Source organism: Triplophysa rosa, linkage group LG17 (assembly GCF_024868665.1).
Source record: "Triplophysa rosa linkage group LG17, Trosa_1v2, whole genome shotgun sequence".
Lineage (NCBI taxonomy): Eukaryota > Metazoa > Chordata > Actinopteri > Cypriniformes > Nemacheilidae > Triplophysa > Triplophysa rosa.
In genome coordinates, this window is record NC_079906.1 from 19963773 (window position 1) to 20035861 (window position 72089).

Here is a 72089-nt window from a genome sequence, read left to right on the forward strand (position 1 = left end):
GAGAAACTTCTTACATAATCAACTTCATCAAATCGCCTGAGCTAGACAAACTGAGCAATGACATTTTCCTCCACCATTAATAAGCATACATAGTTTAAGAAAACAAATGTAAAGAACCATCCAAGAGCATACTTATGTTGAAATCTATTTCCCATTCATTTCAATGCACTCATGAACATATCTTCGCTTAACACCCATTCCACCCACCGCAAGTCATTCTCCACCATGGGAACTGACTCCAGTGGAGTTCTCAAGTCACTCAAACTCCCGTAAGTAATTCTGTTTGGGAAGAGGACACACAGGACGGTGCGCAAAACTCAAGCTTGTCCCATCCCCTCATATTTGTCCGAACTTGACTTAGCTATTTACCGAAGCATGAATCACAAGAGTTTCGTCAACAGCGCGTGTTTGCCGTGGCAGGTCGGGATATCAATTCCTTTGATTGTGCAGCAGGAATGTTGCGGAGGCGGGCACGCCCTCTGCCCTTGCAAAACTGTGTATGCTCTCGACCCGTGACCTTTAGCCTGAATGACTGATCTGTGATCAGTGCTCTGAGCACTTCATGGCTGAGAGCGAGTCGCGGTGAAAAGAATGCTGGGTAGCAAAAGAAGGCAGAGGCATGGGAGAAAGAGTTTTAACAGGTACCAACAGACTGTGATTAGGAAAAGAACCAGTTTCACTCCTAGCAACGCATTCCACACCGAGCAGCTCCGAAGAGTCCTGGAAACACAGGAAGAACAGCCTGGAAGCAAACACTGATCTCACTCCCACAGTCCTTTTCATTCAAAGACACACTGTGCATGTTAATGTGTTCCCAGAGGAAACTTTTATTTCTCAATGGTTGCTCTTTCATAATAACTCATGAGATTTTGTAGAGCTCTCAGATTTGTTTCATTCAAGTCGCTTCTCATAAAATTGCTTAGGAGAAATAGAAACAGAAACAAACGAGACCATTTTTGAAATACACGAAGATGGAGGTGCAAAATAAATGTAGATTGTAGGGATAAAATCATGTGGATTTGGGTCAATTTGATTAGAAATGTTTGAGTTATCTTTAATAATATTGAATTTCGATTGCCGACTTGACAAATCTGAGCTCACTTTGTGACATTGTTGAGACCTCTTCTGAAACTATAACGGAGACATTTGTGAGACACAGGAGGCTTAAGCAAGTTTCCATTTGCTCTCCATTTTATCTCATTTACTGTATGCAAATAGAGATCAACACCTGTGACTTTTCTTTCTTATGGGTTGTTAAAATTTCTCACCATAAAACAGAACATAACAGCTTTTAAAAAAAGCCTATTCATGTTTCACCGTCATATACAGTATCATGTCAAAGTGAAAAATGGGAAATTGTTTAACTTTCATGTGAGCAATAATAAATACAGCGGAGTATGTTGCTTTACTTTTGTGCACACAATAATGCATGATGATTGTTCAGTTGAATATTGGATTTACAGATGCAGCTGGGCATGTGAGAGAGCAGCCAATCACACGCAACCACACACACAAGCACACACATGCATGTGAAGCGCACAGGATATAATCAGTGCGAGGCCACAGTGACCTTGCCCAAATCATCGTGCCCGTGTGTGGCAGAAACTCAATGGCACTAATTATACAGGTGTACCCAACAGACACACCTGCAGCTGAGAGCGAGACTGAAAACTCTATGACAATTTAATTCTCTCACTCTCAGTTTCCCTAGCAGGAGAGTTTCAATTTTGTTCAAACTGTCCATCTGTGTGTGTGTGTGTGTGTGGGTGGGTGGGAAGGGTAAACCCTACGGTATGGGGACAAAATGTATAAAGACACACTGTGCTTGTTTATAAGCTTGTTTCCTCATGGGGACAAAAAAATGTCCCCACAAGGACAAGGATTTTGGATATTGCCATCTTTTTGGGGACATTTTTTTGTCCCCATGAGGAAACAAGCTTATAAATCATACAGAATTTACTTTTTTGAAAATCTAAAAGAGCAGACAGTTGTGTGTGATTGTTAGGGTTAGGGGGAGGGTTAGGGAATATGATATACAGTTTGTACAGTATAAAAACCATTGCGTCTATGCAATGTCCCCATAAAACATGGAAACCCAACATGTGTGTGTGTGTGATTACTTAACATATCCGGTTCTTTAAGAGGTAGGCGAGTGCACATTGAGCCAGCTTACCATTTCCCAGCAGTGTGAAAGAAGAGAGAGAGAGAGAGAGAGAGAGAGAGAATGGAATAGCAACTAGAACTCTTAACCCAAGCAGAGGAAATTCAGGGTCAGTTGAGTTAATGTTAGATCACGCGGGTAGCTGATTTTTCCATTTGTTATGCAATGAATGATATTTACGCTTGGGATGCTAATTTTATGTCTCCATTTAGTGCAATTAATATGCAATAAATAACGTATATGTTCAATCACGCGCACGGTCTGACAAATGTGCACCAACAATTAGAAACCAGTGTAGTGATTGTCTGGATTGCTGTGAACTTTTGGCTCATGCAAACAAATTGACGTCTATTAAAGGGATACTCCACCCAAAATGAAATGAAAATCCTGTCATCATTTAATCACCCTCAAGTTGTTCTGAACCTGTATAATTTCTTTGTTCTGAACTCAAAGAAAGACATTTGGAAAAATGTTAACAACTGACATTTCTGGGGCACCATTGACTACCATTAAAAAAATCTTCTATAGTAGTCAATGGTGTCCCAGAAATGTCCGTTGCTAACATTTTTCCAAATATCTTTCTTTGTGTTCAACAGAACAAATAAATTGATACAGGTTTGGTAGGGAGTAATTCATGACAGAATTTTCGTTTTTGGGGGGCGCGTATCCCTTTAAATGCTTTCATTCAATGCCACCCATCCATGACAACATTGATTCTTTTTTGAACAAGGACTCTGTTAAAGCGACAGTTCACCCAAAAATTAAAGTTCTGTCATAATTTACTCAACCTAAAGTTATTCAGCAGAAAAAATAAATGTATACAGGTTTGGAATAACTTAAGGTCGAGTAATTCATGACAGAATGTTCATTTTTGGGTGGAGTATCCCTTTAAATCTCATCACCTAACATAATAATGTTATTGTGAAAGCACAAAACACACCGTTTAATAATAGGACAAAGGTCGCAAAGTACAGCTCAAGCAACGCTATAAATAGTACACTACGGGTCAACCAGAAACACGGGTAATGGCCACGCCGACATCACCGATATCACATCATGTGTGATCTTATAGTGACATGCACTGAGAATGCTTTTCTGTGTGTACAGCTTCAACACGGCTTGCATTTGTAAACAGTCGGAACATGTGTTCGGAAACTTGCGCGTGTTTGAACTGTTTTGTGGTGATTATGCAACAGGGGCCAAAGTGATTCAGCAGCCAAATGTTCTCTATAGCTGGAGAGAATCACTCATATATTCCAAACATGCAAATACCAGCTATTTGACTCTCATTTTAAAACCAGTTTGCATGATGCTTCGCTTTGCATTGTGGGAGAGATGGCGTCCATTGACTAGTCTTTCCATTGATCGAACTTCCAAACTAGGAAGCTGGGATTTGTTACTCAAATAAGGTGTTGCTGTAGCTCAGTGTTAACAGTGCATGGGTGGTAGGTTTGATTTCCAGAAAAAAACATATATTGTTAAAAATGGCTTTGGATAAAAATCTTTTGCCAAATGAGTAAACGTGTTAACAAGCCATGGAAGCCCAAACTTTTCGCAGTCAACACGAAAACAAAACAGACCCTGTTTACTTTCTTCAAGAAAACATGTTCATAATCCTGTGATCAATTCATTATGAAAATAAATGTTTTTGGCTGTTGCTTAGGCATTACAGAAAATCACTGAAGAACTTTTATTTTTAGTGCACGGCCCACACATGCGTTGCATCGACTGATCCTAAGACTCTGCCAGTTTATTTCTCAAAGCTCAAAACAGGATGTGAAAATAAATCAGATTGTGTTTCAAACACCTCTTGACAAGCTTAGTTACAAACCCCGTGAATGCCAGTCAGATCCAAACCAACAATCGCCCTCTGATACTTAGGACCTGAGGTCATATGCATTGTAATTCATTTAGAAAATAAATGCTGTGAAGGTTTTGTGAGAGGATTAATGAAAGGCTTAACAGGAACGTTCCCTGCCGGCGTTGTGTTTGTCCTTATAGAGAGGGCAGCAGTTTTGGGTCTGGTGGGGGATCAGGTCAGGACGCCCCATGCTGAGGCCGTGCTGTCCTGGGTCATTCAATACATCGGAAGACTACCATTCTTACAAATGAGCAAAAAGCTTATTAATTTTCTCCACATAGACGGTGTAAACCTTTTAAATCAAACCTATCACAGACACTGAGATGCTTCTAGTGTGACTTAAATGTTTAATAGCCAAATCCCTGGTTAAAAACTACATTACCCATAATCATGCAATTTTCACAAATAAACAAATGCAGCAAAATATCATATTGTAACCATCGTAAAAGTCTGAATTGTAATTTCAACATTCAATGTTGTCTATGGCTGTGTCTCAATCAGCTCCCTAGCTCGTGAATCAGTATATCGTGTACACAGGTTTGGGCACTGGTAAGGACACTGTTCACTTATTGTTCTGCGATGTGACAGCTTAAGAACGTTGTGATAATTCATAGCTGGTAATTATCAACAACATGCAAAACCGACATCTCTCTGAATTAATTTTTTTTAAAAATGGTTGAAATACAGATGAGAAACACTTGAATTATTTTGTTACATGTCGCGTTTCATTAAGTTTATTGAGTTGGCTCATGCAATTTCGGTTAAAGGGCTTCCAAAAATGTCACGAGATTTCTGGGAAGGGAACATAGCGAGCATCGATGCTCCCTGTCGTTTTCAATGCATTGTGGGAATTTTTTGGGAACGAACGTAATCAGCGCACTGGAAGGATTTTGAGAATAAGACCTTAAAATGGCCAACTCCCTGACTGCTGAACATGGGAGCTGATTGAGACACACCCTATAAAACGCTGATAAAGTTAAAGGGGTTACCGGGCATTTCTGGTTCAGAGTCCACCTTCAAGAAACCTGGGACCCCTGTGGTCATAATAACCCCAGATTAAAGATACACTATATCAATATAAAACGATAAGAATGTTATAAAACTTAGTTTAACGGATTTACAGCTAATACCGATGCAATCTGTCTAATTCTGCAATGACATCTGTTTGTTGTCAGTTTAAGCCTTTTATAAGGGCCATAAATTGATTCTGCTGTGGTTGTGAATTGGGTGTGACTGTCAGTGATTCATACCAAGAACACCAGGGTGAACGTTAAAAAAATATTTATTGACAATTGTGTAAAAAAATAGCTTTCTAAACAATTGATATTGCTAAACCAAAAAGACAAAATCCAGGTTGCAGTCATGCCTACTAAAGGTGAAGGAAACACAAACCACTCGGTCCTCAAACATTCACGAGGTAATTTCCTCCAACATATGCACAGCAGACGGTCTAAATGAGGTGACGAACATGACAACACCAGACTGGTATCGTTTACCATCAGTAGACATTCAGTACACCATGCATCGAGAAACAGAAGTGCTTTCGAGGATTATTTACAACATATGTACATCTTTCTCAAAAAGAAAAGGCTTTAAATATAGTAAAAATACATTTAAATAATTTGTGGGCCCTTTAGTGGTGGAATGAGAAATTCTTTTGCAAAAAGTATCTATAAATAAATAAATAATTCCACTTCGATCTTGCATTTTAAGACACTGAAATAAATATAATTTACACAAGCCTTGTCTTTGAAATCGAGTCATCAGAACAAGCCGTAACATATTTACATTATAAACAAAAACTGAAAAAGCAGAAATTGTAGTCTTTCACGTTATAGTTGCATTGCTTTGTGCATCTGTGACAGCAAGTGGTAGTTGTTGACGGTTACTCAGTACAAAGAAAAGATACTCAAAGGGTTAACTGAAACCGTGAGGTAAGACTTTTCATTCTGCAGAGGTTTCGTGAGGTCGATTTGGTTACTCTTTACGTATCAGAGTAAGCCCAACAGTTACCTGCACGAAGCAAGTAAAGTGGAAGCAAGAAGGTAATAAAAAGACATCTGGTTAAGGAGTTGAGTGTTACAGTGGCTTTTACTCAATTCAAGTATTTCCACAAAACAAAACAAAACAAAACAAAAAACAACCCTTGATCTTGCACAGAAGGCACTAAAATTATTAAGCTCGGCTGATCTGCTTCTGTAGCCGCCCCCTCGCAGCAGATTGGCTAGCCCTCAAAACAAGCACGACTCATCTTGGTCCGCCCTGCTTCTCTGCACCGGTCGAGGTCAAACTACCCGTGTCTGTCATTTGGTTCCAACAAGACAGATTTTTGGGACCCTGAACCACGGGTTAGCAGCAGACAAGACCCAACAGATCACTCTAAAAGGTGGGCCTCTTCCTTTCATGGCCTAGCCTAGAACGGCCCCCTCCCGCCCAGCAGCAATGCTCAAAACAAAAAGAAAAACATGTTTTTTTGCACTGCTCGATCCAGAGATCCCCTGGGTGGCTTTCTATTGTAATGGAAAGTCTCTGCATGTGCGTTCAGAGTCATTTTCACACAGTGACGGTTGTGAAAGCAGCAGGCTGATGCTCATGGCTGATGCTGTGGAGCCTAATCTCCGTGCCATCCGTAGATGGCGCTGTGTTCTGCATCCATGGGTGGTTGATTATGTCCTCGAAGGACGGCCGCTCTGCAGGGCGGAGGGCCAAGCACCACTTGATAAGCTGCTGGCACTCTGTAAATGACAGGATGAGAGATTATGGCACTGCAATAAAGATATCAAATCCTTGAAAACGGATGTCATGTGACCAGCGGGTCTTACCTGTGGAGATTCTCCGCCTGAACAGAACCTGGCCACGTACAATCTCTTCGTCTTGCTCGAATGGGATGTCCCCACAGACCATGTCGTACAGCAGAATGCCCAGAGACCACACAGTGGCAGATCTACCGTGGTAGCGATGAAATTTAATCCACTCTGGTGGGCTGTAAACACGAGTACCTGAAAAAAATTAAGGAGAAAAATTAATAAATGTTTTTTTAAATCACAAAACTGAGGTAAATCCTCTTTATACTGTATATATATATATATATACACATATATAAATAGATATTCATTTAAAAGCCTGAGAGAAAGAACTACGAAAACAAACACTGTAGTAAAAAGGTGCGGCAGAAAAGGTGGGTCTGTTTGAACAGTAATACTACAGTCATGCGCGCAGAAGTGACAGTAGGCCTGCGCGTGTGTGGAAACTGGTTGCCATGTGACTTGTGTTTACAAACTTTGAGTTGTAGCAATTCCATTTCCCACCGGTGGGGGCGACAAAACCACAACTCATTAAATTAACACAGACAGATATATCTGGCGTTTTTAGCTTGACAAGTGTGACCAACGATGAAAAGGGTTTTAATAGTATATTTATCAGGCAACCAATGATCGGATAGCTTTGACATGTTCGTTTTAAAAACAAAATGCATATTTATCTTATAGACCGGGATTCAGTCTAACGTCATAATGTCTATCCAAGACGAAAAATATTGGTTATTCCCTAGAAAATGTCACGACTTTCACCGACATTAAAAAACGTTTTTAAAACGCATTACATGCGTTACACTGGATTTTTCCAAGAACGTGGGAACCCAAACGTCAAGGTCAAGCAAACGTCCCTTACCGTCGAAATCGGTGTAAACGGTGTCTTTGAGCAAAGCCCCGGATCCGAAGTCGATCAGCTTCAGATCGCCGGTCCGTAAATCGATCAGAATGTTCTCGTCTTTGATGTCGCGGTGCACGACGCCGCTGGCGTGGCAGTGACGCACCGCTTCCAAAACCTGGCGGAAAAAGTTCCTGGCCAGCTCCTCGGGTAACGCGCCCTTCTCCGTGATGAAGTCAAACAGGTCTTTGACGACCTCCGGTCTCTCCATGACGATAATGAAACTGTCTGATCGTTCATACCAGTCCAGCATCTTGATCACGCCGCGGAATCCGGTACCGACTTTTTTCAACAGGACGATCTCCATAGGGACACGGGCGCCATTGGGCTGAAAACGGGGAACATTGTTGTTTAATCGACAACGCCTTAGATATATAAAACACGACATTTTAAACACAAAACAGGTTAAATACTCACCAGTTCTCCCCATTCGGTCACGCGATCTTTTGCAACATGCTTAATGGCAACCTGAAAATTGTAAATAAAACATTAGTAAACGCCGAACCTATGTATTATTATACATTTTGCGTATAATGTCCAATAGAAATTACTAAAAATAAGCACTCCACATGCGGAAAAACATTTACCAAAGGGTCAATTCGGAAGAATCCATGCAAATTAGGTGGAAAAAGGACACCTACCGGCGCGCCATCAGCGACTCTCAACCCCGCGTACACGGTCCCGAAACCACCGCTTCCGAGCACAGAGCCGACCTGATAAACCTTCTCGAAGGGCTCTTTCTCCTTAACTGTAGATAAGATAGACGATAAATCCATAAGAACAAATATAATGTACATAATTGTATAATAATGTGGAAATCTGACGCACGACTGGTGCTATTCCCAGCAGTCCTGCTGACGCGAGACCATAACACACACACACGCGCACACACACACGAGCAAATGTCCTCTAACCTTGAAGCTGGATCTTCGCCGGCATGTCTACGGTGGAAATGTGGGCAAATGTGTTTAATTTCGACAGAAGCATCTTTTTATAATCCGAAATGCAAGTTCTTGGCGACTATTCCAATGTTGGCGGTCGAAATCCGTCGTGTGGAGAGATACAGGCAAGGTCTGTGTCAGGGATCCACGTTGCTGGGTCGGCTGTAGAAATCCTTTCTCATCGAGACTATGCGCTTTGATTTCTGAGACGAACCGCAAACGACCGCACGAGGTCTAGTCCAGTGCGGAATATACGATTCGCGTAAAAGCAAAATAAAAACAAACGATTTCGGTCGATTTTAATATAAATATTTACTACACGATAAGCGACGGACGCAACAACCCGGCTTTCTAAAACACGAAGGAGGGGCGAAAACGTTTATATACCAGTAGTAAAAAAGGCGGGGCTGCTCGTTGTACGTCAGTGACGGCCCCGCCCGTAAACATGAATCAGCCAATGAGTAATACGCCTGCCTCTGCAGAAAAAGGTCAATCAAATATGAAAATAAAGAAAAACGTAGCAGAGCTAGACGACGTGGCGGGAATCAAAACGCGCCAAATAGTCAAGGTTTTTTGAGGGTGTGGGGCAGGGAGACAGAATGAATCATATCGTTTAACAAAAGCCTCCACCACGGATATGGAGCATTACTTTATAGAAATATGAATATACAAAAAAAGTATTCATGCTCCATAAATGCAGCCTTTTGAACGGGTGTTTAATATCACGAATTCATTTGGCTGGTTTATTTGGATACACTTTAGCATGTTTTAAACCTGCTAACTTCAAATTATTGTTGCAGTAGCGCAGTGGTTTGCATGAAATACTTCCATTTTGTACATTTCACTGTTCTTCCCCCTGATCTTTTCCCATTCAAAATTCCCATTACTCCATGCAAAGAAGGTACTTCACATCATGGAGGGACAATAAACGTTAAAACGTTTGCATGAAATAATACAAGTATTTACAGGCAAAACTCACATTAAATGCATAAAAAAATTAAGATAAAAAGAAACATACTACATTAAATGAAATCTAGTGTTTTGCATTATGTTCTGCAAATGCAACCATTTGCTTTGTAGGCTACATGACGCATGCGTCAACTCTTCGGTTTGTTGTGTTCTGAAGTAGGTCGACAAACGTATAGCCTATGAACCGCGTGCACTCCATTACCTCATTAATCTCAAATTAGCGCGCAAAGTTTTTCTTCCTCACTGGCGGGCAGCAAATTTTATTTAGATAGAGAACAATGCCGGTCGCTATGGAAATGAGGCGCATACCAGGAATTCTTTCAAATTGGGTGGCCGGTTTGAAACTCGGCGGCAGGATGTGGGAAACTGGAGATAAAAGACTTTCAGAGCCACCCCCACCTCTCTTGTCCTCTCTTTCCCGCGCAGATTATTTGTCTCAAATTTGACACATGCTCTCCCTGTCCTGTGCGTTTTCCACGCCCTAGTTGTGCGTCCAAACATAAACAAAAACAACGTAAGAAGTTTCGTGTAATAGCCTGTTATTGTATCCTGATTTTGTAATCAAATCAATCGTAATAATGACTTACTTAAAACCCATTTTTGGAATAGCATACAAACATTTGACTAAGTCTAGCTAGATAAGCGTCAAAATAGAACACCTTGGTTGGACCTGTGCACCCCCAATGCAATCGGACTCTATTTTGAGTATAGTAATATTTACAACGATTTAATGTAGGATAGCCAGACAACATTCACTGAATTCACATTAATAATGCGACATGGCGAGGTCACATGACTGCAACGTAACATACTACTGTTAGAAACGTTGTGTATGTGTTTTGTTACACACACTTAAAAAAAAACATTAGATAGTATACAATAGCCTATATAGTATAGTGTGCAGTAAACCAAATGCTAATTGTATTCTGAAGATGGCCGGTGAGTCATGAGTGATTCATAAAATGCATTGTTTGGCTTTTGTGCCTGTGCGGTGTTTATTTTTTTATCCTGAATCCTATTTTTGTTCTGTTCAATCACAGCGTTCGCTTTACATTTTGATGACTCAGAACTCTTTTTAGCCGGAGCGCAGAAAGAAAACATTTTCAGAAACAAAAAAGTAACAAAAAAATCGTACAATTTTAACATTAACACAATGACAGGCAACCAAAAGGCTTTTGATAACCATCACTCAGCATTAAGCATTAAGTCTTGTGTGCATGTCATGATAATGTACATTTCTCCTCGTGTGCATTAAGTCGTGTACTGTACATTATCCTCTTACAATCCACCGGTAGCCCCCATCGGGACTCATTTTTTGGTTTAATGGAGGTTGTTTAACCGCTGCTACCCACTATAATGAGTCATCTTATGCACTTCAGTGCTGCGGACCGGGCTTTGGTAAGAGCGAGAGAAGCCCTGAAATAGAGACGCACTGGGGGTCTATGTAATATAAAGCTGTGGTACGACAGCACTGACGTCTATGGCTGCCTGCTCAGCAGAGGAGAGAGTGACAGCCGCCCGGTGCCCCGGCTCATCTGACACGCACTCTGCTCTTTTATTAGCCCGGGATGATAAAGACGACTCGGGTGCCAGTTTGAAACTTCAGACCGCATTCCACCCGTGTCATTAAGTTTGCGCGACCCCCTTCTCCACCACCCTGATTGGAAGGAGGGGAACCATGGGAAAACCCATGAGTGGACATCAAAGCCTGGGGTGATGTGGGAAAGGCTACTGAAGAGCAGGGGTGCATGGGGTCAACCTTAATGGCGGGGTCAGAGGTCACGGACATACCTGTTCGGCATTCCACGGCCCTCCTTCAGGAAATGACCCTCACTTGTCTCAATTTGTGGGGCCTCCAGCGAGTACGGCCTGGCTTAGAGCTCACAGCAAGTTAAAGGAGGAAATGTTTCCGTCTGTCAGGGCAGGACTGTCAGAGGGCAGGATGGGTAATTAAATAAGATGTCTCCGCTGTTTGTTTGATGGGTCCAGGTTTGATCCTGGGCAAATAACCCCAGTCACCAGCGGCTGATAATGAATATGATTGAGCACACATCAAAATAAACAGTATGAATCATTGGTTAGCTTTCATTTATAATACGTCAGTATAATTTGCCAGTGTTCCCAAAGAAAAATCAAATGTAATATCTCACCTGTTTTTTCAAGATGCACCAATGAGATTAAATGTGAGTGTTTGCTTATGGATTTTCAAATGGGCTTTTGCATATGTGTAGTTTCTCCAATAAAAAAAAAAGAGTCAGTAATCTCACATACTTTGGAGTTCCAGAAGAGAATATATATCACAAGAGAGGTCACGAACTGGACTCAGATATGCTTGTAAACATTATTGTTGTAGACTGTGCTTTTTGTCGGCCCTATAGACAAAATGACGAATGCTCCATTATTTCTTAGTTTTTCAAAGTTTTTCATGCCAAGGACCCCCAAATGTGATGAATGTTTTGCGAGAATACACAGCCTATCTATTTTTTGTCCCCAGACCCCAGTTTGACAACCTCTGCTCTGGATAAACGCATCTGCTAAATCAATAAATGTGAATATAAAATGTGCATGATTTACAGGATCACGATAATTGTGATATTAATAATTGTGATAACAGATATTGTGTGAATAATTTAGCACCAGTATCTGGTTGATACTCCATTATGGTTGAACCCAATGAACCCATTAACATTTGGTCTTAAGAGCCACAATGGTTACAAACTATCTCTCTCTCTCCCGACAGTCACATTTTGAGTTTGATTCATTGGTCAAAAAAAGAAAACAAAATAAAACATGAATTTGACTGATAGCATCATTTATTTAATTTCAATAGATATCGTGATATTAACGTTATCATAAATTCGTGTAGTGTAGAGTGATAATCGTGTAGTGTAAATCTGATACTGTGACAGCCCTAAACCAAACCATATAAGATACAGAAAAGCTGTTGTTGTTAAGGTCAGAAATGTCACTGCTTTGTGTCTCAGACGGTTTCCTATCAGCATTAACACACACACGATGGTCGGCTGGCTTTTCTGGCCTCCTTCCCGCTTCACAGCAGATCTGCTGATATCCATTCACTACTGTAATGCTTTTAGTGGTTGCAAAGCAGCAAATTGTCCTCTGGAATGCGAGCCAGTGCAGAACGGCCAAGAATTCGCCGAAGCAGGTGTCATTCGTCTTCTCAGACAGAAGAAAAATGTCTAAGTGTGTTTGTCTGTGTACATTAATAGCTGTTCACCATTAACACAGTGTTCTAATTCCTACCTATGATCCTTGAACAAAATAAATAAAGTATCCATCTGATGTATCATCATCATCACATGTGTTTTTCTACTCTGTTTTCAGTATGATTCATTACCTCATTCTGTTTGTCTCATTTTTAGACAAGGGGATTTTTCCAAGTCATTTCCTCGCGATGACTGCCGGACCACCGGATCAAAAGTTAAAAACAGAGACCGTCATAGTTTCTCAACCTCATGGTAAAACCCCACACGGGCCGGGGGAGCTCTGAGCACTTCCTGCTCATTTGCATCACGAATGAATCCAACTGTCTGACTGCCCTGCCAAGCGACGGCCAATCACGTTGTTTGGCAACAGGAAGCTTTCTGACCTCACCGTAGAGAATCACTGTTGACATTCAATTTCTGCTCCCAGATGGAAAACAGTTTGAGCCACATTCATGTTGTCTTCCTTTTACCCTCGTTCAATGGTTCCAATTGAGGTGTTTTGGAGTTTCTGATTGTTTTGACAAAGAGCTTTTAAATTGTTTAACATTTTGACCTTTCACTCTAAAAAATGCTGGGTTGTGTCAATCTATGGAAGGGTAAAATATATACAAACCCAACTGTTGGTTTAAATTAACCTAGAAAATTTTCATATTTGACCCAACCATGGTTTGAAACAACCAACATAGCTTCATTTAAACCCAACAGCTGGGTTTGTCCATATTTTTTTACAACCGTGAGCTGAAACAACAGCATTTTTGTGTAGTGTAGATTGTAATGTTCAATGCTACCTTTTAAAGCTGCAATCTGTACCTTCTGCCTCTATGTCACTATCTCTGTTTTCTGATCATAAAATTGCAGGTTACTTTACATACCTATCTTTATGTGAATTGAAGTTAAATTACACCAATTTTCCTTTGAAATCGTACTTGACAGCTCAAGTTATACATCAATTTAATACACTCTAAGTTGGGTTATTTCAACCCAGCGTTGGGTCCAAAACGGACCCAAAAAAATGGAACCAACAGTTGGGTTATAAATCATCCTATGCTGGGTTGTTTCTACCCAAAAGGCTGTTTTAACCCATTGTTGGGTCAAATATAAACATTTTCTGGATTAATTTAACTCAACAATTCTGTTTGTCCATTTTAGACCCAACACTGTAAAAATAACCCAACATTTTTTAGAGTGTAAAAATAAAGGGAGAACACTTTATTTACGTACTTGCTCAATAAGCGATTCCTGTTTATTTCCAACCAAAAAAGTTAGATTGCATCTTTAAGGAAACCCTGTGGTTTAGAAGAGACATTTCTGCATTCAACAGCTGCAAAGCTGCACAATGGTACGGCGCAGACGACAAGGGTCTCATGTCTGTGTCAAAGGCATTTGTTTAAATTTGTTTAAATTCAGTTCATTTAAGTTAAACGTGAGTGTAGTTGCGGTGCTGTAAAAGGGATTTGTTTAAAGACTTAAAAGAGAGTTTCACAGTGCAGGCTGTTTAAAAATGTTGGGTTATTTCAACCCATCGTTGGGTCAAAAATGGACAAACCCAACCGTTGGGTTATAAAATCACTTATGCTGGTAATGTTGGGTCAAACATAAACATTCTCTGGGTTTATTTAACCCAACTTTGGGTTTGTCCATTTTTGACCCAATGATGGGTTGAAATAACCTAACATTTTTTAGTGTGCACCCATAAAAACAACATCAAAAATACGTAAGAAAAACATGAGATAATCATCTCACTTATTCACTAGTCAGTTATAACTCTTTACAGAGTTTATTAAGGTCATTCAACTAACTGCAGCTTTACAGGGTATAATGGACATGTATCTATTAAAAAAATATATACATTTAATTTATTTTCGTTCACGTTTCGCCTGCTGCACACACGCACGTCATCATGCCTGCACAACTATTTTCCTAGCACACGGGAAGCTCCTGCATGACTGCTTACAGTCCCCCACATTCTACGCCTGATGGAGCGTTTGCAGTTCTTGCATGTTCCTTATAAGGAGGGTGTGAAATGTGTACACAGTCAAATGCGTATGGGACTGTGTACATCCATCAAAAGGCGTTTCCCTAACATGGCTAAAGTTCCTTGAAGTAAAATCACTGATGGGAAAGAAGTTACACCCACCAGTCAAATATACATCGGCTCAAGAGACGTCACTGTGGGAGCTGTGTATTTAAGGCTTAAGGAAACTCTACAAAGCATCATTATTGATCCAGGAGGGAAGATGCAGCCCTTGGTGCTGGAGAGACACACCATACAAATCTTTTATTCAAAGCTACGAGCCTTCATGATAGACGATTGATCCATCTTCACAGACGTGGGGTGGTTTGGAGCATTGGAGATGTTTGCAGTATTGATTTGCACCGGCGGGGGGTCATATGCTTCGGTTTTACTTTCCTTTGGGAATCTCATTTTGCTTGGAGCTGTGTTGACCTTGATGCTATTTCCTGTTGGATGTGAGTGAATTGAAAGGAAGGATATACCGCGGTTAATGAAGTGTAAAAACTTGAATGCTGCTGAGGGGTCAAAAGACTACAGGACTGTTGACACCAACAAACGAAAAAGCTAAATGAACAGCAGACAAAGGATTATTCGTATCAAGAGCAAAAAAAAAAACCCCACACATTCATCCACATGTTTTAACCCAAGATTAAATCAGCCCGACAAGACAGAAAGTACTTGCTTTTATAAAGGAATAAGGTCTTGTTTGATATATTTACTCTTGGTGAGAACAGGCCTTAAGACAAGAGTGCTAGCAGATGAACAGCAGTCAACAATAGTCACCATTGCCAAATTACTTTAATAGTATCAGGCGTGCACGTTTCAGATCTAGTCATGTGGTGATTTAGAGTAAGATGTGGTGTGACACAGATGCTAATACTCACAGTCGCGCTGAGGTTTATGACAGGGTCATTCAGATGAGCCCAGTCACGGGCCCACATGCGTCGCGCTCACATGTCTGCTCGACACGCTGCAGACTTGACACCGGAGAGATGAATTTCTAACTATGTGCCTCTGTTCCAAACTCGCCTATGAGAGAGTTTCAGCACATTAACAGATTAGTAGATGCACATTCTGAACGCTGAATATATGAATAACAGACTACAATTCTACAGACAAATATTTGAACGGTTATTATCACTAATGTCAACCTGATCTCACAGGAATTTGTAACTTTTACGTACGAAGAAAAGCAAATCGTACTAAAGTGTATGAATAAGATCGTACAAATTCATCCGAAATAGTCAAGTAAAATAGTTATTCCCATGAGATGTGTTGTATTGTACATCTTATTTAAGTATTCCATGCCAATTAATCCAACATTAACACTTAACTTTGAGAGTGTGGATTATACATACACTGTGAGAGTTAATTTGACCTTTTTTAACACAACCGATTTTGCTGTGATGCAATGTTTTCTATATATTTTATAATGTTTTCTCATTATTTTCTTACCTGAATTTGACTGTATTTATAATGTATTTCCAATAAAGATATTTTGCACTATTGTATTTATTTATGCCTTTGGCAGATGCTTTTATCCAAAGCAACTCATTGCATTATACTATACAGTTGTATCTGAGTTTTTGCAATACCTGGGATCGACCCACGCCCTTGGCGTTGCTAGCACCATGCTCTAACCACTGAGCTACAGGAAAAGCAAATGCAAAAATCTGAAAAGCCCTAAAGAAAAATAAATATGTATTGAATTGAATTTACTGGAGGTTTTGTTAATGTTTCATAGTTTCTCTCCTGAAACTGCAGTGGAGACGCATTGAAATGTATGTTATAAAATACAGCTATAAAAGATTGATGTTATAAAATCTTGAATATTTGTAGTTACACCCAGCTAAATAAAAATAAGATTGAATTTTTTTTTGTTGATAAAAAATGTGATGTTATGATCTTTCTCTCAGCAGACAAATCAGACAATCATGAGATGCAAACATTAATTTCCATTTCTTAAGCTCATTGTTGACCAGAAAGAGCATTTAAGACTTTTATCCCGTTTCTGTGTCTCAACATCGTTTCTAAATACCTGTCCATTTATAGCCGGTCTAAACACACACACTGATACAGATTTAGAAGTTCCCCTTTTTCCTGTTATCCGCCAACCTCCTTTCCTCCCGCCCACTCGTTTTCCTTCATAACAGATGCGCTCGGAACGGAACAAAGATGTAGGGGCGCTGGAAATTAAGCCTCGTCTGTGTTTACATTCATGATTGTGGACGTCACCAGCAGAACACATCAGCACACAGGAGATGTTCTGTTTACTTATTAGCCACATGGAGGATGCACATTAAACTAGAGGGAGGGTTAACTGTACTGGAAACAAACACATTGTTGACGGGACCTTGGCATTGACCGGGATGGAGATTGAGAAACTTGATCTGTCAGCAGACGTCACGGGCGATGACTGCCGGCTCCGTCTCTTCTCAACAAATCCGCCCGCAACATCACAGTCACCTTTGTTCTGCTGCTGACCTCATGGTTACAAAAACAAAACAAACAGCAGGTGATTAAAAATGGCTTCTCTTTTGTGATGTCATGAACATAAACCCCACCACCCGCATGTAACATGGAAGTGTCTGGTACCTGTGTAACATGGTTCTTCTACTGTTTTAAAGTCTCTAAACGAATCTTTATATTGTGTAATGTTTATATTTACATTTACGCATTTGACAGATGCTGTTATCCAAAGCATTCAAGGTATGCATCATATTGTGCGTTCTCTGGAAATCGGAAATGGAAACCTTTTCTCTGCTAACACAATGCTGTACCTTTTGAGCTGGAGGAACATTATTAATTGTGTAATGTCACATAAAATATCCATCTATTTATATAACATATAACAAAATATTCAATTCGCCACAGTACTCCACCTTCACACCCATAATTGATTGGTACACTTTGTGACTTTTTTGAATTGTTAATTGTTGAACCTGCAGAGTACATTGTAAAGCACTTTCTGAGAGGACAGGACGGTTCTAAGAGAAACGGTTATATGCTACTTTTACTCGTAATCAGTGTTGGGCGAGTTACTCTGAAAAAGTAATGAATTACTAGTTACTAATTACATATTCAATAGTGTAATTAGATTACTGTACACATTACTCTCTCCGAAAAGTATTTAGTTACTTATTACTAATTACTTTCTATATCCTATATCAACCTTGATGAGTTAAGTGATTCAAGGATAGACATGAAAGGGCTCTTTTAATTAATTCAAATAAATAATAAAAACTACATAAAGTACTCTTATTAACTGACCAAAGTATTACAAATGTGAGAATTATACATTAAAGCACAGATTTTAAAGTTAGACTTTGAATTTTGATGTCAATTCCACTATTGCACACACATATATTACACAAAGTATTTAGTTGAATTACATCAGAAGTAACTGTAATTCAATTACAGAAAAAATAAGAGTAATCCCTTACTTTACTTTTTCATGGGAAAAATAATTAAATTACAGTAACTAATTACTTAGTAACTAGTTACACCCAACACTGGTCATAATGCAGGTGAGAATTAGGGTAATGTGGCCCTCGCTCTGGGCTACGTTCCTCTTGTATGTGAACATTCCTTCTTCACACTGACAGCAAGTTTGATCAGATTTCACATTCCAACACTTCCCAACAGAGCAGAAGAGTACTCAGTTTGATAATTCATTCTCTTAATGCAACCAACCAAAGGTTTTTGGGTTCATTGAGATGTTCTTCTGTTGCATGTAACGTACTGTACATAACTCAATTCAATTCAACTTTTAAAGGGGTCATATGGCGCGATGACGTGTTTTTCTGTGTCTTTGGTGTGTTATAAGTTGCCCATGCATGTATTAGACACGTAAAATTGCAACAAAAGATGCATTCTATCTAAAAGTGAATGCTCACCCAGACCTGCCTGAAACGCCTCGTGTAGCCACACCTCCACGAATCTACATCATTTCATAGTATGACTTGACTAAGACCGCCCAAATGTATACGCAAGTGAGGTGGGCGTACTTGTAAATCTCATTGTATCGTCGCGGCCGCAGCCATGTCGTGGAGACGCTGTGCGTTTCGTTGCGAAAAGAAAGCCTCTTTTGTTTGCCCTTCCAAAAGATGAGAAAACTAAAAACGAATGGTTACATTTTATTTACAACACTGTTCCAGAACAGTACAATCCGAATATTCAAGATGTGTGCAGCGCATTTTCAGATGATTGCTTCATGAACCTGGGAAAGATCAAGGCCGGCTGTGCACGAAAGCTTTTGTTAAAAAGTGGGGCAATTCCAACCATTACAACTTCGCAAGGACAGTCTGGTGCTTCAGATTCGCAGCCTGTAAGTATATTTTCATTGTAAAAGGGTTTGTGTTTGTAGCGCATGTTGTTTTTTTGTGTGATCTGCAAATGCAGACACGCGCGCAATGTGAAAAAAGACAACATAAGTCCTAATAATCAGTAATTATGTTCCAACTAGAGGCAACAAATGTCGTGTTTATAATGGGGTTTATTGTCTTTGTTCAGTCAACACTGGTTGATCACTAACGGTAAATCTTTATAACGTCGTATATAAAAGGTAAAACAGTTAGCTAATATATTTTTTAAAAACCTTACCAATCCTTTACATCCTGCTCAAGTCGCGCTGGCAAAGTTGATGTATCAGCTTGATCATCTTCCTTTTTCCGGATCAGATTCGGGCTCGAATTGATAAGGAAATTACCGATGACATTTTATCACCTGTCAGTACAATTGCTTTGGAACCTGATGTTCCGAATATGGTAAGAGGCGTTACATTTCCGTCACACGCTTGTAGTATTCGACCAATCACTACGCACTGGTTAACTGGCCAATCATAGCACACCTCGCTTTTCAGAGCGATGAGCTTTGTAAAAAATCTGCACGTTTCAGAGAGGCGGAGCAAAGAGGAGATACAAACATGCACGGTATGTGGAAAATACAGCGTTTTTGAACCTTAAATCATGTATACACATTGCATTACATCTAAAACAAACCATAACATTCGTTTTAGCCGTGTCATAACACCCCTTTAACAGAAATATTTCAATTCTGTAACGTGTAGTTAGGGTTAGGTTAACTTTTGTGGTTTGTCTGTGGCTTAAAACCTAGCACCATCTAAACACTCTAAAAAAAATGTTGGGTTATTTTCAACCCAGTGTTGGGTCAAAAATGGACAGACCCAACAGTTGAGTTAAATCAACCCAGAAAATGTTTATATTTGACTCAACAATGGGTTAAAACAACCAAGCAACCCAGCATAGGATAATTCATAACCCAGTAATGCATTGAGTTTATACATTTTTTACCCAATGCTGGGTTGACATAATTTTGGTTTTTGAAGGTGCATATCATTACATTAAATGAATAAAACGGTTAAATGATTTTTATTGCTTTTGTAATAAAGTAGTCGTTTGGCTTTGTTATGTCGCCATAAACTTCTGTGAGTTCTGATTGATTCTAAGGGTCAGAAATGGAAAAATGAAAATGTAACTCTAATATAAAACAAGTCTGATTAACATAGTAAATGTCAATAACAACTCAAGTCAACATGAAACCAAATTAAAACCAAATAGTTTTTCTTTGCAGTCCTTTATCAAAATGTAAATACCTGCTCCGCCTCTGAAATGACATTGCTTTTCGGCTTAGGTCGCAGTCACGAATGCTTTTTATTTTGAAACCACTCCCCTCTAAACACCTGGATCTGTTCTGGTATGTCACGCCCACTTTTCACAAACCAATAAAATCTCGATGGCTAACCTAAACTTTTGTCTTGTGTTGAACTTAAAGTGAAACAAATCTGTTGACAGCATTTCATGTCAAGTGTTGCGAAACTGGAAGCATAAAACATGTTATGTAAAATAACTTTTGATAAAGAAATCCGCAGGTCATTCAACAACACACTGTTTACATGCTCCTATACAATCTTGAATTCAAGTATAAATATATTGAATGTGAAGTATAGATTGCTTGTGCAAGCATTGACAAAAAAGCACAATATTACGCACACCTACACATTACATGTGTGTGGACATACATCTGCATGCTTTGACACACAAATCTCTCTACAACATGCTATTATTGTGGCATGTTTAAAAGGTTATCTAATTCAAGTGTACAGTGTTTGGTGTACCGACAAGCAGGTGAGTAACTGCTCAGTCTCATAACCCGCGTGTCATGCCGCCCCCTCGACCCAGAAAAGAAACTGGATCTCAACACACTACAAAGAGTCTGTAAAATAAGAGGTCAGTTTGTACCACTGACTGTCTTATATGGTCTTACATTAGAGAACTGAAAGGTGCACTGAAGACGTCCAAGTATGGAGGGAACGGCATGTCCACTGAGCCGATATAGAAGGCCGGGGCATGCCATCAATTGTCCACTGTGTTCTGCACAAAATTTTGAGATATCAAGTGTGTGTGCTTGAGATATGAGTGTATGTGAGAGAGAAAGTGTGCTATTGCTGTAAATGCAAGTGGGAAAATGTGCATTTGCACACAACAAAAATGAATGTGAATTAGTTATACTAAGGGAATAGTGCATATTGTACATTGCAAAATTGCAATTAATTCACAAGGCAAAAACTCAAATTCCAGTTTCAATCGATAGCATTTCATAGTGCCATGCAATTTTTTTTATTATTTTTTTAGAATAACACGGACATGGACTTTATTCTTAAAGTATTATGAATTTAATGTCTCATTGCTAACTTTAATTTTCATAGTTTTGACATTAAAACAATTTTACAATGCTATGACTTTATTTTATTTTTTTATTTTAACTATATTTAAAAAAATATTAGGACTTTCATTTTGTACTGCTACAACTTTATTCTTCTAATTTTTACCTATTCTCAAAATATTATGACTTTAATGTTTTATTGCTAACTATTTTTTTCATAGTTTTGACATTAATTTTTTTCACAATGCTATGACTTTATATTTTTACTTTATATACTTTATATTTTATTTTAACTATATTCTCAAAATATTAGGATTTTAATTTTGTATTGCTACAACTTTATTCTTGTAATTTCGATTTGTTCTCAAAATATTATGACTTTAATGTCTTATCGCTATCTTTAATTTTCATAGTTTTGACATTACAACTTTATTTTTAAGTATATATAGTATATATATACTGTATATACACTCACCTAAAGGATTATTAGGAACACCATACTAATAATAAACAGTTGATGGAGATTTGTGGGATGCACATCCAGGGCACGAAGCTCCCGTTCCACCACATCCCAAAGATGTTCTATCGGGTTGAGATCTGGTGACTGTGGGGGCCATTCTAGTACAGTGAACTCATTGTCATGTTCAAGAAACCAATTTGAAATGATTCGAGCTTTGTGACATGGTGCATTATCCTGCTGGAAGTAGCCATTAGAGGATGGGTACATGGTGGTCATAAAGGGATGGACATGGTCAGAAACAATGCTCAGGTAGGCCGTGGCATTTAAACGATGCCCAATTGGCACTAAGGGGCCTAAAGTGTGCCAAGAAAACATCCCCCACACCATTACACCACCACCACCAGCCTGCACAGTGGTAACAAGGCATGATGGATCCATGTTCTCATTCTGTTTACGCCAAATTCTGACTCTACCATTTGAATGTCTCAACAGAAATCGAGACTCATCAGACCAGGCAACATTTTTCCAGTCTTCAACTGTCCAATTTTGGTGAGCTCGTGCAAATTGTAGCCTCTTTTTCCTATTTGTAGTGGAGATGAGTGGTACCCGGTGGGGTCTTCTGCTGTTGTAGCCCATCTGCCTCAAGGTTGTGCGTGTTGTGGCTTCACAAATGCTTTGCTGCATACCTCGGTTGTAACGAGTGGTTATTTCAGTCAAAGTTGCTCTTCTATCAGCTTGAATCAGTCGGCCCATTCTCCTCTGACCTCTAGCATCAACAAGGCATTTTCGCCCACAGGACTGCCGCATACTGGATGTTTTTCCCTTTTCACACCATTCTTTGTAAACCCTAGAAATGGTTGTGCGTGAAAATCCCAGTAACTGAGCAGATTGTGAAATACTCAGACCGGCCCGTCTGGCACCAACAACCATGCCACGCTCAAAATTGCTTAAATCACCTTTCTTTCCCATTCTGACATTCAGTTTGGAGTTCAGGAGATTGTCTTGACCAGGACCACACCCCTAAATGCATTGAAGCAACTGCCATGTGATTGGTTGATTAGATAATTGCATTAATGAGAAATTGAACAGGTGTTCCTAATAATCCTTTAGGTGAGTGTATATATATCCCCCCTAGGGAGGCTGAGTCCCTCTAATATTGAAAACCTAGAATCGCCGGTGTAGAAGTACCAATTCAAAGTCCTAATATTTTGTTACATATATATACAGTATATATAGATATATAGATATATATATATAGTTACGTCTCCTGACTGAAAGTTTTTTAGACAATAACGAGTGAAAATAGTTAGGTTAGATACATTTGAGTAGGCCTGTTTTGTTAAAAATCGATAGCTGTAATGCTTCGGTGCAGAAGGAAGCCCGTGAGCCACGAAGGTAAGTTTGCGAGCAGATTCGGCTAATTTCCGCCTATTAGACAGCCTAGTCAGCTCATCGTTTTTTGTATTACATCACTTATAGTTCTTAAACCTTTAAAATAGAGTTTAGGAAGATGTATGTAACCACAGTCGTTAGCTTTGGTTAACAATTGAAGCCTTTTCTCTTGTCAAGAGGCTCAACGTGACCGCCGACTTTATTTGCGTGCAGATTAATTTCCGCCTATATTAGACAGCCTGTTTAACATTTTATTTTGGTATTGAACACTCATAGCTCTAACGTTTAAAATAGAGTTTAGGAAGATGTATGTAACCACAATCATTAGCTTTCATTAGCTCTTAAAGCCTCGTCTCTTGTCAAAAGGCTCAACGCACCGCAGACTTTGATGAACACTGCTGGCAGCAGTAATCTCGTATATCCCTGCTCCCAAGTTATAAACCTTGTATATCCGATTAAACATGGTTTTGGGGAAATGTTGTGTTAATGTTGGTACACAACAGTATATGATAGCAATATAAGGTATAATACCAACTTTAACTATACAATGTTTAATAACTCAAAAACAATTTTTTTAACTTCCTGAAAAATAATGGTTTTGGAGATACGAGGATTCCGCCCGACAGCGATGATATATATATACAGTATATATCAGCCCTCACAACCAGTATTATGTCCTTCTGTTTATTTCTTAGGGTCACTTATCAATGTTGGGGTCATCAGCCTTTGATTCATTAAGAAAGGGCTGTATGTCTAAAAAGAAGGAAGTTTGGTTAAAGCTGACATCAAAAGAACAACAAAGATATCTCTGAAAGGAACCATTAGCTGATTCACAAAGCAATCATTTCCCTATCTAATCGTTCATCCTCCCTATAGCGTCTGAGAGGAATGCTTGCTAATGATACAGTGTCCAGAGAAAACCTCCTTTAGTCACTTACTCTTGCTCACTATTATGGGAAAAAAGTGTGTGTAATATGTGTAGGGATGCCAGTAAACAGACACCTTGCATTGCTATGCTATCCTTACTATGAGAAAATCAGTTAAACCACCAATTTCTGGAGAAATCTCCCAGTGCTTATCTTTGAAAGAATGTGTATTTATCCCTTCTCTGAGCCTGTACCGGCAGGCATGTCTTACATAAACTTTAAAGGGGTGTTATGACACGGCTAAAACGAATATTATGGTTTGTTTTAGATGTAATGCAATGTGTATACACGATTTAAGGTTCAAAAACGCTGTATTTTCCACATACCGTGCATGTTTGTATCTCCTCTTTGCTCCGCCTCTCTGAAACACGCAGATTTTTTACAAAGCTCATGGCTCTGAAAAGCGAGGTGTGCTATGATTGGCCAGTTAACCAGTGCGTAGTGATTGGTCGAATACTGCAAGCGTGTGACGGAAATGTAACGCCTCTTACCATATTTGGAACATCAGGTTCCTCTTCAATTGTACTGACAGGTACGCCCACCTTACTTGCGTATACATTTGGGCGGTCTTAGTCAAGTCATACCACAAACTGATGTAGATTTGTGGGGGTGTGGCTACACGAGGCGTTTCAGGCAGGTCTGGGTGAGCATTCGCTTTTAGATAGAATGCATCTTTTGTTGCGACACTTTAATTTTTGCAATTTTACGTGTCTAATACATGCATGGGCAACTTATAACACACCGAAGTCACAGAAAAACACGTATTTGCGCCATATGACCCCTTTAAATAAAAAATACACCTACATGTTATTTTAATAATTCAAGCGAAACTAGAAATGTGGTTTAAGCAATAAACTTAAATAAGTTGAGGCACAAAAACTGAACTAAAACTCCAATAATGAAAATGAAATCGATATTGAATTTAATATATCAATAAAACCACAATGAAACAAACAAACAAACAAAATCTAAAATAACGCAGATGACGCAATACTGTTGTGAATGGTCTGATGCCGGCGTTCACAGTGTCAGTGATGAAACCTGAAGTGACGTCAGCGAAATTCCTACAAAACCTACTAGGCTTCCACGAAAAATGCATTTGCATAGCGACCTTGCTGTTCTCATTGTTTGCATTTTTCTCAACATTCAATGCTAACTTTCGCCCTTGATTTTAAATGACAAACAATAACAAACAAGACTCCAGTGAATACAACACAGACATTCAAATGAAAGGCAGTGGTTCACTTTCTAGGATGAGATAAGTGTGCTGGAATCTAACACGGTGTCACAGTGACATCCTGACTGACTGCTGTTTCGTTATTCTTTATTATGGTCAGAAGCGTGTGTATGTGTGTGGGGGGGACGTCCCTAACTCACTTTGTAAATAGCAATGACTGTTAAACAGCTGCGAGGGGCACTTAGCTACAAACAAACGTTTCATCCTGCTCAAAGACGCACATGTTGCACAGGACTGTATTAAGAGGCCATTATGGTTTAAGATAGTAGGATGAGTCACCTGGGTCAATATGGATGGTAAACACACACTCACACATCTGTGTTTCATGGTGACGCACAACTCCCTGCGGTAGATACACCAAAACAAACAGAAGTGCAGGGTAAAGTTTCCAATCACAAAAGCATTCATCATTACATGACAGCACATGTGAACTCAAACACCGGCTAATTCACATTAAAACCGTCAAGCAATATAAGATTCATATCTCATTTGCATCTGAAAAATTAAGTCTTCAGAACCATTAAAATTGTAATTATTGTAATGACAATTAGGCACAACCGCAGCTCCCATTTTTCAGTAGCCCAATATAACGTACGAAATCTAATTCACATTACTCTTTATATACTGTACGTTATTGTGATTAAAATGTAATTACAAATTGCAATTAAATGGTCAGTAATTAAACTGAATGTTTTTCACGCTGAATGTATGACATTTGCATTTTTTCATTTAGCAGACACTTTTATACCAAGCAACATTTAACATTTTGCCTTAAGCCGCAATTCAAAACTTTTGTCTCTATGTCGCCATCTCTGTTAAAACATAAAATTGCAGGTTAAGTCAAATAATGTCAACCTGACATTTCCAGCAAAATCCTACTTGACAGCTCAACTTATAAATCATTATTATAAGCTTACCGTTATGAATCAGACCAAAGTTTTTTCAACCCTGATTTTTTATGTAATTGCTGTAACCAGAAAGTTTTTTGAGCCAACAATTAAAGTACAGGCTATACAGAAATTAGCTGGAAATGTGCTTAACTGTAATGAAGACACATTACGAAAAACGTATTTCTTTATGCAAAATATACAATATTAATAAAAATTCAATTTCTATTGTTTTGGGCTGAAATATGACCCATGCACTTCTCATAAGACACATCCCATTTTTGCATTATTTTATAAATTCTGTGTGTGTTTTACAAGAAAAAAAAGTATTGCATGGCTTACAAAGCTCCAGTAGCTGCAAACAGAATCCACCCTTGGGCACTACTCCACCCCAAACAAATATTTTACTACTGCCTCCTCATAAAAGAGAGACACTAGATAATCAGACAGGTGAAAAACTATGAGGCAACATCAAAAACACAGTCACATGCCGATGCATGTAAAAATCAAACGGCACAATGAATTTCCATACCTGAGAATGCACACATCGCAATTCATCTCTCATCACCTGCCTGCACGCTCATGAAAACATCATGAGCCAACAAGGTCTCACCATTGTTCCGAGTTTGTTTGGTTGTAATGCTTTTACAAAGAATCACCAGGAAATTTAAGGACATTGTTTATGGTTTATTCGATTGTTCTGAGATACCCAACCACAAAACAAAAGAAACAAAACCGCCGTTCGCACGGTTGCACGAGAGTGCAATATTCTGAGTCACACCTGAAGGTGGGGTCAGGTAAATAGATGTTTCAGGGCGTTTGTTCATCTTTCAGAGGGAAGATGTGCAAATCTTCCCAAACTGAATATTTGGTTAATGCTGGCACGGGTCCACAAGGGTGCGGTGAGAAATTGCACAGGTTGGGTCGTAAATTTTAAGCTCAACATAAACTGTCCGTGTTGCGCAATGCATTATTTACTAAACAGAGATTCTAGTGACAATACAAAGCTTTCGTTTGCTTATGATCAGTGGTGTAGTCGATGGTATACGCATACGCATACCCACTTCTTTATCAGTCGGCATTGTGTATGCCCATGTGTAGTGCAGGGTATGCACGGGAATACGGCGTACACTGTTAGACTTTTTAATGTCAAGATATCTTTAATTCTGTTTCTATATTCTTTAACTGTTACCTGTTTTAAATAATTAAAAAACAAGTATCTGCAACTTTTGCAATTTGATGACGATGTTATTTATAAATCAAAAAGTTAAAGGGATAGTTCACTCAAAACTGGTCATCACTCGTTTACCTTTATGTCATTTCAAACCCAAATGCTCTTTCATGAAACTTATATTATATAATATTTGTATAAAAATATTGACCATGAGTTTACTTTTTAACTGATGCTGATAATCATGAATAGACAGACGAGGTTGTAAACTATTGTTGTCTAATTTGCACTCTTAAAGTCTGAAAATGCACATATATAGATCAAGAAAGTCATATTTTTTGGGATTTTTGGATATTTCTAAAATCCTGCGTACTGCCCTGGTTGTGTCTTCATATAGCCTGTAGGCCAGGATTGATTGCAGAATCTGCACTTCTTCTGTGGCCATCACTCATTTCGGATACGAAACTTCAAAATGTGCATAAAACCAGTGTGGAAACCTGGCTACATTATAACACCATCATCCTTTGCTGGGCCGCTTTAAAAATCGGGGTATAAATTAACAGTATACCCACTTCACCACTACTTATGATGTACATAAGCAGTAAATTAACATAAGAACACATTACACTGGCCAGGACGCCTCTCAGATTGAGAAGTTTCAGCCATAACAGGTGTAGAAACACCAGTGATTTGAGCAGATAAAGGGATGCACACTGTGACCCACCCAGATGTTGCTCATTTTTAGTAAACTGTTGAATCAGCTCCTAAAATCACACAGATTCCTGCGCCGACATCCCGAAAAATAGATTCACGTATAAGCAACTGAAATCTTAAATCAGCAAACCTGCTACGGTAAAATGTATGACCATTCATTGCTAATGCGTGATAAAAATGTGTTGCATGCTATTTGTATATTTTATTATTATTATTCCCAGTTTTCTTTTTTATGCTCGTCTATAAATTCGCATTATTTAAAACAGGCATGTCGCAATAACTTATTTTATGAATATTTAAAAGAAGTATGCATCAAAGAGACTTATCATTTGTACGTGCTCCAGCAGGGCATTAATATTATCGCATGCTTGTCACACTGTGCTCTATTTTCTGTGTATACAATATCAACACACCGAATGCCAGTGTAAAACTTATGACCAACCCTTGGTGGCTGACACATAATAAAATGTTATGCATTGATATGATCAATCCGATTCACATAAATATTAAATTTATTCCATTTATTAATTTGTTTATTTTTTGTGTTAAGTGTGTTATATTGTTTTACACACACACACACACACACACACAGGCTTTGGTTGACTATCCCCGTGGGGACAGTCCATAGGCGTAATGTTTTTATACTGTACAAACTGTATATTCTATCCCCTATCCCTAACCCTATCCCTAAACCTAAAGATCATAGAACACTTTTTGCATTTTTAGATTTGTAAAAAATAGTGTTCTGTATAATTTATTAGCTTTTGTGCCCATGAGGACCTCAATTTTGGTCCCCACGGTGACACGAGTCCCCATGTGTTGGTGTGTATTCAGGTTTAGGTCCCCACCGGGATATACAAACATGAACACACACACACACACACACACACACACACCACGCACGCACGCACGCACGCACACACACACACACACACACACACACACACACGCACACACACGCGCACGCACGCACACACACGCGCACGCACGCACGCACACACACGCACGCACTAATGTAACTAATGTACATTAGTTAACTAATGTAAACAAATTCAACCTTATTGTAAAGTTTCATTGGATGCACGCACATTCAACAACAATTTATTTTATATTTAATGTAAATTTGTATTATTTATATGAATATTGATTATATATTAATTGTATTAAATTAAATCAAAAGTATACTCAATTCTTTCTTTGGGCCACATAACGTTTGTTTATGTTGTTGCCACTGAAACGTCTATACTGTACATTATATAGATGATTTTGGAAGCCGTAAACAACACTGGTCCAGAAGCACTTCCTGTTTTATGTTTATTTTAATTGTTAAAACAAGTTCAACCAAGAGAACGTAAGGAGTTAAATCAGCGAATTAAACATTTTAAGATTTATTTACATAAGTGAAATAAACACAAAAAATTTAAACAGAAAGTTATGTTATGTCTTGTATTGTATTGTATTGTATTGTATTATATATAAATATATAACCAATAAATATATTTACAAAACATTATTATTATTATAACTTTTTCATTTTAAAACAATGTATTTTTGTAAAATATGAGTTGAGAGATGAGTAGAAATATGAAATGACAACAAATGTGACCCTGTCTTTGAAAGTTTCAAAATCTAATTCTGATTTCAATATTTAACATGGTCTTACTCAGGCAATATTAAAGATATCAAGTTTATATATTTTTTTTACAAAATGTTCTTTACATTATGTAGGATGGTTTTAGCCTCACTAAATTACTTTAGCTTGGTTTTCACGACTAGTTCACAAACAGTTTACACACGGTCACAATGTTCAGAGCATCCTGGAAGAAAACAGCAACATCACTCAGTCCTGTAATGATTAACGCATGCTGTTTCAGTTCACCTGTACAATCACTTGTTTGTCACACGTCTCTATTTTCGGTATATGAAATGACAACACTGCCCTCTCTGCGACCTCTCGGCCTTTCTACTGGCGCATAGCCAATAAAGATTCTGCGTAACCAGACCAGCATATCAACACAAGCCATGGCTACGGCAACAAAGCGAGAGGGACGCACGCACCCGGAGCTTTGTTTACATCCCAGCACCTCTGGCGCTCACTCAACAGCAAAGCCAACACACAGAGAAATTCTGGGGAAGTTACGACCCTAGTGCTTATCTGTCAGTGTGTTTTTATTCGTTTTCTGTGTGTGTCGGCTTCCATGGAAGCAAGTGAACGTTATGAAATGAGAAAGGGGGCTGGGAGGAGGGAAGGTGTATTAAACACGTGCCGATCGGCTCCAGTTAACTGTCACCTGTTTCAATGGAAAGTCATGGGGCCTCGATTCTGTGCATAGTTATCATCTGTTGAAAGGATCAAACGCTCGCCGCAGCCACGTGAACCTGCGTCTGGTGCACATATCTTGTGTTTTCGTAGAAAAGAGCCTTAAAAAAATGCCCTGTCAATCAATAGTGCAAACGGTCAAGGTCACCCACAACATAGAGAAGCATTCCTGGAAAATGCCAAAACCATTACTACATACCCGTTTATTTACCCAGGTTAGACTAACACCCAACTTTAACCTCCACCTGTCCTTTCTTTTTATAAGCTCAAACAGGGACCGCGCCACTTTTTCAGTGGCCTTGAAGTATTTTTACCCATTCCGTTTTTCCACAAGGATATTGAAACATTCTTAAAAGAGGGGCTAAGCCATGAACTGCACAGCTTTAAGACGAAAACTTTACGAACTTGAAACAAATGGGAAAAAAAGACAGTTATGAGCACTTTATCCCATGATGCATTGCAAAACTATATAAACCTAGCATAATTTATTATAAAAAACAAGTTACTAGGTTGGAATGAGATAATAGAGGAGGATAATGTGTCATTATGTTTTAATTATGTACCTTTCTGCATTATCCATCAAAAAAAGAAATGCTTTTGAGAAATACGTTACTGCAAAAAAGTCAATATTTCTGTTGTGAAAATGAACAAGATTTTTACTTCTGAAACCCAACCGTGGCACCGCTCTCCAGTTTCGCACCTCTTCTCACACCCTGTTGACCTCAGAACAGAGACGCAGCGATGGCAGTCCGGAGTTCCCAGAAACCATAGCTAGGTGAGCTGGAACCGTGAGCATTCTTTCTATAAGAGATCACTTTCCTCACTCTTTTTCCTACACGCCCTCCCTCTCTCTCCCTCTCTCCAGGCCTTCTTCTGACCCCGCTGAGCTGTCTCCATGCACAACTAAACTCCAGATAAGCTGTTTTCTATGAAATATGCTCTCTGAGTCACTGTCTCTGAATTCCAAGGTTTGGTGGAGCAGCACACATTCTTAGTGATACTTTTGGGTGTCGCCCAAGAACATGAACGCAAGGAACCAATTACGGTCATTCCTGCTATGCGGTACATTCTCATGTGCACATCAAATAAAAACTTTTGTAAATATGCAAATTATATTACTTTATTTGATTCTTTTAGCTTGATACAATTAAGTTAGTATGTTCTCAATAAATCAATTCAATTAACCATCATTTTTTTCCATGTTTACATTTATGCCTTAATGCATTTAAGGTATACATTTTATGCATGACTTATGCGCCCTGGGGTTCAAACCCACAAACTTTGTGTACGGCTAATGCCATGCTCTACCAACTAGAAAAACTATATATTTAGTAATATGTAAAGCAACATTTTACTTTATTTAAGGAAAAATGTACAGGCAGTTAACAGCCGGCTGTCTGTACATTATCCTGCGTATTACACGGCGACTTCTCTCATAAGTAAGTTATTGAACACTGAAAATTGATTTGAAATATTTTATTAACCCATTTTTTACGAATGCAGACCTTCCGCGAGGAAAACCTGTTTACTTTAGGTTTTAAAGGTCCAGTGTATGAACTTTAGTGGCATCTAAGATCCATCACAACTTCTATAAATGGGCTCATCAACCATCACATCTTCCAGAACAGCCAGAAACCTGGGAGTGGTGATCATGATCAGCTAAACTTCACAGCTCACCCCTCCCTTTCAAGGACACTATGGTGGCTGACACATAACTAAGATGTTGTCACGTTTTCACTTGTTTGCTGAAGGAGATAACGTATTTACCTAACGCGTTCTGTAGAGCAGTTTGTCCGTTTAGGGCTACTGTAGAAACAACATGGAGAACTCCATGTAAAGGGACCCGCGGTGTATGTAGATAGAAATAGCTCGTTCTAAGGAAATAAAAACATAACGCTTCATTATGTAAGGTCTTTATACACCCCTGAAGACATAGTTATGTATATTATATTGCATTTCTGTCAATAGATCCTCTAAAAAAATTGCACATCGGACCTTTAAGGTAAGACACAACGTTCAATGCCACGATTTGGTTTGATTATGTGTAAATATAATGTCATATATGTGATTAAAAGACATTTATATTTAATGTCTGTGTAATATTAAACTGTGCCTCTCAAATGATTTGCAGCGTTCAGGTTACCATGTGTTATAGTCTTGAGCGGTTGTTATCTGGGAATATCCGACCTTGTAAAGTCGCGATTGGCCAATCAGAATCAAGTATTCCAGAGTGCAATAAAGTAATATAAAGAATTTACAGCATATGCATATTCATACATTTTTAAAAGCTGCTTTAATGACCTGTTTGAGTTTAAATATTTTGATAAATCAGTCAGATCGAGCAAATTACAATTTTCAGATTTGTATTTTAATCCGGTACGCAGAAATGATGTTATCATCACGATGAGTTTCTGTGTGCTTTTGTCAAGACAGACATAACAACTGACGCTCCCTGTGTCCAAAACAAAAGGACGTCTGTGTAAATAAGCCTAATAGAGCTAGAGTCACAAATACATGCAATTAAACAACTGTTAATGTGACTGCATTTGCACGTCAACATCCAATACACGGAACTGATATTTTGATGCATATCTGAATTTTGTCGCATTTGTTTACATTAATTTCGACATATAGTATATTCCCCAACTGGGTTTAGATGAAAGAGACAGTTGACCCAAAAATAAAAATCCACTCATTCCAAACCTGTATGACTCTTTCTTCTGTGGAACACAAAAGAAGATGTTTTGAGAAATGTCTCAGTGGTTTAGTGTCCATGCAATAGAAGTCAATGAGGGCCAGTGCTGTTCGGTTACTATTTTCAAAATATATTCATTTGTGTTCTGCAGTAGACAGAAAGTTGCAAACTAGTTTGCAATGACATTAGGGTGAGCAAATGAAAGAATTGTTCTTTTTGAAACCCGGCTGCGATTGTCAGCTTGATGTAGTTATCGTTCAGCCCTAGCGTACTACTTAGCGAGACACTGAAGACATACGCAGATGTTTCAAAACTGTGTCTTAGGGACAGGAAAGCAGCCAGCCTGCCTCAAGCTTTCCAGTCAAAGCGTCTTCACCTGAAATATATAGCTTATTATCAGCTTCGCTCAGCCTGTTTGGATCTCTCGCTGTCAAGTGCTCTCCCGAAAGATCCTGCCGGGCTTCTGCTTAGTGCTTAAGTGTCTCTCTCTCTTCCTCTCCCTCTTTTTCCTCTCTAAAACGCATTATAGACCCATCAACATTTCCATCCCTGCAAAGAAAGAGGTCAAATCAAAAGCAAAGGCTTTAAGAAGCCGTGTCCTCAGCTCGGGGTTATCGTGTCAATCAAAACCACAAAGCAGCACCCGACCTCATCCTGTTTCTCACACATTTGAAGAACCTCTCGCTGCAACTTTCATAGCTGCAAACATATTCAAAACAAAAACAACAGCGAGTTTCAGGTCGAAGCTTTAGCGAGTGTCTAGTCAAAGCATGAAAATGCTGCGATAAAAGAGACAAACAACCTATTTACAGAGAAGACACGACCTGATTTTTGCGAGCAAACGTTATATAAAGGATGAAGAATGTTAGCAAGTGTGCCATTTATCCCAATTTGATGTATCATTACACACAACACGTGCCAATATCAAATAACATTTCACTTCAGAGGATGCTAAATCATAACAGAGCTGTGGGAAACATTACTGATGAGCTTGTAAAAGCAGCGTGACCTGGAGGTAAGGTGAACTCAAACCAACTGCAGATTTTATTGGCAAACGCCCGGAATGTGCTCAGGGCGAGCGGCCAGGCCGCATTAACAGATGGACTGCTGACTTCCCAGAATACCACCACTCTGCAAGTCCATTCCGGAAACGGCTCTCGCTCTTTATCTGCACAGGGGATGAATTAAGTGCCGTGATGTGGTTTCCCCTTTATCACTCGCTCATCCTTCAAACGCTGAGACATCCAACCTTCTCCCCAGAGCTTGAGAGTTTTGATGCCAGATTTGTAGAGCAAGAGCATGTAAGAAGATGGGGGGAGGGAAGACTCACCGCTTCTCTAATGGGCCAGAGCGAACCACCAACATCCTCAAAGTCCAAACCTCATGTTGTCTCTGCCGCTGAAGAAATATCAAATTGCAGAATTAAATCGGCCAATGAGCTGATGTGAGATACAGCAGAATGAACTTTGATTCAATGAATCATCAAACTGAATATAACGATGACAGCGTTTTGTTGTGAAACTGAAGTTAATTACACATCAGAGAGAAAGAGGGAGATCCAATGTATATAATGTATAGTAAAGCATCTAATGTGACTTTTGCACATTGAGATGCCAGTAAGCTGATGTGATGATGCACATTGATTCAATGAATCATCAAACTAAATATACTGATGACAGTGTTTGGCCGTGAAGCTATAAGCGGAGGTCTTTTACACGTGGTTTATTGCTGTTTGATGTCATATAAAGAATAAACATGATCACTTTGGTGAAACATAATGTGTCCAAGACGTTTCACCAAAAATGCTTTTTAGGCCATGTTCACACTTTTGAAGCTGCTAGTGTCTGTTTTACATCATAATCCTATGGAGCAAACCGTGTTTTCAAAAAAAGTTCTGAGCGCTTTTTTAAACGCTCAGAGCGTCTTCTTGAGGTTGAAAAAAAGCTCAACTTTTCTGAAAAAAGCCTTACGTCAAGCGCCTTTTACACAGCTAACCAATGGCAGAGACCTGTCGTTTCCATAACAACATGAGAGGAACGTGATTGGTCGAGAAGGCTCAAGCTCGAAAAAATAAAATGGCGGCCGAAACGCCCGTTGGAGCATAGTTTTGTATAAATGTAAGTTTAATTTTCATTTCTAGTGAGAAAATAGTATTGTAGTTTTTAAAGGGGTCATATGGCGTGAACACGTGTTTTTCTGTGTCTTTGGTGTGTTATAAGTTGCCCATGCATGTATTAGACACGTAAAATTGCAAAAATTAAAGTGACGGAACAATAGATGCATTCTATCTAAAAGCGAATGCTCACCCAGACCTGCCTGAAACGCCTCGTGTAGCCACACCCCCACAAATCCACGTCAGTTCGTGGTATGACTTGACTAAGACCGCCCAAATGTATACGCAAGTCAGTACAATTGCTTTGGAACATGATGTTCCAAACATGGTAAGAGGCGTTACATTTCCCTCACAGGCTTGCAGTATTCCACCAATCACTACGCACTGGTTAACTGGCCAATCATAGCACACCTCGCTTTTTAGAGCGATGAGCTTTGCTAAAAATCTGCGCGTTTCAGAGAGGCATGGGGAAGAGGAGATACAAAAAAGCACGGTATGTGGAAAATACAGCGTTTTTGAACCTTAAATCATGTATACACATTGCATTACATCTAAAACAAACCATAATATTCGTTTTAGCCGTGTTATATGACTCCTTTAAATTAGGGATGTCAATTTAGACAAATTCCCATAATCGATTTTCATTTACATTAACGATCAAATAATCGATTACTCGTTAACATTAATACTGAAATATGCCTCTGCAGTGGCATATAGGCATGACAGCGTGCAAATGCCACGCAAAACGCCATCTTCCTCACCTGAATAAAAAGGTTTCTAGTAAAGAAGTGTAATTTTTAACTATTCCCACCCAGTTAATATATAAATATTTTCGTTATTAAAGTATTGTTTTCCATTGATTTGACCGACCCCAGGATTTAATCAACTTGTGAGAACATACACTACCGATACCCCATTATAAAAGAAAATATTTTTACATTTAGCATCTATAGTGCTTAGTTTGATCTGCAGCTTTAGAACTTTTTTCTTTGACTAAAACAAATGCTTAAAATGTTTCTTCATTATTATTCTTAACGAAAAACAATCATAAAATAGCCTAGTATCATACAAACGCACTTATGGTAAACTTTTACTAACAAAGGCGGATGGTATCCAAAGGAAAAACAACATTTTCTTTTGATACCAATAGTTATTCATTCATTATTTACTTTTAATTAAACAACAACAAAATAGTACACTGACAAACTTGCTTATATGAAACAGAATGTTTATTAACGAAACGAATAAGACTGATAACATTGTACCTGTTTTGTAACGTAAATAAATTCAAAGATCTTCGGATTTTACCCTTACTTCAACACAGTTTGTGGTTTATTATTATTTTAAAGGAAAATGCAACAATAAAACAAGGACAACGCTACTTATATTAAACAAAGAAATACAACTTTTATTAATAAAAGCTCTCCTCCGCCTTGACCTGTCAATCATCGCGCCTCACCACTGCAACGGCTGCAGCTCCCGCTGACAGACGTACGCCTCGCAAACTCTTGCGTCCATTGTTCAAATGAACTTTCTTTTCATTTCTATAAAAGAAAAATTCAAAACTAAGGTATGTCGGTAGCCAAGTAATGTAATAAGTGGATAGCCATTGCGTTTTTCCATGAGTCTGCTGTATGTGTTATGCGCATAAGCCGCACGCACGTGCATGACTTTGAACTCGATCATCATTAAGTTATTTCGAGTAAACTGTTATCAACAATTAATCAATCGTCGATTAATCATTAACATCCCTACTTTAAATACGTGATTGGTTATAGCAAAGACATTCTCTGTTTATAATTCAAATAGAATTCTGTTACGCTGCCTATGAAGCCTGTCTCTCTAAGCTGCCTTCGTGCACAAATGATATCTTTGAACAGGCTGCTATTTGTAACCATAACGCTGCGAGCATTTTAAGCTAAAAACGTGACATTGTCAACTTTTTCTTGTCAAAAAAGAAGTCAAGTGTGAACACGGCCTTAGATGTGTACTTACAGTATATCGTTTGCTGTAATGTGTCAGCGGGAAATATCCTTATGGATTTCCAGACATTAACTGTAGTAAGTGAGAGTCATACAACAGATGGTATATGGACCACACACAGATCTGATTTCACCATGAAGTCTTCCAGGGATTGCATGAAGAGATTCCAGAATTCCATAAGAACTGTGGCAACATCGCCAAGATGCTTCTGACACACTAAAGCTAAAAAATATATAATTCGAATATAAATAAATAATAATAGTTATTATTATTAACACAACTTTTTAAGAAATAGAAATAATCAAAATAAATAAAAAATATTTTGAGATACAGTATATAAACAACTGAAATAGAAATAAAGTAGTAGTAATTTAATAAATCATAAATAAAATAATATTATTTTTGTTTTAGTAAAAAATCAAGCAATAAATAAACAATTGGATACAATTAAAATATAAATAATTAATATAAAATATTAATAACAATAACCGTAGTGAATACAGAGATGGTTGGATAGATGGATGGCTTGGTTGGGAATGTTGATAATACAGTGAAGTTTGGGCCTTGAGGCAGTTACATTATCAGGAAGGTATGTGCAGGTGGCAGAGCTCTCAGTGATTCTCTCGCTCTGTCTGTCGTCTAGCAGGAGCGCCGTGTTCCACAACAGACAGCAGGAACAGAGTGTAAGAGATGATCTGTACAGGATCTGCCACAGACACCCACTTCACAGCCCTGTGGAGGAGCGCAGGAGTGAGACAGCGTCTCGTGCTTTCAGACAGCGTCCGCTCCTCATGACACAATCTGCAGGCGGGCGGGAAAAAGAGGAACAACAACCATGAGACAATGAATATAGAACAGGAAGGCCAGAGGCAGACAGTCTAAGACAGCCCTAAACCACACGCAGAGATTTGCTGCGTGTAGACGACAGACCACAAGCACACAAACCGTTGGCACAAACAGCTCGTAGGTGTCGACGATGAGAACTTAAATCCTGACCCAGACGTTAAACCTTATGCATTACACATCGCTCTCTCTCGCTCTGACTCACATCTCGGCAACATACAACCAAACACTCTTTAATTAAAAACATGTGGCGCTAAAGAAGGACTTATGCATATTTGGGAAAGAGACGGCAAGTTTGAGCTCGTCCAGAATTCATCCTGCTTTGGATACGGGCCCGGCGTAGCGGGAACTCGACATAACAATGTCTACGCTGGGCCAGGTAATTCCATTTCAACCCTCTCATGAACTCGGCGCCCCAGACTTGGGCGTCCGGGGGAGAACTGGCAGCTGTTTGAGAGTCGTCTGCCTTTGTGAAATGCTATGAAGCGCATTCCATCGCGTCTGTGGCCAGACATTGTTTTCATCAGTGTTTGGGGGATATAAAGTGGCGCATGGGGTTGTTTGGGTGACTGGATCGTTCCGATATGTAAATAGGGGAGAGTTGAGACATCAGGAACATCTTCCAACACACTTTAAAGCATGACGTCACAGCAGGCGCCACAGACAGCGAGGGTGGGGAAATACGGCGATATTAAAATAACCTACTTTCATTGCCCTCGCAAAACAAATATTTGTGGTGGGTTTGCGGCGATGTTACGACAGCCAGCTACCCTGTTTTTAATGCTCACTACACGCTGAATGACGTAACCAAGACGTTTTCACAACGTTATTTCAGGAATTTGATGCAATTCTGATGAAACTGATGTTAATTGTGATTGCGATTGCGAGTTTGTGGCGATGACAGCAAGTTACTTGTTAAATTTGTGTACACTTCACTCCAAATTGTGATATGGCAATGACCAAGACTCACTCTGTAAAAATTAAAGGGGATGTGCAACGGTTTTTCATGCATTGACTTCTTTACAATGTTAAACGTGCTGTCTTGTCATGCTTGACATGGTCAACTTGTCAAAAAACGAGCGGGACGTATGACGTAGTGTATCTGTGCTCGATAAACTCCCCCAGCATTCGTATAGGTTTCGGAAAGTTTTTTTTTTAATATGAAAATCCGTTTCGTAACAACTTTTCTTAGTCCCTTATTGGGCAATTCTCCCGGAAAAGCACGCCCACGGCAAGGCGAAAGAAATAGCCCGCACACGCGTCAACCGTCGAGTGATTGGAAGACCCGCTTACCGCCAAGATTGGCTGCGCTGTGGGCCTGCAGCTGCAGCTCGTTACTCTTGCGATAGTGAGTTTGAAACGAATAGATGGCGCGGTCCCAACGCTAAAAGATGCCGGACATGAACCGCACGCTGTAAGTGAAACTGAGTCATATGTCTGCGTTTTGCTGGCAATGGGTGCGCACGTGCTTTAGTTCGGCCCCCCATCCCCCCCGCACGCGTCGTAGATTTTCGGAAATAATCGTACAGCTGTATCTGTCTTTTATAAATGTGATCAAACTAAAGACTCTGCGCATATTTGAAGGCTGTGATACTATTCTGTACGTACTTAAGATTAACATGAGATATGCAGAAATGTCTGAGTTATGGCCACTTTAACATTTCATCGCACCTCAAACAAAAAAGAATGCAGTTATGATGGTTTTAGTAATGTATTTATGATTAAATTGATTAAAACATGTAAGCAAGCGCTCTAATCGCCTGTAACTTATAATAGCCTGTCTCTCTCCTAAGCCGAATTGTGACTTCAGTTACCTCAGAGGTAATGGCAACACCACAGGATTTAATGCGCTCCTATCCACTCAGAGTTCCAACCAAAATAGCACTCAAGCAAATGGGTATTGCTTACAACGTTAACCCTTACACCGACAATGTCAGAGCTCAAACCGGGGCAGACGAAACACGCTTGTCTCCTGTTCTCCAACAGCTAATTCTCCGTGTGTCGTCTTTCGATTGCAGGCTCTGGCAGGAGGCCACGCACCCGCCGCAGTCTTACAGTGACCCATTTTCTGATAACCTCAATTTCCTGCAGAAAATCCTGCAGACGCTCCTATCTCGAGGTCATTAAGCTCTGATTAAGACCAGAGCGCTTGGATGAAATGGCTTTGTTTTCTAATATCACTTAACATGGAATTAGCGTGACCTGTTAACCGATTAATGAAAGAATGAATTCATAATGACAATGAAACCAAACGGACTAATAACCCAGATGAGAAAGTGAGGAATGGCCTTTAAAGGGAAGGTTAATCCAAAAATGAAAATTCTTTCATCATTTATTCACCCGCATGTCATTCCAAACCTGCGTGACTTTCTTTCTTCTGCAAAACACAGAAGATATTTTGAGTGAAATGTGTCAAAACATCACAAGACAAACAACAATAAAGTTGTGACAGTCAAAAACAGAGAAGGTTACCTCTTTACTCAATCCTATTAACGTATAATTTATCATTTCTATCACTTTTTTCTAAAATGTCTAAAAACATTTTTGTGAGGAAAAAGAAATAAAAATTTAATAGTACAATATTTAATAAAAAATATGTCAAAATATTATTTATATATTTGATTTGTACATACATTTTATAATTATTTAATGAATAACTATTTAATTATTTACATGATATATTTGGCTAATAAAACTAAACATTTATATAGAGCTGTCAAACGATTAATCGCAATTAATCGCATCCAGAACAAAAGTTTATGTTTACATAATATTTATCCATGTACTGTGCATAAGAATTTTGTATTTATAAATACAAACACATACACATACACATGGATACATATTTAGGAAATATTTAAATATATTTATTTATATTTACCAATAATTGAAATTATATATACATGTTTATAAATTTTTATATTTTTCTTAAATATATGCATGTATGTGTATGTGTTAATAAATACAAAATTATTATGCACAGTACACAGACATATATTATGTAAACACAAACTTTTATTCTGGATGCGATTAATCGCGATTAATCGTTTGACAGCCCTAATATGATATAAAAAAATATATATTTTAGATAATTGTATATACATTTTTTATTATTTTAGTTGTATGTGAATTTCATAATCATTTCATTAATAATGATTTAATTTTTTGTATTAAATATTTGACTATATAAACTAAACATTACAATGATATAAAATATATCAAATACATATTTCTTTGAACACCTGCCATCGCCTGCATGTGTGAGCCGTGACTTCATAATGTCAAGATCTCACCAGTAAAACTCATTAGCATTGGCCCCTCCCCCAACATGCAATTAGCTACATATATCTCACCCACCCCCCGCCACATGCACACACGCGCATTCACGCAGCGCAGGCATTCCAGCATGAAATATGTATGGATGGTCACAGAATCCTGCCAGCTACCAGCTGCGTTGGCACCGCTAAACAAGTCTTACCCATTTCCCTTACATAAATTCTGTAAAATCTCAAACGCAGCATAAAGCTCGCTTTAGGAGCGCCGAGTGCGTTAAATTAATTGACGCCTGTCGTTTTGTGCCCTTTAACTTCTGCCAAATGAATGCAATGTCACCGAGCTGATTGTGACGCCCGCGGTCCCGGTACATATTCTCCATATCCTGACCTTTCAGCGCAAGTCGGCGTACTGCTAGCGAGCTCGCAACATACAGAAGCCTTCGGGCTCTTCTCAAGCAAGATTTTCTGGCCAAGAACAGAGCAGAGAAGGAAGAGGAGTGAGATACTGGCGGCTTCCCAGCCCCCATCTGAATCTCAGTCCGCAGGCCTCATATGGGCACCATTTGGCATGTGAATGTGCAGTTATTCAGCACAGCAGGTTCTCGTGAAACATTCTACCTGCTGTTGAGTTATTGTGCCCGACATTATGAGCTTGGTACTCTGCGCTCACATTGATTTTCTGCATTAAATTTCTCTTTCAATATAAAAATTGTGTTGTACATAAATGTTTTATGATCCCAACTTGCGTTTTATTGCACAAGCACAAACCAGCGGGGTCACATTAGGGCCGTACTGTAATATTATGAGTACATGTGATAATACATAAAAAATGATTTCATTATTTCTTTACGATGACTTTATATAATCCCTGGGTGGTATTTGACCTGAAACAACAGCTATCTTACAGCAAACATGAGATATTGTGGTCACACACGCATTATATGCTTGTATATTCCACATATACAGGGTATTTCTTACTAATATAAGATATCCACACATAAAGTGAAAAGGTTCCATGTTTTTTCTTCTTCTTATAAATACAGCCGCTACACCACTACAAAGTAGTATTTCTGAATTTGCTATTTATTTTGTAAACATTTTTTGACAAGGTTTCTCCCAAATTCAAAATGAAAATGTGCATTTTTATTTGCATTTATTTACAGAAAACGGAAAAGGGACAAACCGGTCAAAATAACAAAAAGATTAAATGTTTGCAGAAAAAACACAATCCTGATGTTTTTACATGTACTGTATTTTATGATTTCAAAAATAAATATAATGTAACAATCCTGTTTTTCACAGCTTTCATGCGTCTTTGCATTCTCTCGGTCTTCCTCTTTGCTGTTGCATGACTTCCTGTGGTTTATGCTTAAAGCTTTGAAATTATTTAGGTAAAAAAATATAACTGTGCTGGCATATTATTTTCTTTCATTAGAAAACAAACCAAAATGATTAAAAATAATAATGAATCAAAAGCATGCAATATGAGCTCACAGACATGAACCCTTCAGAACCGTTTAAAAAGCACGAGACCTCATAAAGCGGATTATTAAAATGCAATTTTTTGTTGCAAAAATTAGTCAAAAAATGCCAGACCATAGTTTTGATTCAGTTTGGATTTGGTTTTGATGAATTTACTATTATTCTACAAGTGATACAATGCAGCTTGCAAATAAAAAAATAAGTGAAATGCCACAGTATCACAGGCCAATAAGTAGCAACCCAAGAACGAACCACGCTAGCAACGCCATCCACATATCAACACACTAAAAGCCATTTTGGTGACAACGGGAGACCCTTGGCAACCACCTTCGACAACAGCAACCATCACCAGCTTTTTCATAGTGTCTTTCTAATAAATCTAGTTTCTAAGATAAACAGTAAGAACAAAACTGTTCTTACATCCAATGTATTGTGAACTATATCATTGGGTTAGTACAGAATAACACAACAAGACCAAATGCAAATAACTCCTCCACAATCATTTGCATACATTCCCATGTATGCATTTGGCAATCAACTTTCTTTATTCAAATGACAAAGTCAATCACTGTATACAGGAAAACTGCCCTTATATCATAGGCACGGAACAACTGATCCTTTCACCGTAAAAGACTGAATGTTGCACCCGGCGCCCGATCTATCCGACAGACATCCTCATCCCACGACAGTTCTGTTTCTGGCACAGCTCACCGCTAATCAGGGTTAAATTAAGCATCAGCTCTGCCGTGCCATACAGCAGCCACAGCGAGCATCCTCAGCTCCCGTGAGACCTAATGAAAGCTTACACTAAACTGCAGGAGAGTTTTTTGGCAGATTCTGACCCTATCCCATCCCATCAAAGCATGCCATTGATGAATAATGCATGCCAGAGTATGTGTGCCGAGTATAAGGATGCATGACTACGATAAATGTCTTCAGTACACCGCATGCGCCTAAAAAAAGGTCCTGGTGGTTTGAGAGAGTGCAGCAGTTTCGGGAAGTGCACATACGTGTCCACCCGCACGGAGTGAGCTGCGGCAAGTTGCTGTTTTTTATTTATTGCATTGAGCTGAGTGACAGGTTTTTCACAGAGGATTGTGGGATTGACAATGTATGATTGACAATTCTCATGCAAATTCTTTTTTTTTTTAATTAAAGGATTTCTGCATTAAAAACATAATTTTCTCTCGTAATTTACTCACCTTCATGCTATCCCTGATGCACGTGACTTAATTTCTTCAACTGAACATGAACAAATAATTTTGTAATGAAATGCTGTTGCGTTTTCTTATATGGGGGTCAACATGGCAAAGCTCTGAAAAACACAAACATTAAAGTAAATCAAATGACTCCAGCGGGTTAATAAAAGTGTTCTGAAGCAAAAAGCTATTTTTTATCTATAGGGCAAGTATCTATTTCAACTAAATAAAAATAGCAATAAAATAAATATAGCGCCTGTCAAATTTTGTGACAAAACATGCATATGATAACTATGCTTTAATTTAGATTTCAAATGCATCACAAATTTGACATTTATAAATAAATTCATTAATAAGCATAAATTCAAGTTACATTATTTAGTTACATGATTTCATTTGCAAAAAAAATCTAATTTAATTTGGCTAACTATAATCATCTATATAAGCACTCTGAAGTTAACGTTCGATCTGTGTTTGGTTATAATTTGCAATTTATTTTATATTGTTTTTTATTCATTTGTATGAATATTTTATTGTATATTAATTGTATTAAATTAAATTAAAACAACTCAACAGTTATTGCTTTCTGGAGGTCTACCGGATGTTACGTTTGGGCCACATAACATTTATGTTGTTGCCGCTGAGACCGTCTATATATACAGTACATACTGTACATACATTCATACGTGGACATGTTGGTTAATAGACACATCCATATGGTTGAACGAAATCCGCAGCTTGTGACTAATTAAAATAAAGTTAAATCAACCCTGTACAGATAAAAATGAGGTTAACAATACAACATGAACCTCCCACCAACTGCATACGATTCCGCCATGGATGAGTGACTTATATAAGCTAGTTTATAATATCTTGTTTTGTTTATATGCCCCCTAACAAGTGCTGATGCTCAGGTCAGCAGTTTCAGCTCGTGCGTGATGGTGCCCAGATGGCAGGTTGCATGTGAAGTACTGAAGGCACTGTTAGATAAAACAGATCACATGTGCATTCATACGCACCGGCGACAAAACAAAAGCCTGCATGGCTACCTATAGTCACCTGACACGCTTTCATGGAAATTGCGTGTATGTGACACTAGTGCTGATGAGAGCTCAGGTGCATGCACATCTCCAGGGGATTTTCTGCCACTTTCTCTAATTGCATACAACTAACCGTTCAAGCTCCTACAATGATTCAAAGACCTAGACTATAGACGCTAGGTTTTAAAGAATTGAAAGTGGACAGAATGGTGAGCATCTAAACCGAGACAGCATTAGACACGTTGGTTGATGAGCTGTTATTTGCTCTTTTTTGAGATTCCCGGCAGCCCTGTCGTGCCCTGCAGGCCCATCCCTCCTATCTTGTTAAAAACAATTTTCGCAATATCTTGTATCAATATTACATCAGCCACACAGCTCTCCAAATATTAGCATTGGCCTTGACCAGAGAAAACCCTGCATTGGTCAACCACCCCTTCTAACAGAAAAGTTTGACATGGAAACGGACTCTCTCCAGGTAAATACCCGAGACAGAAAAATCACAGATGAGAATTTAGCCGAATTATTTCCCCTAAACAACAATGAAATTATATGGAGAGCGAATGGAAACTTAAGTTTGCACGTTTCTGAGATACTTCTGAAAAAAGACCCAGAAATCTCACAAACGTCTCCGTTAGTGTTTCAGAAGAGATCTCAAGAATGTCTCAAACTGAGCTCAGATTTGTCAAGTCTGCAATCAAAAGTCAATATTATTGAAGATCTCAGTATGTCATCAAATTTACCCAAATCCAGAATATTTGACCTCAATCTTCATTGATTTCACACCTCCATACTCTTCACGTATTTCTCCTCACCAATTTTAGGATAAACATCTGAGATTAAGTTGATACTTAACTAAAACACAACTGAAAACTTAATCAAATCTCTTGAGCTGTGAAAGAACGACTAAGTGATACAGTTTTCCTAAAACTCCATCGTCTCCGTCCGAGATGATTTTATAAGACAGAATCTCCAGTCATGTTGTTCACATTCATAAAGTAGGTCTATTCAAACGGACACTCTCTCTCTTATATTCACGTTCACGTCTCTTGAAAACCAACTTGAGCTTGCGTTAAATCTCCCCCATCTCATTTCCTCCAGATGAGTCTATATTGCTTTTGAAAAGGGCGGGTCGTAAAAAGTCAACAGCGAGACCTCTAGTAAATTTAAGAGCCTCCGGGGACTGTAATATATGCAAGGCAGAGTGTTTGCTAACATATCAGGTCAATTAAAGAAGGCCTGTGATGTTAGAATATAGCCGCCCTTCTTTTACCTCAGCTCCTCCGGGACGTTCGCGTTATTCGCACCTGCCGGGCGACCGCCGTCACGCTCGGTTCCCATTAAATTACATGTCCACCGGCAGCCAGATGAACGCTGCTCAAATCCCAAGCCTCTCAACGGCTGTGACGCTTGTCAAAATGCTGCCACAGCAGATAAGCCCGGCTGCTCAATGCATAATAAAGCAGTTCAGCGCCGGCTTCCAGAGGACCACTGATGCTGGAGTCAGCACATGCACGAGGTGCTCGTGTGACGCTCGGTGGTGCAGGTGATTCTCGGGACGGGTTATGCAATGTGCTTTTTATTAATAAAAAGAATGAACTTTTGCAGAGGCGTGTCATTGCGAAAAGGTCATGTCATTTGTAACTCTACTAACAGGGTTCTCTGTTGAAACAGTAATTGTGTTCGACATTTTATGGGAAATGGTGAAAAACTGAGAGGTTGCCGAGAGAACAAGAATAGTTCATCTAAAAATGAAATCTGGAAAATCATTCACCCTCATGTTATTCCAAACGCGTTCTTCATCTGTAAAACACAAATAGATTTGAGAAAAGTACAGGTCTGGACCAACTTCATGGTGAATTTTTCATTTAGGGTGAGGTGTTTTTAAAACATTAGGCAATGTTCTTTCAAATCCAAGTGCAATGTGAAAAACAGCTGCAGTCCGGCCTGATCTCAAGCTTTCATTAGTATTTTACGAGGTGGCTAATTCGTATGAATTAATATGATGCGAGTAGTACACAAACGTATGAACATACCCCTAAACTTAAACATCAGAGGCGCAAAAGCAGATCGTACTAAAAAGCACAAACGAGAAAAAGTAAAAATTGAAGAAACACTCATTTACATACAATTAAATCCACTTAAAAAAAGGATCTGCCAAATGAATGAATGTAACCCAAAGCGTTCCCCAACAATCTCTCAACGTGATTGGTTGCTTTACCTGTCAGTCATATGGCCTCTTGGGCGGGCCTTGGCCAAAGAAAGCGGCGAAAGATTCTACGCGAGACTAGCGCTGCAGTGGTTCCCTCGACCGAAAGCCTTTGCATTTTTTCCATAAGACTTTTGGAAGATCGCAAAAAATTTGCTCCGTGATTAAAAGGATTATTATACTTACACGTTTGTCTATCAAGATTATATTTGAAAAACAAACATAACATTTGTTATTCTAAGTATAGTCTAAATACAATCGCCAGAAGTAAAAAGCTAACATGATGCTATAACAGACTACACTACGGTTGCTCGATATCAACGTCACCACCACCAAGCCTCCGACAACTCTTTCAAACTTTTCAAACCGTTTCCTGAATCTCCATCCACGTTTTTAGATAGTTGTGCCCATGTTGCAATATTTATGAGATTTATAAGCATTTATATACATGCATCTAATGTCCCCGCCAAAGCATGTCGTCACTTTTAGCAACTTGTTAGCAACCGCCGTTTTTAAGACATTGATAAAGCTGTAAAAATCACGAGCAGGTTAGAACTGGTGTTTTATGTCAAAGAATAAAACGTGAAAATATTTAGAGGTTTTGTTAACCACAGACCTTAATTTAGGCATTTAACCAAAAACCCTTTCAAAAAAACCCATAGACTTTCCGGAAGTCTTAAAATGCTAACTCGATTTCGGGTTTTGCATACAAAAATACGTAATCTCTGCGGTGCTTTATATACAGAACACTGAATATAAAGGTATCTGTTGCTAACAAAACAAACATAAACATAAGACAAGATCATTTTCGTAAATCTTTTCAAATGGACGTTGAGGAAGTGTTGAAAGAGAGATGAAGATGAGGAATGTTTCACGTACATGTGAGGCAGTGATGTTGAATAGGAAAGTCTGGGATGTCACGTGTGTGCATGCGAAAATGTGTGCGAGTGATATTAATGAGCACAGAAGCATTACTATTTATAATTAATCTTACAAATGAGATAAATCATGGCATATTTTGCTCTATTTAGTAACATGTTTGCTAGGGAGGGCTGAAATGTAATTGCACAATTATTTCAAATGGGTGTCTTTGGGTAAAGGGACGTAATTATTTTGAACGAGTTGCATTTGAAGGATTTATAGATTTGCTTTTTGCATTAAGGCTCTTCTAATAAGTTGCCTTCTCCCATAATGCATTGGAACAACAATCTCAGTCAGAAAATAAAGCTGAGACAGCAAACAAGTCAAAATAAAAAACAAACACAATTTCATTAAACTCTGAAAAGCATCAACAAAATAGTTTAAGTGTAATCAAATTAAACAAGTACATTCTGTGGCACACAGACGTGCTCCCTATGTAGTGCATCACATAAAATCAATCACTTATGAGATTCAAGGATGCTACCTTTTAAGGCAACAGCATAAGTAGTTGCAGTTTCGAAAAAGGGATTAAAAGTCATCTTGCCACAAACATTTGTAACCATCACCCCAGGAGAAGGAAACATTTTTGAATTTCTTTCTGTTCTGGATAAACCGACCACATAAAATACTTCTGTGGTGAGGTGCAGCAATTCTGCAGGAACACTGAGAGAAGAACAAGATAATAAAACGGCTCATTCTAACGGGGCGAGATGTTCTGATGAACTTCTATAACCCAGCCATCAATCACGGGGAGCGAGAGGAACACCAAGAACCGCGGCAGGGATTAAGATCTGTCTCCATCCTGTTTTTATGTCTTAACTGAAAGAGAGAGAGTAAGTGAGACAGAGAGTATGTATAAGAGAAAAACATATGGCACCGGCAGGGAGGCAAGAAAAAATGAATAAAACTTTTAACAAGAATCCTGCTGTTGGAGAATAATAATAATTTTTCCAATCTTTAATTTAATTGAGGGAATTCACAAAGTTCTTTCAGTCCAGAACATCTTGACACCTTGACAGCCAGTTCCTGCCGGTTTAGATAACAACTCCACATTATTGAGCAAGTTTTTTTATCTTAAGAAAATGTAAGTGGTGCCTGGCCGTGCAAAATCCACTGCCACAATGGTACAATGATCCGTCTTCTGTGATTCTGTCATCATTTATTCACCCTCATGTCATTCAAAACCTCTTTCCTCTGTAGAAAAACATCTTTTTTAGAAATGTTTAAGTGAAGTCAATGGAGGTCAGTGTTGTTTGGTTACCAGTAGGGCGCATCCAGAAGAAATGTTTATGTTAACATAATATATGTAATGTACTGTAAATATAACATACACATACATGTGTATATGTAGCAAATATTAGCAAGCATACTTACATTTCATTTACATTATTCATTTAGCAGATGCTTTTATCCAAAGCGACTTACAAGTTGGGTAAACAATGGAAGCAATTGGGTCAACATTAGGACAACAAAAGCATAAGTGCAATAAAACATGTCTCACAAAGCCTACTACAGTGTACAGAGCTAAGTTTTATATATATATATATATATATATAGATAGATAGATAGATAGATAGATAGATAGATAGATAGATAGATAGATAGATAGATAGATAGATAGATAGATAGATAGATAGATAGATAGAGTAGAAAAGATATAGAAGTCAGAACTGATCGGTCAGGTGCTGACGGAAGAGATGTGTTTACAGCCGATTCTTAAAGATGGCCACAGAATCTGCTGATCTTGTAGCAGCGGGCAGATCATTCCACAAATGTGGAACCGATCCAGAGAACGTTCGTGAGAGCAATTTTTTTACCTTTTTGGGATGGCACCACAAGACGTCGTTCGTTTGCAGAGCGAAAGGATCTGGTGGCTACATAAGTCTGTATTAGTGAGTGAAGATAGGGGGTGGCAAACCAGTGGTGGTCTTGTAGGCCAGGAGCAGAGTCTTGAATTTGAAGCGAGCGACTATGGAGCCAATGTAACTTAATGAAGAGAGGAGTGACGTGTGCTCTCTTCGGTTCATTGAATCATTAATTTATACTTAAATATAATTATGTATAAACTAGGGCAGTCAATAGATTCAATATTTTAATCGTGATTACTCGCATACATTTCCCACGATTAACTGCGATTAATCGAACCCGTATAGTGAAATTAAACATACACTATTTATTTTGTTTAACATGTTTATTTTAGTGCTGTCAATCGATTTAAAAAAAATCACAAAAAAACTAATCACACACAGCTTTGATGTTTTTAAATATACTTTTACATTCTAATAATTTCACAGTTTATTCCCAAATGAATGTAGAAACAACACATTTCTTTAACAGCATCATTTTATGAATGAAAGCCAACATTCTAATATTGTTGGCTTTGCAACTGATGTCTTTATAAAAATTTTTTTTTTTACTAATCAAACCTTTTATAATAAGTGTGCCCTTCCTACCTGTCTAACAGATAGGAAATATACAGACTTTACAGTTTTAGAAATGCTGAAGTTTTTACACTTTACAGTCTTTACTGCTAAATAAACGAAATACAGAAGAATCCTCATTAAAGCTACAAAATCACATTGATTTCCTCTTTTCTTTTGTTCTTTGATTAACATTAGTGACAGGAGTCACAGCAGCACGTTTAAGAACAAAAACACACAAGATTATGCCAGAAAGCACATTTTGTCTAGTATTTTCACAAGCACCGTCCTCAATGAGTTAAATAAAGTCTTAAATAAATGCAAAGAGTAGGCTAGTGAAAATAGGAAGCGCATTTTAGACCTGCTTAGAGCGAATTAAGCATTTTGCGCGAGTAAATTACGTAGAAAGTCAATGCAAAGACATGAATAGACGCGAACTTGCGGGCGAACGCGCGTCAATCTCCTCTTCAGCGCAAGTTGAAAACAGCTCGTGTCACTCACGCGAACTTCAGCTGCGAGTAATAAAGAGCGAGGAACGCGATTGTTCGCATTTGGTGTGAACCCAGCATGACAAGATTCTGACGCAGCCTTTACACCAGACGGGACCGCTTGTCACATCGGGCCGTGTTCCATAGCCAGAAGCTGTCAATCTATACTGGACGTGTCAATACAACCATCGCGCCTAAATAGTTTAAAGGCCTTTATGTGAATAAGAGCGTGATTATATAATGTACCGTCAGATAATGATGACAGAAAAAACACGTTGCATTAATGCTGTTAAATATTTTTAACACGTTAATCTGAAAAAATTAATCGCATGTGTTAACCCGTTATCGTTGACAGTCCTTGTATAAATATTTATTGTTTTTTTATATTTTTCGTAAATATATACATGTATGTGCATGTGTTTATAAATACCTATTTAAAATGCCCAATACATGGACATACATGACGTAAACATTTTATTCTGGATGCGATTAATCTTTTAACAGCCCTAGTTCCCAACATTCCTCAAAATATAGTTCTTTCTGAAGAACGTCATACAGGTTTAAACCAACACAAGGATGAGTCAAGTTTTCATTCAATTTTCATTGCTTTTTAAAGCACATTAAGAGTGAATATTCATCAAAATGATGCTTGGCTTAACATTCGGGCGGGTCAAACGCGCCCTTTAGTGACTTTACGTAAAACAAAACCACTTCATAAGACAAAAACACCTTTTTTTATCAAAACTCAACTCAGGACAGAATTATCCTCACAGACCCAAACACACCTATCCGCAGAGCTCCTGTCAGTGAATAATTAAGAATAAACAAGTCAGCTAATTACGGCAGAAAAGCCGGCTCTGCTAAATGTCTTACAGACACATTATCTGCCACTGATGTTCTCACGTTGCGGAGTCTGTCACAAGATCCGATTCATCTCTCCGGCTTTCCCCAACCCCACACTGGAAGAGGGTTCCTCAGGCACCGAGAGGATTGCACAGGCCATTGGTCCCGCTGTGAGAGCAGCTGGAGGAGAGATCTATCAATTCATCAGTTTCATCTGGGTCGGGTCGTGGTGTAACCCTTGTTGCTTTCTTTGAAAAGAAGCAATTTTATCATATCTCATGTTTTCTTGTATCATGCTGTTCATTATAGATTCACAGTAACGGTTTCTTTCCTGACCCGATCAACAGAAAATACACATATACCTTTAATGTGTCGCCGATCGTTTGTTTTTTAAGGACAGTTATCGTGTTTTTAGCATGTTGACCAGTTTTGTCTTTTGTTTATTGGCGGTGATGTGATGATGAGGTGTGTCTGGGTGTGAAGTCACACTGTCTGAGAACTGCACAGTGAATCACTGCGACTGTCTGGACATGTTTTCTCACACCTCAAAGAGCCGACACGTCACTCCTGGCCTTCAGTCTCAAAGAAGCCGTCCACGTCTGAATGAAGTGAACATCACATCCTACGAACACCACAAACAGATCTATGTACGGTACGCAAACACACATTCTGTACATGTAAGGGCCTCATCATTTGATACATCACAATTATAACATGCCATCTGAAGCCATAAAGACATTATAAAATGTTATTTATCTCACCAATAATGTTATATAGTCTTATTGTGCACAACTCATGTGTATGTTGTTCGAACATTACAAAATTCTGGGTTATTTTTAAATCCGTGTCGGGTCAAAAAGGGACAAACCCAAACATTGGAGCATAAATTAACCTATGCTTTTAAAGTTAAAGGAGTTTTTAAAACCATTGTTGGGTCAACTATAAACATTGTTCGGCATAATTTAACTGGGTTGGGATAGAGTCTAGACCCAACGCTGGGTTTAATATATAAATCTATATTTGTCCAATTTTCACAAGGTTCCTTGAAAAACCTACATTTCATTTTTTGCACCAAAATGTTTCTCTAGTGAAAACTGGGTCTATAGACTACGAAAAGGTACAGAGAAATGGTTATTTTAGAAACCTTTGACTAAAGGTTTTTGGGTAACAAAAAATGGTTCTTCTATGAAATTGCACCTAAGTGTAATTTTCCATTATGTCATTTAATTTTCAAAGCCAGATGGGCAGGGAACAATCATTTAAACTCTAATCATTAAAAAACAAAACAATTAGGCCCTAACAAGTTTCACTCATAAATGTCACACTTAAAAGGCAGACGTGCTTTCTATTTTGTCTTCTTTTCAAAGATTACATAAAAGTAAAAATGAACATCGTGCCATTATTTCATCCTTTCTTACAGATGCTGTTTAAGACTGGGCTCATAACCTTCAAGCATCGTGCATCATAAAATCATCCTTAAAGCCTCAACCGTCAAATGCTAACGCACAAACACACACTCCATCACACCCCCTGCACACACAAGGGCCTCTCCATCACGGATCAGGGCACGAGGCGAGGATGGGCCACCGCATCGTTTCCACGGCAACCGCGGCAAAGCCATTTGCCAGACAGCAGCTCGATCAGCTAATTGAAGCAATCTCAGAAGAAACCAGACTGCTGCGCCAGATCAGATAACATCACCCATCCCCCTCCGACACGACCCTCTCCCGCATGCTCGTCCTTATTCACAATTCAATCAGTTCCCATAATCCACCACAAATTCACTCAGCGTGGGCTTTTCTCAGTCATCACCGAGGAATTGATTGGAGCAGGTTACGCTGTACGTACATGCATGAGGCAGCGTCGTGTTGCTCATTAAATTGCGACTTTAACGCCGCATGTATGAGAAAATGAGAGACAAGCCATTTTCCTCTAGAACCTGCTGAGAATGACACTTTATACAGTAAATGAGTTCAGATTTTAAAGATCAGTGAGAAAAAATGGTGAGCTAGCTATGCAGTGCCTAAAGAGGAGTAAATCAGCATCCTTTAATAACTGAAATCATCTAATTGACAAACAACTTAAACCAACTTAAACTTGAGCCAGGTTTGCTGGTTTTAGGAAGGTTTGGGCATTTGTCACCTGATGGGGTTGAAAGAGCAGCTAGACCAGATTAAGATTAGGGGGGTTTACACTGTCAGAAAAGCAAAGCACCCTTTACAAAAATACACCTTTGCATCTAAAGAGTGCCTACATATCGGTACCAAACTTATACAGCCATGGAAAAAATAAAGAGACCATTACACGTTTTTATTTAACCAGCATTTCTAGATGTATTGTGTCCATTCTTGTCCAGTGTTTGAAAATCAAACTTCAGGAGTGACAAAGTCATCCATCAGCAATGTGAAAGACTGACAGCATGACAAGACACATGAAAACTGTGTCAACAATCAAGGTTATCACATAAAAACGATCTTTTCAAATATTACTATTGCATTGCTTAAAAGTGAATATGAACTTGTTTTCTTTGGATTTGAGGTCTGACAAAATACAGAGCATCTTTTCTGTTATTTCGACCCGTTTCTCCAGTTTTCATTTTCTGCAAATAAATGCGAATAGAAACCATAAATTTATTTAAAATTTGGTCAATTATTGTTAGTAGTTCACAGAATAAAACAAAAACAATAATTTTACTTAAACACATAAATAGTAAATTCAGAAAAACTAAAAATAATTTTGAAATGATCTCTTAATTTTTTCCCAAAGCTCAAGATTCAATTCAAGAAGGCTGCGAAAGCAAAAAAATCCATTTGAATCATAAAATACAAAATTGAATTAAAATTGACCATTGTATCCAAATTTTAGTGTGTTCTAGATCTTATTTTTTCATATTCCATTATCATAGTCAGGTTAGCAACATCATAAATCAACAATCTCATGTGAGAGAGAGAGAATTCAACAGACACATGTGAGATATACAGAAACATGCGGTAAAGGGTTGGTCGTGCATATGCACGGTTACTGCCATGTGTCCATGTGTTTTATGTGCATGTTAAATGCATTCTGTGTGTAATTACTGTGAGATGTGCATGTCAGTGAGAGATCAAGCGTTTTTACTGGTCTGTAAACCCTCACGCTTATGTGCCCCTTGAAGAGGGCGGCTACTTCTATGCCCCGCATGAAATGTTTCTGGCCACGCAGATTCTTTCAGAGCAAATCAAGAACTAGAACGCTCTCCGTACGGCCTGCGACAGAGAACGTTTCAAGCTCGCCTTCGGGCGAAGAGAGAAAAAGATGTAATTATGGGTTGGTTACAATATCTGAAACCATATCATTGAGTCATGTACATAAATGTTGTTTGTATGTGTTTACATTAAACAAAAAAACATAGATTATCTTATTTGTCCAACATGAGATAAAAATACTAGCCGGCTGTTGTATCAAATAAAATCTATACGCGTGTGCGTCCATAACAGGCCATTTACACCACGTTATATTTATTCTAAACTTGCACGCTGAAGTTGAACATTTTTCATATCTGTAATCTTAATAAATAAAAATGAATTTTGATTGGCTGGCAATATTTTATCGTACATCACCTGGAAAAAAAAAACTCGGGGCCAAATACTGTACCATATTCTCTTGGATCTAGAAAAAAATATATACCCATCGTCTTTGGTGTGAACGGCCTCAATTCTAAAATGTATAAAAATCTTAATGCCATACTGGAATCTCGCCTTCTGATTGGCTGAGAGGCCGACTCTTCGTACTCTATATAAAATTGTAAAGCTTTGTATGAGTTCAGCCTGCTCATCTCTATTCTGCCCAGCAGGTATTCAGCCGATAGAATTGGACAGTGCTGTTGTTATCTAGTGCCGGCACATGTCAGCATGTGGACAAACCCATCACTGTAACCACTAGAGCGGCAGCCATCTAATCACAAACATGACCAGTGCTGTTCCTCCCCATGTTTCCATATTGTATCCCAGTGGTCACACTGAATGGACGTGAGTGGAGCGTCTTGGCTCTTGACAACTCTCTTAACAGTTTAAAATAAAAAAAAAAAAAACAAAAAAAATTCATTAAAAAAAACAAAAAAAAAATAAAACAAAAAACATATTCAGAAAACAGAAAAAAAAAAAAAAATAAGAAAAAACAAAATAAAAAAAAAATTGAAATAAAAAAAAAAAAAAAAAAAAAAAAACAAAAAATAAAAAATAAAGAAAAAACAAAAAAAAAAAAAAAAAACAGAATACAGAAAAAGTAAAAAGAAAAAAAAAAAAAAAGAAAAATAAAAAGAAAAAAAAAAGAATAAAAAAAAAAAAATATTCACCCAAAATATCATCAGAGAGATAGACATCATGCTTTCACCCACGTGTCTTTCAAAACATTTTTATTTTGAGTAACACAAAAGAAGATATTTTGAGAAATGTCTCGGTGGCTTTGTGTCCATACAATGTAAGTCAATGGAGTCCAATGGTGTTTGCTACCAACATTCTTCAAAATACACAGTATTCTTTTGTATTCTGCAGAAGAAAGTCATACAGGTTTGGCATGACATGAGGGTGAATAAATAATGGAGGAATTTTGATTTTTGAACGAACTATGCCTTTAAAGCATGAGCACAGTAACAAAATTAAGCATTAATGGGTTATCCAAATTACACAGAAAAAAATGAGAACAGCATCATTTATATAAATAAACCGTAAACAGAGAAGCAGAGTTTTACATTTTAAAACAATAAAGACAATAAAAATGTCACTCGGAGATCTTGTTTTTAATAGCCAAGACAAAAAAAAAGCAATTTCTCAAAAGTAATGTTTCGGTTACAAACATCTAATGATATCTCTGCACACAAGTATTTTTAGATCACCCTTAAAGTTCAGAATTACTGTAACTAGAACTTGTCTAGCACTTTCCCACAATCCTTTGCTGTGATGCAAAGTATAAATTAATGATACGGCGAGAGCAGGGGCCCTTTGGAGCACATGGTTTTGAAGCCGAGGTTTATTATGAGCGAGGTGAAATGTGATATGAAGCCACGACATTTTCCTCGCAGAAACTCCCCATCTGCTCAATAATTCACGCACGCTCTGCCCAGTTCGCCTCCCACAAGCCTTTAGTGACAAAAGCAGTGACAGACACCAGAACGGGAGCGGGTGACTGATGCACAGGAAACGCATGCAGCGGTCCGAGGGCGGGGTCTCAGCCGTCACTCAGGGCATCTCTATGACGTGCGCTCCCAGTTTACCACTACTCTGACACACTCTTTCTCTCTATATATAGACGTGCTCTCGTTCTGTCCACCTGCCAGGGTGTCTAAATATAGCAGGGTGCTCATTTTCCCTCGCCTCCGCACTGGGCCGACCGATCAACTTTCAGGCCTCTGTGTGGGGAGGGGGTTTGAGGGGTAGAGCTGGCAGGATAGAGGGACGAGGAAACTGATATCCTCGTAGTTGTACATAGGTTTCACAGAAGGCCCAAAGCAATGTGACAATAAGACAAAGCTCAACGAGTTTACCTAAAAAAAGTTTAGTTTTTTTAATGATTTACTCACCTCATGTCATTCCAAACCTGTATGACTTCCTTTCTTCTGTAGAACATAAAAGATGATATTTTGAAAAATGTTGGTAAACCAAACAACACTGACCCTCATTGAAAAGTAATCCCTTACTTTACTTTTTCAAGGGGAAAGTAATTAAATTACAGTAACTAATTACTTCGTAACTAGTTACACCCAACACTGCACAAACCACTGAATACATTTCCAAAATATAACATGCAGGTTTTCAGCGCAATGAGGATGAATAAATGTGACCCTGGATCACAAAACCAGTCTTAAGTAGCACGGGAACATTTTTAGTAAAAGACAAAAATACATTGTGTGGGTCAAAATGATCAATTTTTCTTTTATGCCAAAAATCATTAGGATATTAAGTAAAGATCATGTTCCATGAAGATATTTTGTAAATTTCCTACCTTAAATATATAAAAACTTTATTTTTGTGAGTGGATGGTCTGCCACAGTGCCTCCTGATTAACAACTTCAAAGGCATTTTCTCGAATATTTTGATTTTTTTGCACTCTCAGATTGCAGAGTTTTAAATGGCTTGTATCTCAGCCAGATATTGTCCTAGTTCTAACAACTCAATATCTATAGAACGTTTATTTATTCATTTTCAGATTATGTAAAAATCTCAATTTCGAAAAATTGACCCATAAAACTGGTTTTGTTGTCCAGGGTCACAAATGTAATGACAACTGTTGGTGCCCAAAGTAACTGTTTAGAGGTAACTAAATATATATACAGCCAGGAAAATTAAGAGACTAATTCCAATTTTTATCCATACTAGCATATTGTAAATAGACAGTATTTGACAAGACGCTTAAAATATGTAAAAATTTCACGAATAGCATTGTTCGAATGATAAGCATTACTATTGGAATATGATTTTACTTTTCCGAGTCAATTGAAACTCAATTCTAAAGAATGTATGCAATTCTTTAACGCTTCCTTGTCCTGCTGGTGTCTGTACCTTTCTGTGTCTATATGGGTACGTTACGGAAGGTGAAACTGGTTAAAAAGTAAAAACATGACCGTCCCTAAGGAGAAAGTTTCCTTCTTCCTGATCACGACGTTCGGCCCACTGCTCGTAAGCGCAAACAGGAAGAAGGAAACTTTTGTCTGTTCCATTCCAACAGGAAAAAATTCCCTAAAAAAGATCTCATGACATTGGCATCAAATACCATAGGGCCAATGGCCATGAACCCTTTGAAAAACACGCAAGCCAAAAATACACGTTAAATCTGATCGCCTTTACCGTAAACGCAATGCAGCATTTTCCACATGAGACAAATAGCTTGTCAGGATCTGGAGAATGAAAGAAACGCTGCCCACAAAGAATGGCCTCTTTCCTTTAATTCACTGCCTGGAATTACAATGCATTTAGAGGGCTGGGATTCTTTACCGAAAGTTATACATTTTCCAAAAAAAGTAAACTTGGGAATTATGAGGTGGGTCTTGACACTTGAGTACTTAGGCTATGTTAATGAATGATAACGAAGTCAAAAGTGCACGTCCAACTTTAGAAAACTGAAATGTTTGTCCTTTATTTAAACATAATATTAAAGATGTATTGCATATTTCCAGAACAAATATTATGCAAATATGCCCTCCTGACACCATTTTGGCCAAAAATAAATAAATGGAAAACTGTATTTGAAAAGCTTTACGATGTACCACATGAAGTTTGTTAAGGGACTGACAAGAAATAATAAAATAAATACTCAAATAAAATAAAAAATATATAAATTTAAAATAAAAAATAAAGAAATAAAAATAAATAATAATACTTAAAAATAAAATAAATTGTTTTTATAAAATTTGTTATAACGATATCTCTTTCCTACAGTAACTATTAACTAAATAATATAAAGCTGCTTTGCAACAATGCAAAATTGTAAAGAGCACTTTGAAGTGCTTGAAGTAGCTTCTATAAAAATAGTATAAAACTAAAAATTGATTGTTTTGTTGGTTGCTACATGAATCCCATATATTTGGATTTTATAGTTTTGATTTGTTAATCTACAAATAGATCCAAAATATTAAGAACACAATCCCACTGCATCATTGTAGTGCTTCAGGACAGTGGTTTGCATCGAGCCCTATCCACAACACCATCTTATCCACAAGACCTAATTTAATTTCTCATCCTATGTGCCTATTTGCTAGTCCTTTACAGCTACTACATACACAAGAATGCTTTTTAAGATCTATGCGCGACCACACGTGTAACATAAATCATTTATTAAAACTGAACACATTGTCATGCCCCAGTGGCGAAGAGCATAATGGCTTGAGCCTTTCGACATGGGGCAGGTCACGCGAGCATTAATAACATCTGACAGACCGGAAGAGGTACATTATGGATCGGATGGGATTCAAATGAATAAACCAGCAGCAGGAAGAACTGGTTACATTAAGATGTGCACAGGACATGTAGTGCTTTTAATACACCATGGATGGGAATCAATACCTCAGCTTCCTGGAGCAGCATCCCTCGTTTCACTGGATAAGAGAAATGTGATGCTTTGTTGTGTCCCCCGGGGCATTATCATACAAATTACATGCAGCATGGAGGCTGAGAGTAGTTTAAGTGCATTGTTGTGGGATATTGCATCTAAATCGCGCTGCAAAACAGTCAAAGAGCAGCGTATCTCAATTTAGCTCAACCAAATGATTCTGAAAAGTGTTTCTCTATCGATGTCTCTATTTGAAAGATTAAAGCTTTCAAAAACCTTTGGTCCTATGTGCCTACGACAAAAATTACGGAATGGTTACTGTGGACACGTGGAAGCACATTTTTTACCAGAAAAAACCTGGTTAACAAGAGTGATGAGTCCAAAATTACTGGATTCCAAGCTGAAAATAACCCAGAAAGTTATTTTGGATAGAGTAAACAAGAAAGAAAAAAACACAAGGCCCAGTTGCCGTTACCAACACAGACATGTCTGATCCATAACAACCAGTGCACACATGCCAGCCTATCTCCCGTCAATGTCCACAGAGGAGGAACAAAGCAGAGCTAAAGCCTGAAGCATGGCCTCTTTCAAACTGTGTAATTGGAGGATAAGAAAAAACCATAAAGCCCACAGACAAAAACATTAGAGAGGTCGGGATTGCCTGTCTGTGGACACACTAACCCTCAGCGCACCGCCTGGCTTTAACTGGCATTCATTCAGGCTTCAAAGCATACATGTGCCATGACATCAGCCGGCCGATAATTCTGGGGCCCATAATAGTCGGCAGCTGAGATGAGCTCAAAGTCTTCTGAGTTCAGGATCAAAACAGCTGTTGCGCTGAATGACAGACGGGGTCCGATTGCGGATAGAGTCATGCGTCAGGTTTAGCTGCTGAAAGAAAGTTTAATATGTATTGTCGAGTAATAGAAAAATCCTCTTTCCATTAGTCTGTGTAAGTGTACAATAATGTTCTTATAAGCAAGTCTATGGGGACATGGGGCACTGCACCAAAACAAACATTTAAATTATATTTAAAAGTCCAGTGTATGAAATTTAGCGGCATCTAGGGGTGAGGTTCTGAATTGCAACCAACGGCTCACTCCACCCTCCCTTTTAAAGCACTACGGTGATACAGGACTAGATGTCGGCACGTTTTCGCTTCTTTGCTGAAGGAGATGACGTATTTACGAAACACTCTGTAGAGCAGTTTGTCCGTTTAGGGCCACTGTAGAAACAACATGGAGAATTCCATGTAAGGGGACCCGCGGTGCATGTAGATAGAAATAGCTCATTCTAAGTTAATAAAAACACAACCTTCATCATGTAAAGTCTTTGACATAGTTATGTACATTATATTACATTTCTGTCAATAGATCCTCCAATAAATGACACAATGGACCTTTAAAAAGTTTATTGTTTGGTCTATTATATATGATAAAACTTGCGCTTTGATAATATAATCTAACCTAAGGGGCATTAAAAGCAACTATTGTACCAGTATAACCCCTCTAATATCACTTTTGCCCATTACTGTATACACATACTGTTTTCGTGCTAATGGATGGAAAACGCGCGCACACACACACACACATACGTACATGCACGCACACACACACACACACACACACAATGCGAACCATGAGCTGTAAATATGGTTCTCTGTTATTCTAAGGTTGATGGAATATTGTTAATGGACTGGAACACAAAGACTATTTGGAAAAAGGCCATAAAATTGATTTTTAATAGGTTTTTATGACGTGCCCATGAAGCACCGGTGCCTTTGGAGTGACACTCCTTCAATACATTTCATGTCACACCTGAACAGAGGCTCTCTGAAGAAGAAAGAGGAATTGAACGGCTTTGGACCTCCGGGAGGAGAGGAACCGTGCGCATTATGATTGGATGAAGTCAATTAATGAATATTTCATTTATTTGATGCCATCGTTGCTGCTGACTGCTTTCCATTTACTGGTGTTTAATAAGAAGCAAGGAAAGGAAAATTAAAACGAAGAATTTCCAATTAGCCTCATATAAAAAAAGGCCGCATTTGACATCTCAGATGGCAACCCAATGTACCGTCTGATTCATGAAGGGTGTAACCATACACTCGATGGGACACATGATACTGGGTTGATGATTATGATTGAATCAAAGTTTGCAAAAAAAATGTAAACAAAATTAAACCGAAAATTCATAACAGATTTGTTTCCAAAACATTAACATTGTTTAATGAATTGACAACATTCAAGGTTTAACTGAATCTTCTGTGTGTAAATTAATAAAAATGGAATAGATCTGTCACTTAAAGAAAATGCAATTTTATGACAAAATTAAAATGAAGAAATTAGTAAAGGCACAACATAAAAAAAATCAAATCAAAAGTAATCCTCATAACATACATATCTTATTTTTTTGTATTGTGATACAATATACATCAATATATCATCACACCCCTATGATTAAAAAAAGCTAGCTTTATGTAATTTTTAGGAGTCAGACTGTCTACTGTTACTAAGTGTGTACCATCACACCGTCTCGCCCCACATGACCTCACAATGGATGGACTAGCCCTGTATCCACTGTAATAGTGCACAGAATCCTGTGGGCCCCATGCGGACACGAACATAGCCTGTACGATAAGGTCATCTGTGAAGAGAATTACACTTCCTGTTCTCCTCCACCGCCTCAAGCACACGGAACATCCCTCATCATCCAACATCACTGAACGAACGTCTGCAGCATCCGCTAAAACCGCAGTCACAGGGGGGAGATGCGAGCGTCCACTCAGCTTCCTGTGTGCTATTAATACTGACAAGACCTCTCCGCTCCCCCCCCACCCGCTCACACACATGTCCGAGCCAGAGACAATCAATATCCCCCTCTAGAACATGCTGAGTTCAATACCTGCCATGTGAGCACACCGAGGACAGGCCAGAAGCTTTGACATGGACATCCTGTTCAATGTCACAAAGTCAGAAAATAGGAAATAGCAGCACTGGATTTGATCAACAAGTCTGAGATCACATGGGATATCGGGAATGAAATCTAATTTTAACAACAAATGAACTAAAGTATCTTTTTTAACATTTAAAACAAAGAAACAATCAGATCTGAGACCAATAGTTTCTGTGGGTTGCTAACCACATCTGTGACCATGTTTACGTTTACGTTATTGCATTTGGGCAGACGCTTTTATCCAAAGGGAATTACATTGCATTGTACTATACATTTGTTTCTGGATATGTGCAATCCCCTGGGATCGAACCCATGACCTTGCCGTTGCTAGAGCCATGCTCCAACCACTGAGCCACAGGAAAGCGTTCAGAAAAAAAGTTAACTTTTGTTTACAAAATTTCCAGATATGTTTTCCAATCATAAACTAGTTGCATTGTAAGTCTGCCAGATGCGTAAATGAAAATGTATTTGAAAACAATGTTGATTTTTTTTAAATTCGTAAATACAAAATGCAGTGGCTTGACTTTCTTAGCATTTTTTCCTGTATGTGTATTTCATTGCTAGACAAACATTCGGCTGTACGCATGTGTAAATACTGTAACAGTGTCAATTGTAGTTACTGACACTGTTCAAATATTTCAAAGAACATTGTGATGTATAGTGGCTAAAGACATAAAACAGCATCCCGACCCATTTTGCTTTTGTAATGGGACTCCTAAATGACACACAATATTCATTTGAAAAATGTAGGCCAGGGCTTGAGTTGATCTTTTGGGAATTGACTGGATTGTGAAAATTGAGCATTCCATACCAGAATAGATCCAGACCTGAATAAAAGATGCAGGTGGATGTACAGGACGACGCCCCTCCCGAAACCCCAGCTTTTGTGACATCAGACAAAACTGAAAATCTGACAGAGGTGGAACAAGTTACTTTGAAACATGACTTTATAAATAAAGGCTAAACGCTCAGGGATGGTCACAGTGAAAATTATTTTTCCATCCCACGGAATGGACCATGAACGCTCATCATTGTGTCCTTGAGAAAGACATCTAACCTCTGGTTGCTCCACTGAGATTTTCCCTGTTGCAAGCTTGTGGCTGTGTGCTGTATATGGTCATCACATGAAAACACAGTCAAACTTAAGTTAACCAGTCATGTTTTTGTGGTGAAATAAATATTAAAATCTATTGAAATGTACTAGTAAGCATTACTGTAGCCAGGTTTCAAATACAGATTTGTGCAAAACTTAAAGAAGCAATGTGGAGATTTTAGCAGCATCTAGCGGTAAAGTTGAGAAATTGCAGCCAATGGCTCACTCCACCCCTCCCCCTTCGAAGCACTACAGTGGCTGCACAGAACTAAAATGTTGCACGTTTTCGCTTCTTTGCCACATATAACTTGAACGATATTTTCGAAATGTTGATTAAAAATATTGCGAAATGACAGAGTTTCCATTAAATGTGTATTTTTTTTCGTTGAAGTATAATAATTTTCTTCTCGCGATAAGTCGTTCTGGCCATACTTCTTCTTTATAGGTTTTATGGCAGGTTTGCGAAACAACTTTAGAGGTACATACTACTGTGATGAAAGCGTGAAGAGGAATGTCTATATTTCCCTATATGTTTTTAGATTAATACTACACGGATTCGTTTTCCTGCATTTGGGCCATCGTATATGATATTACTTAATGTGAATAATCTTTCCAAAAGCTCTGTCCAAACAAACTGCGAATGGTCATGTACGTTTTTCGTACACCACATGACTTGTAAACGCGACAAAAAGTGTTTCCATTGCAGTTTTGCAAAATATGCCTTTATCTAAAAAATCACCTCATGCGAGCGTGAAATGTTCTGTGATATATGGGAGTTTTTGCAAAATTGACGCGTTTTCCTTGGGCGTATTTCAATGCGTTATTTGAATTTGCGCATGACTAATCTTTACCTAATCCTTGCATATCCAATACAATTGAATTGAATCAAGTTAACTCTGTTCAATGTTGTAAACAATTAAAAATGCTGTTTTATGCCATTTGTTTATACTTGTAAATGTAGCTTTGTGCTTACTGTTGCTTCTTAGGCAAAATGTTAAACACTCCCTCATTTGTAAGTCACATTTGTATAAAAACATATTTTACACGAAAACATTCAGTTCAATTTTATTTATATAGCGCTTTTTCACAATGTGCATTGTTCCAAAGTCGCTTTACAGGAGAAAATAAGAAAAACACAAAAACGGTCAAACACAGCACAGTACATGGTGTTTATAAAACAAGCAAGATCATTCTAGTAAATAAGTAAGGGATAATCCACAGCTAGCCGTGCGTTAAAGGGTTTTAATGCACGACGTGGAGGCCTTAAAATCCTTTAACGCACAGCTAGCTGTGGATTATCCTGCTCTATACCATGGTCATTTGCCAAGTTAAATCTTTTATTGATGTTTACAGTGACATTTTAGAGGAAACAGGTGAAAATTACAGTGATTTTGTCAGTTAAATTTCAAATGTAATCAAACTTACTGGAGCTACCTGTGCGTTAAAGGGTTTTAATGCACACCTTTCAGCCAATCAGGAATCGAGTATTCAAAAAGACCATGGTATAATATCTAATAAATGCAGTCTCCCGGTGGTTTATTTAGCATATTATGAATTAAGTGAAAGCTTGGCTGAAAAGAAAACATGCAATTGCTGTGCAACTATTACAACAAAAATCTCAAATTTATTGTGTTCATTTATGATAAAGTCCTGACGAAGATACTTCACAATGCACCCAGACGCTTAATAAAGCCTAGTGGGCAGTGCTCCGACATGTGGCGCGGCTGCGCATCGGGCGACCCGGGTTCGATTCTCGCCTCGTGGTCCTTTCCTGAACCCACCCCCATCTCTCTCCCACTTCGCTTCCTGTCCTCTCTAACAATAGCTGTACAATTAAAGGCAAAAACGCCAAAAACAAATCTTTAAAAAATAAAGTTTGACAAAACCACAGCACTGCATCATTTTCATTAGTCGTGTTGAGTCCTTGCGTGCTTGAACTCAGACTCTGGCATGTTATGCAAACGTAAGAGCTGGTGAAGAACAGCTCCCTGCAGCTCTCCCGCAAAACAAGGCATTAACACGTGTGAGAAAGCATGTTCACTCATTCCACATCATGAGACTCATCAAAACAAGATGGACGGATAGAGACTGAAGAGCCGGAGGAAGGACGATCACATAGCTCTGGCTCTTTTGTAAGGGTGATGCTGGGACTGTGGAGAGCAGTACGACGTGCCGTCACGAGCGCGTGATGCCGCTCTAGGGTTGGGGGGAGGACGGCAGCAGCACAGAAACAGCCCTCTCCGCTCATTTCTGTGCCAATGCGGAGGGGGCGCGTGGCACTGCTGCAGAGCAAAGACTGATTATAAAACCTGTCCGTGTCAGTGAAAAAAGCCAGGTTCTCTTCAGCCCGTGACGCAAATGCAGAGAGTTCTAGACTCCAGTATGACGCACACGCGAGCTTAAACGCAGGTTAACTGCAGTGTGATTCATGAGCGCGTGAGCGTCTATCTGAGCGAGCAGTACCGTCAGACAGCCAATCAGAGAAGGAAGAGTCTACTATCATCATGACTCAAAACAACAACATTGCCGTTTGACCATATTTGGAAATGTTCCGATTCTGAGTGATATGGCAATGCAAAAAATGTTAAGTATTGTATAAATACACAGTGTCCTTCGCATTATTTGGAGCAATACTGTGATATGTGTTCTGAATACTGCTAGATCTCAAACATCTAAAACGCAGAATATAAATTACAAACGTTGCATGAAAATCACACATTTATGACATTTTATTTGATTGATTTTCAATCATTTTTGCTTTTATAAATGCAACAGTTTACAAATTGAGCCAAAAGGAACAACTGTTTAACACGTAAGGGATAAACGGTTGTTATCGCAGAAATAAGCGCAGCCTTAGAATAAAAATAGCTAATATACTGTAGTTATCTTTTTGAACAAGCATTACTCAAGTTCTCACTTTAAACTGAACAAATTCAATCCAAAGCAAACCAACACAAGCAGATTTCTGCACACAGTTATGAGACGCTGGTGTCTGATGACAATCAAGTGCATTTAGCTGGCTGCCCTCAGTAACATGATGTCATGTGATAGATGACAATTCCTGTGACCCCATATTTCTGTCAGCAGTCACATACACACACACACACTGACATTCTGACACCGAACCCCCCTAGGGTCACTCATTATCCCCACGACCTTTGAACTGAAGCTGGGTTTGTGATGGGTCACCCCACTATTTCTACTCTGCACTGATGTAATCTCTTAATTTGGTTCAGCAATAAATGTTGACGGTCTCGCTGCGTTAAATTGATCGATGTACAATGGTTTAGAAATTGTATAGAAAATAAGTGTTTATATTTATTGTAACTCATTAAAATGTAACACGTTTTCTTGGCTTTAAAAAAAAGACGCTTTTGACATCACTACGGCCAACTATACGTGTCTAAGAACAACTGGCTGATATACAAGCTTTGCACATGTATACAAAGGTAATAAAAATGTAACACTATTTACTATAACAATGAACATGGGAATATTGATATAGTGCCAAATGACATTTAAGAGATTAACTAGTTCTTTAGACGCTGGGTACCTGGAATATAAGGGACATTCAGAGAAACACAGAGAGAGAGAGAGAGAGAGAGAGAGAGATGCATTTAAACATCTAAAGGTTTAATGTGCAGTTCATTATCCGCTTACATATTACTATATGTGTCCTGTATGTGTACATCAAACGGATATATAATTGGAATTAAGACAGATTATATATGATTATACAAATTATGTATAATGTATGTATGTATTTAAGTATCTGTGTACGTGCGTATATACGCAGTTATATACAGACATGTTAATGTACATTATGTATATGTACAACAATATAATGTACAGTTCATTATCCCTTATTATATGTGTCCGCATGTGTACATCAAATAGAAGTATTATTAGAATCAAGACAAACTATGTATGATTTATACACATATTATGTATAATGTAGATAATGTAAATATCTGTGCATGTGTTTATATACGCAGAAACATATACATGCATGCATACATACATACTGTACATATAATGCAAACACACACATATGATTTACACTATATATACACATCATATATACACCCCCAACCTTACCAAACTGAAACGCATGCAGCCATCCAAGGTCTACGCTTCAAACTCAGGCAGCCATTGGACGCAGAGTGGGTGGGGGCCTGCTGCAAGAGGCTGAGAGCGGGGGATGGAAGGAATGGGCTTTCCCCGCATGATCTGGAGACATGCGGCGGGTCTTCCCTCCTCGCACGCTAGTGCCAGAGACGATGAAAACCAGCCCTCCTGCAGACAGATCTGCTGTAAGGAAACATCCATATTCTTACAACCCACTTACCTCCAAGCAACATTGACAGCAAATCATCAACGTGCAACATTGCCTGTGACATTTCGCCCAATCCCCATGTGGGATTTAAAAAGAGCCATGTGATTGTGAAGACCTCATCCAGTTATGTGACAGTTATGCTTTCTTGCGTGTACGGCAACCTGAGCACCAACAGCTGTTAGCCGTGAGGACTAGCTAGTGTTACAGCCCGCTACGCCCTTACTCGGCGTGCTTCGCCTTAGAGGGAGACCTTACACCTTGCTGTAGTGACAGCTGCTAGGAAAGATGCTTGTTGGGGGGAGGGTTCGCAGAGCACTCTTTCATCGTTGCTTTACCCGGTTCCACTAACTGTACGGCATGGCGAGTTAACGCACGCAACGATGGTCGCCAAACCCGACGAATTCCTGCAGCCGTAAACGTCGAGTGACATTTAGGGCCGTTAATTTGGACACATCGAACCCCCGTTATTCAAATGCGACAGGAGGTGTTGCCGTGGCGAGGTGGGGTGGAGTCGGGCTGTCAATCAGGACGTTTTTTCCTGCAATATCTGCAGTACAGCTGGGCTGTGACATTTGGAGGGGGAGGGGTAGAGGGAGGCATGCACCCACGCATGCAAGACAGAGCAATTAGGTACAGAAAAAGGGTCGTTCAATTATACATGATCCATGCTGGTCTAAAGCAAACAGCGTCACCGGCGGCTTAACATAATCTTTATGACTGCCTCATGTATAATATCAGGTGGACGCTAAAACGGTTTGGTCTAAACAGATGTGACTGATGACCAGAGGTGAGAATGTTGACATGATTATTTTACTCACAAATTGATATTAGTTGAGATGAGGTAGGCATGCGTTTAAGATGCATGTTAAAAGGCGGGGCATTGCTTTTTTTTGTAGAGACAGCTAGCATTAACTTAATCTGACCGCACATGTAAAGCAAAACCCAGTGAATAAAATTACACAGTGTAAATCGCCAAGCCATTTCTCTGAAAAACGTGCAAACCTTCCTAAAACGAAAATGTAATATTCAATCACACACCATCTATTCAAAACCCCAACCCACACAGAATGTCAGTGCAAAATGATTGACATGCAGAGAACAATTCAGATTGGCTCGGTTTTATGACTTCCTAAAAGAAAAAAGTAGCAGCGCCCCCTAGAGTCTCAAACCTACATCTGATATAAAAAGAATTATTAAAATGTCATAAAAAAAAGATCAATAATATTACTTGCAGGTTCTTAAAATATCACATTTTTCCAGGTATACCTTTATATATACTCTTAAAAAAAGTTTTCACAGCGATGCCATAGATAGAGGAACTATTATTGATTCCTCAAAGAACTATTTACTCAAAGGTTACATTTCTTGTAATCTAACACTTTGTGCTAAAAGTTCTTTATGGAACTGTTTGGTTCTTCTATGGCATTGTGAAGCACCTGTTTAGATTACGTAATGTTAGATTGACAGATTTACAAAACAATTCAGGCGAAAAAAAATGCCTCACAAATGATTAAGATCCGACTGCAATGATGAGGAAGCTGGTCAGAAGAATATTAGACTTGTTTTGTTTTGTTTTTTGAGGACATTGTACTAGATTAAAGGTAATTCCTTGTAAATTAAACTATTTTGTCCCCACAACAACACTCTTGACTGTTCAGCTGATCATATTTTCCAAACACAAACGTTTCTGACTAGCATAACTTTTCAGTAACACCACGGGCCACGGCTGTGCAGTTCCTCGATGTCAAGACTGTAAACTCTTTCAGCTCTATTCATGGAAGGCTTCCAGTCGATGTCATTATTTCCCTCTGAAACAGAACAAGAATAACACAGCTAACAACAGAAGTGCAAGGCTCCTTATAAGGCCAAAGAGAAGGAGGCCCAACATTAGACCCATGTCTCCACTGATGGATCATGAGCCGTGTTTCTCGGCGCTGGGGGCCGTAAGTCGTGATGACGAACTCAGGGGGCGCAGCGCAGGCCCGTGCCTGAGGAATGCGCCACTGGAATGCGCGGATCGGGAATTTGATGTGAGGGACACGTGAAGCCTTCTGTCTTTGATAAGATCATGAGCAACGCCACCATGTCCTGTCCTGTGATTCCGTTGTAAGGTCAGCTGATTACAGAGGGACGGAACAGAGGCCTAGTGGTGGAATCACAGGAACTGTATTTTACAAGCACTGATTTAACTGGCTCTGTGCATGTCAAAATTGTATTTAATTACAAAGCGAGCGTCTTAAAATGTTTGTATGAAGTGTGATTGGTTTACATTTAGTAATTTAGGACTTTTATCCAAAGAGACTTACAAATGAGACAGCGTTAACATTTTCCAAAGACATTTTATTTAGTAAATGTATCTAGGGTAGAGTGGAAAGTTAACTCTTTTAAAGCAGAGGTTAAAGGGATAGTTCACCCAAAAATGAAAATTCTCATTCATCATCAAATATCATCATTTGATCAACCATCAGATTGTTCCAAACCTGTATACATTTCTCTGTTCTGCTTAACACAAAGAAAGATATTTGGAAGAATGTCTAACCAAACAGATGTCATCTGCCATTGACTCCCATAGTACTTATTTTCCCTACTATGGTAGTAAATGGGGGATGAGATCTGTTTGGTTACAAACATTAGTCCAAATATCTTCCTTTGTGTTCAGTAGAACAAAATAAATGTTTACAGATTTGTAACAACTTGAGGGTGTGATTTTCATTTTTGAGTGAACTTTAATATGTTTTATGGATTCAGGGAACCTAATGTGAAAATAAGCCAGATTTCCCAGGTGATTTTACATCGCAGAAGTGGCATCAACATCATTTAAAATAGGTATAATGTATACATATTTTTTCCCTTGTTAACAATATATATTCAAACATTACATTTATAATGTAATAAAATAACTATATATATTTATATTCTATTTATATAATAAAACTCATCTTTCACGCTGTTCTCTTCTCCTCTACAGTATCTTTAACACAATCCCTACTTGCAGATTTGTACATTAAAGGTGTGATGAACTGGATTTGTTTATTGGTTTATACTGTTGTATGAGGTCTACTTATGATGTTCGCGTGGTTTTTACATTCAAAAACATCAAAATCAACAAGTAATAGGCTATTTTCTACCCGGGTTTTGAGGCCGGCTCGACAAACACTCGGTTTTAATGGGCGTGCCGCATTGAAGACTCGGAAGTAAAGCCCACTGCTATGATTGGATAGCAGTTTGCGTAGTAAACTTAGTTGGAGCCTTCTGGGAATTTGGTTAGAGACGTAACGTTAGGTTACACATTATCAGGGCATATCAAGCGATCTCTAACAAAGCAATAGTGACACAATGTACAAAAATGTTGTACTCGCATAAGATTGCTTTTTAATTTTAGTCTCTCCGCAAATCCAGCGTCGACCTGGGCCTTGTTCACAAAGGAATCCGCGGTAATGTTTTACCCACGTGAGCTGGAACGTCTTTAAAAATAAACTTCAACCACTCATTACTAATGTCTG

The 72089-nt window shown here is 38.6% G+C and overlaps 1 protein-coding gene and 2 long non-coding RNA genes across 3 annotated transcripts; all 3 read right to left on the reverse strand.

The window, feature by feature from the left end:
- Window positions 1-5286: 5286 nt before the first annotated feature.
- On the reverse strand, window positions 5287-9041 carry pim1 (Pim-1 proto-oncogene, serine/threonine kinase). The gene is made up of 6 exons (XM_057357406.1): window positions 8645-9041; window positions 8372-8478; window positions 8148-8198; window positions 7692-8058; window positions 6845-7021; window positions 5287-6757 (listed from the first exon to the last, which is right to left on the reverse strand). The coding sequence occupies exons 1-6, from the start codon at window positions 8715-8717 to the stop codon at window positions 6576-6578; spliced, it is 957 nt and encodes a 318-aa protein (XP_057213389.1). The 5' UTR covers window positions 8718-9041; the 3' UTR covers window positions 5287-6575.
- A 4952-nt stretch (window positions 9042-13993) lies between these two features.
- Window positions 13994-17828, reverse strand: LOC130568669 (uncharacterized). Its single transcript, XR_008964725.1, has 3 exons — window positions 17235-17828; window positions 15766-15910; window positions 13994-15327 (listed from the first exon to the last, which is right to left on the reverse strand). It is a non-coding gene; the product is annotated as an uncharacterized LOC130568669 (long non-coding RNA).
- An 18954-nt stretch (window positions 17829-36782) lies between these two features.
- On the reverse strand, window positions 36783-38689 carry LOC130568670 (uncharacterized). The gene is made up of 3 exons (XR_008964726.1): window positions 37953-38689; window positions 37476-37685; window positions 36783-37024 (listed from the first exon to the last, which is right to left on the reverse strand). It is a non-coding gene; the product is annotated as an uncharacterized LOC130568670 (long non-coding RNA).
- Between the last annotated feature and the right edge of the window lie 33400 nt (window positions 38690-72089).

Excerpts from the sequence above, each read along its gene's own strand:
- pim1 (XM_057357406.1), bottom strand. The coding sequence starts at position 8,717 with ATGCTTCTGTCGAAATTAAACACATTTGCCCACATTTCCACCGTAGAC. Across the intron at positions 8,199-8,371 it reads GAGTCGCTGATGGCGCGCCG|GTTGCCATTAAGCATGTTGC; the intron begins GTAGGTGTCCTT and ends TACAATTTTCAG. Across the intron at positions 8,059-8,147 it reads TGACCGAATGGGGAGAACTG|CCCAATGGCGCCCGTGTCCC; the intron begins GTGAGTATTTAA and ends CCCCGTTTTCAG.